The sequence below is a fragment of the Phoca vitulina genome, unplaced genomic scaffold, assembly GCF_004348235.1.
Source record: "Phoca vitulina isolate PV1807 unplaced genomic scaffold, GSC_HSeal_1.0 scaffold5, whole genome shotgun sequence".
Classification (NCBI taxonomy): Eukaryota; Metazoa; Chordata; class Mammalia; order Carnivora; family Phocidae; genus Phoca; species Phoca vitulina.
In genome coordinates this window covers 29,397,440-29,469,528 of record NW_022589708.1, presented here as the reverse complement: position 1 = coordinate 29,469,528, position 72,089 = coordinate 29,397,440, and the positions used below count along the sequence as shown (strand labels likewise).

Genomic DNA, 72,089 nt, shown 5'->3' with positions numbered 1-72,089 from the left:
TATGATTATCTAAAATGCCCACAGTATATTATCTAAAATGTCCATACACAGGGAAAAAGGCAGGCAACAGACATAGCCAGTGAGAGGCTCAGATATTGGACTTAAGAGACAAAAACTTCGAGGCAGCCATTATATAAATGGCCCAAGAACAAAAGGAAACCATGCTTAAAGATGTGAAGAAAGATATGATGACTGTGGCTCATATTCAAACAGAGAACACATAGAAAGAGATAGAAATTATTACTTAAAAGAAGGACCAAATGGAAATTTTGGAGTTGAAAAGTATAACTGAAACAAAAACTTCATTATAGTGGCTCAACAGTAGATTTGAAGTTGGTTTTTTGAAGAAAAACCAGTAGAGATTATGCAAGCTGAACAACACAGATTTTAAAAATGAAGAAAGATGATTGGGGTCTCAGAGAAATGTGAGACACTGTTAAGCATATGAACATGTAATGGAAGTACCAAAAGGAGAGGAGAGGGAAAAAGGAGCAGGGGGAATAAATATATACACATAAATATATATATATATATATATATATATATATATATGTATGTATAAACTAATGACTGAGCTATGAGGACTAGAATTTATTTTGAGGGAGTCATAGGTCTTCATTGACATTCTGGACCCCACACCAGGCTCTTTGTTGTCTTGAGAAGGCTAGCTGTAGGCCCTGTGTAGTTAATGCTGGCAAACCTTCTGACTTAGTTACCCATGGTATGGGGAAATGACTCACTTCTTTGAGTAAATGACATTGGAAGGGAGATCTGAATCATAACATGATAACATGAGAGTCAGAGAGGGTAGTGGATTTGTGCTCCCATTTGGGACAGAGGGAACATGTGCAATGTCTTCGAGACAGAATGGTGTCTTCAAAGACATTGTATGCATTGTGAAGGAAAACAGTAGCCCAGGTGAGGCTGGGGGTAAGCTGGTATTAGTCAGTGAGATTTGTAAGCCATATGAATGACTTTAAAAAATTTTCGGTTTGAGATAATTATGGATTCACATGCATTTGTGGGAAATAATATGAAGAGAATTTATGTATCCTTTACCCAGTTTCCCCCAATGATAACATCTTGCAAAACTGCAGTACAACATTGCAATCAGATGTTGACATTGATAAAATCAAGGTACAGAACATTTCCATCAACAAAGAAATCTCCTCCATTGCTCTTTAATAGACCTATCCACTTTTCTCTTGCTTCTACCACCTTCTTATTCCCAGGCAAACACTAATCTGTGCTCCATTTCTGTAAGATCCATGACAAATAACTGCATAGGGAGATGGTAGAGGTTGAAGAGCAATTAATTGTTCAAGACAGATGTTTTGCAGTGCTTAAAAATTTCAAAAAAATATTATGCAATTGGGTCAATACTAGTTTTGGAATGTCAAACAATATTGGTAATCTTAATATGAATTTGATATTCAGTTACAAATAAATTAGGAATTTTGAGTAAAGAAGTCAACAAATGAATTAAAAAGCAAAATTGATCAGCCAGTGAAAGCTCAGTTAGCTGGAAGACAGGTCCAAGAACCTCTCCCAAAAGGTTTCAGGAAGGGTTACAATGGGGAAAAAATAAAAGGAAATTGAAAAGAAAGGGAAGATGGAATACTTTGTTGTTTTTTATTTGTTAGAAAATGCAGGGTTTCTCTGTATGTGGACATCCTTGCACTGAGCTAGTTGGATATTGACAGACTCAAGGCACAGTTTCTGTTTGGAACACACTCAATGAGAAAGAAGGAGATTCAGGGTGAGGTAAGCAAGTGTCCATGAGGAGCAGGCTTCAAGTGCATCAGGAAACAAGATGCAGGTGCTAGATGACTAGGAAAGAGGAAGGCCAAAAAAGCTGAGGTTGGAAACAAAACATAAACCTGATTTGTTTAATAATTTTGTCCACAAATGAAGCATGTTTTAAAACACAGATAAGCGTGAAGAGAGAGTATGAATCTAGTATCTTCAAACTTTATGCACAGTGGAATCACCTGAGGAGTTTTAAAAATGATCAGTGACTCAGTACCATAGTCAGAGATTATGTTTTTATTGGTTTGGGGTATGGTCTGGGCACCAGGATTTTTAGCAGCTTCCTAAGTGATACCAGTGGACAGCTAAGGTTGAGAGACTGGTAGTTGTAGACCTGTTCAGTATGGTAAAATTGATGGTTTATGTATTTATGTATGATGATTCTTTTCTTCCAAAAGAACTTGAGTTAGGGTAAATAAGTGAGTTACAAGCAAGACAATTGGAATTAAAACAACAATAGCCCCAACAAATTTAGAGCATCTGTAGAAATGGTCCTGAACGCTCCCTTCAACATGTGAATCATCTCAGAGCACATTCTGGTACTTGACCCCCACCCTTAGATCTGGGCTGGACTCTGTCCTGAACATACAGTATTTTTGAAACAGAAGATCCTAATGTGCAGCAAGGCTTGAGAACGCTCAAGCAAACTGCAATATCAAATTAGATGCTACCAAGCACCTGAAATAAATGTTTTACCTCATTAAATCATTAAGTTGAGTTCAAAGTTCCTGGCAACTGATTCAAAGGGGAGACATGTTACAGAGCTTCCATTTTCTGGATGAATTATACAAAGCTCTTCTTTAAAGATGACATATTTTTGGAATAGAATTTAAAATAGATTTTTCCTGGATTGATCCTCATGTAAGGTCTTGAGTAGTGACTTAGGGCTCCAATCAAATCCCCACAAGAGACACTGGGATGTTGCTTAAACGAATACTTCTTGTAGAGAGCTGTTACGTACAGAAGATGTATCTTTAAAATGGGTCTGTGAAGAAAGTTTTGGTTAACTAAAGAAGCAAGGAAACCTGAGAGAAGGTCTTTTATTATTTACCTAATTTAGATATTATCCAGCTATCCCATTAGAATTAAGTTGCTTATCTAGCTTGGGGAATCATAGACTGCCCATGAATATCCCTGAGACCTGTTGTGTACAAGTACCTCAGTGTTCCATGAAGAGATAATATAAAGGTCTATCTCATGTTTGGCCAAGTTCCTTATCAAGTTCATCCATTGCCTTTGGGAGGTAGGGAGAGTGGGCTGATGAAAGTAGATCAGGTACTTAAGGGAAAAATGTTACCTCTAGGACACAAAAGAGGTGGGATCTGATGGGACCTGAGTCCTGCCTTAGGACATAAGTAAGAGGGAGCTGAGGCTGAGTGGCCATCCAGAAGTGTGACACTAAAGCTTACCATCACATGTGCCTCAGAGCGTCTGGCTCTTATTGTAGCCACCATAGATTATCTACTCCACAGCTACCAGAAAGAGAATTCATTCATGAAATAACTTCCAATCATCACTTGATAAGGGTTCAAAATATGTAAGAGTTGAAAAAGAATCTAACAGACAATTTTATTTTGGCATTATTTAGTTCCTCGAGTTCTGTCCCTAAGTAGTCCTCTTTGTAATGTTGGTTGCCTCGTTACTGTTGGGTTGTCTCTATTAAATGGTTTGAGTCCTCCTTGAATGTCTGGGTACCTGGCCCCACTGGGATTCATGGTAGTCAACTCTTAGTCCCTCTTCTTAGTGAAGAATAAGAAAAATAAATCAATAATTTTCACTACTGTGAGAGCTCATATTGTAAAACCTCAACTTTCTAGGTAAAAGTTTGTTAAGTGGCTAGTTAACTCCTTTGTGCCTTGTCTGACTTATTTACAAAATGAGGATAATAATTGTACTAACTGGTAAAGTTGTAAGAATTAAATGAGATAATTCTGGCCAAGGCACTCCACAATTCCTGACACACAGTGATCTCTCAGTAAAAACTAGCTATTTCTGTGGTCATCATAGATGTCTTCATCCTCATCATCATCATCAACATCCCTGGAGTGGAATGCAAAGTTTTCCCAAGGTAGGCAAGACGATAAAATAGGATGCTTATTTCTGGAGTATCAGTTTTCCTAGAAGAATGAGGAAAGGGTGAGAAACACTTTTCATTAAAAGAAACATAAATGTATTATGAAGTAAGTTTCAAAAATCCCATGGATTTTTAGGCTAGAATGAGACATCAAAGAAATTTATACTTGCAAAATTTCATAAATCTGTGCAACTTCATATTAAGCCTCAAAACCTCAGAGGTCACACATCCTCTCTCTTCTGCCGTCAGTGGAATTTTTCTGGAAATTTTGGGAAATGATGGCTAAAAGAACTCTAGGATTAGCACATCTGAAAGAGTTCCTTTCTCGAGAAGAGATGTGTGCCACTGAAATTCCCACTGGAATGGATGCTGCACTCTGAGTTCCCAGTAATTGTGGTATTGACATGGTACTTGAGGAATCAACTCAAGACAGCTGAACAAGCGAGGCACACACACAAAACCTGTGTGCTGGGGAGAACTGCTGCAGGGAGACAGCTGCTGAAACTCTGTCTTCCTATGAACAGCTGGGAGGAGGGAGAAATCACCAAGCCCTGGTGCTCACTTCGAGGGCAGCAGCTGTGGACCTGTTGACCAGAACGGCCACGGGAAGCAGTAGATGGAGTTAATCCTGAGAGATGGTCCTTCCAGGATTCCCCCAAACTCTCCATTACCTCAGTATGAATCACTTGAAGGGAAAAGTGTGTGTGTGTGTATGTGTGCGTGTGCATGCACACGTGCAAGGGAGAGGACTGGGGAAAAGTTAAAATTAGATTGAGATTTGTGGGAACTAATGTTTTTTCTTAATTATCATTGAGGAGAGGGACTAACAGTTTCTGTGGTGCATTCCAATGGGACTGGCTGCCTGGGAATTCAGAGGGGACCCTTGAACCAAATGAAAGCAAGCCAGTAGTGAGTAGGCAACCAGAGCGTTGGTGTCCAAGGCAACAGAGCTTAAGGAAGAACTTGAAGGAGCTAAGCGATGCCAGAATTAGCTGTCTCTTGGATTCTTGCTCAACTCTCAGATATATGGAACATTTTTCGGACACTTGATAAAATTGAATTCTCTTTTTGATTTTTAGAGCAGGTGTTGTGTGGACTTAAAAGAGTGCCACATTGGGTGGGTGCCAAATTTAATCCTGTAGTTGTAACCCATAGGAGAATCTCTCATTTCTGCTGTATTTGGGTGGAAGTAGAACCTACCAGTGGAGCAGAGGTTTGTACTTCTTGAGTACTTGAACTCATGCGTAACGTGGTCTACTAAGAATACTGACATAGCTGGAGACTGCCCTCAGGATTTGTGCACTTCTTTTGAGCCCTGTGATTCTAACCAATTTACCTGTTAGTTGCCTAAGGCCATCAGTATATGAATTACACAAACATCTGTTATAAGCACATAATGTACATATATAACACACATATATGTATAAGTACACATATTGAATATACATTGAATATACACACATATATTTATAAGTATTCAAGTTACATTTTCTACTTATATTTGCAATAAAGAGTCTAGTAACAAAGAGGTTAAAAACATGTTTTTCTTAAATGAAAATAAACTGGATTAAAGTTTTATAATTTTTCTAAAATTGAATAGAAAGGAAATTGAAGTCCACAAAATACCGTGGAAATGAATTCTGATTTTCATTGAGCTTTTCTGTTTTGGCTCAAAATAATCTGAATAATATCCTGTTATAAGAGGGGATTGAAATGAATGTCTAAAATGAAACAGGTAAATGATTTTGGCTCAAGTGCACTTATGGTGGCTAGACAAAATATGAACTTCTATAGCCTAAAGGTTTTATAAAGCGTGGTCCTCTCAATACTAAACATATAACTCTATTAATTTCATCCAAAATCAGAATATAGTAAAACTTGACAGGAAAAAGATAAAAATCATTTTATAGTGAAGGGGAAATCATAAGGAAACTTGCTTTTTACCTCATTTTCAGCAACATTGCTCACAGTCACTGCCGTGAGCAGATTGTTGATGAGTTTTTCTGACATCATTCTTCTTTTTAGATTTTATTTTGATAGAGATGAGTCAAAGAGATTGCAGTTTTATTTCTTTGAATGAGGCTGCTATGACAGCATAATAGCACTAAGTAATAGAGTATGAATCCTTAAACCAATGACATGATACTTCTCATTGCATATGACAAATTTCCATTCATTACTGGGTGAAGGATGGACTTAAAGTCATGATGCTGTAAAAGCAACTCATGTAAAATTTGTATGTAGTCAAAATACTTAAAACATTTTTTGAAAATAGGATTTGAAGACATTTCCATGTGAGTTTACATATTTCTTCTCTTTTTTTAGGGGGGCTATATGTGATAGTTACCCTGTTTGTCTTTTTATTCAGAATAGTATAGTTCTTTGTGGGAATTGTTCTTTTACAAATATTGGAGAGTCATAATCTTTTTTTTGTTATGTATGTATGTATGTATGTATGTATGTTATGTTAGTCACCATATAGTACATCATTAGTTTTTGATGTAGTGTTCCATGATTCATTGTTTGTGTATAACACCCAGTGCTCATGCAATACGTGCCCTCCTTAATACCCATCACCAGGCTAACCCATACCCCCACCCCTTCCCCTCTAGAACCCTCAGTTTGTTTCCCAGTGTCCATAGTCTCTCATGGTTCGTCTCCCCCTCCGATTCCCCCCCCTTCATTTTTCCCTTCTGTCTCCTAATGTCCTCCATGCTAGTCCTTATGTTCCACAAATAAGTGAAACCATATGATAATAGACTTTCTCTGCTTGACTTATTTCACTTAGCATAATCTCCTCCAGTCCCATCCATGTTGATGCAAAAGTTGGGTATTCATCCTTTCTGATGGCTGAGTAATATTCCATTGTATATATCTTAAAGATCCACACATGAAATTTATTTATGAGCCCCCATTATGCCCTTACTTTTAGATTATTTGTCCCTTATGTTAATCAATGTCTCCTGAATACCTGCCATATGAAAAATTGCCTGTAATTTAGGATCCATGAAGACTTTCTTCCCTGATAAAACCTTTTGCTCCCTGATATTGAAAAATGATAGATCAGCATTTTAACTAGTGTTTAACCAATTACACCCATTCACTGAAAAGATAAAAATCTAGATTTATTTTTTGTTCATACTTTATAGATTTTTTTTCTTTTATATATTCTTACTTCTAAATTATCACCTTTTTAAACTTACTTTCTTTGTTGTGGACTGACTTAAATCTCATGCAGAAATGAAGTTGGTGTAAGTAGAATATCCATGACTTTTTCAGGATCTATGCCAAGGCATAGCTGGGTCATCCCAAATTTTTGATTTAGCTGGCCAAGTCATAGTAAAGCTCTAAGGTTTGTACAAATAAATGAGTATAAGCACCAACAAGGCCTTTTAATGTTTGCTGTCCTCAAAGAAGTTTTTAGGATAACAAGGCTGGCTGGGGCCTTGGTCTTTCAAAACTTGGTCTCTGTCGCAAAGAAATTCAATTAATCCATGTATGCTAATTATTATATTATTTCCATCCGACTGCAGTGTCTTATTTCAAGGAATTTGTGGAGACAATATTATACCCAAAGTATGATGCCAGCATAAAAATCTCTAGCAATTTGCAGATTAATAAGGGGGGTATTTTAGGATTCAGGGACTTTGTTTTACTTCTCAAGTTATCTCCATAGGTAGTTTTCTCACAGATCCTTTATTTAATGACTTAATTAAATGGGTCTTCAGAAGTCCATAACAATGCATATGATTCTTGTTTGTGGCAACACAAGTGAATTTTGTGTGGTGGAGGAAATAAATCTAAGTCTAATTCTCATTGGAATGGGTTTTAATGTCTTTAACTTCTACTGCTTCCTCTTTGCTATTTGAAAGGCCTTCTATCCAATCTCAGCCCACAACTCCTGGAATCAATGTGAATGTTTGGATAGCTAGTCTGAAAGTGGGTAAGAACAGCTCCAACTCCACTGGGGGAGATTGGAAGGCACGATCAGTGGAGGAAGAGACAAACTTCTGAGACACATCTTATTGCCTATATGCTGCATCTGTTCAGTCTCCTGCGACAGTGAGCACTCTGAAGAGCTAGCTTCTGAAAAAGGAGAGTGATGTTATCTCCCAGGCAAACTTGAAAAGAGAATAAACAATGCATTCCTCTCTGTTGATGTACGTCACACTGCTGATTTCTTGCATGTAAGAGTTTACCAAAGAAAATCTGGAACCACTAAATGCTACTTGCTCAACCAGTATCCTGTAACCATAACATTCAGCTCCTTGAAAGAAAGAAAGAAGCAAGATGAGGAATATTTTAAATTATCCGAAGTCCCTCTAAATAGCAGATGCACCAGTCAGTCATGAAGGAAGTCAATGATGTTTGTCAGTCCTTGTCTATAACTCAGTTTTAAATTTTATAAGCATGATAATGCTGTTTTTCCAGTTGTAGGAGAGAGGAGTTAAACTGGACTGCCTTAATATCATGATATTTTATCAAAGTCTCCTAGGATATAACAAAAACTCTGGGAAAGTGGGGATTATATTAAAAAAAAAATCAATGCATTGTTAGGCTTTTCGTCAAAATCTGTTTAGTGATTACATTTCTGTTTTAGAATAAGAAAACAATTAAAAAAATAAAATAAAACAATCAAAAAATACTTTCGAGAGAACTGTTAGATACATAACCTTCAAGATTTCCAGGAAAATCAAAGGTAGATATTTCCAGGCTAGTTAGTTTGACCTTATGAAGTGTTTAGCAAATAAGAAGTTTTAGGGAAAGTGTACTCAAAAGTCCTGCTGATACATGGTTCCATGTGGATATCTTCTTCCCCAGGAAATCATCAAGCATTTGCTCTGTTGTTTCAGGATTTTAAAGATCCTTTTGATGGCAGGACACAACACACTGACACTTAAAAGAAAGGCAGAATTCCGTTGCTTACAGTTCCAAAGAACAGGCTGCTAGGCAGGACTGTACAAGGGGTTACACCTGGGGACGGAGTACCAGCTAGCTGGAACTGTAGAGGGGAGCTAATTGTGGCAATGGGGGGGGTTATCTAGGTTTCTGGGCTCCCTGTGGATTGGCTAATTGGAATGGTTTCAGGTCCAGGATTATAGGGATTGTTCCTAGTTGGTGAGTACCTACCTGGCCTTGGGGTAATTAGGGCTTATAGGAGCCCAGAGTCTGAGAGCTCAACAAGGGGAATAGTTAGGGTATGAACTTAATCAGCTGTTCAAGAAGGGAAACTGATTGGCCTCTAACTAGTTAGAACCTCAAAACTAGGTCAAGACAGCATTTAAAGGAGCCCAGAGTCTGAGAGCTCAACAAGGGGAATAGTTAGGGTATGAACTTAATCAGCTGTTCAAGAAGGGGAACTGATTGGCTTCTAATTAGTTAGAACCTCAAAACTAGGTCAAGACAGCATCTAAAAAATAAAGAAACTATATGACATCTGTGTCCAGCATTGTATACAGGATATAGCAGGTGTGTGAGAAGATGTGCTATTATTAAAGAAACTGATTTCTGGCAGGACCAAATGCCCATTTATACACAAGTGTTCCGCAAGGTGCACAATAAAGAGAAAATAAGGTATCGAAATTACTTCAGATTCTGGTTCAAAAAGTCTGCGTGCCTTCCTGCAGGCTGTACCTCTCTGTAGACTTTACTAATTCCCTGAGAATGTCTACTTCTTTCTTTAAAAACAACTGTATTGAGATATAATTATGTAGCACAATTTTTATCTGATTTAAGTGTATGATTTAATGATTTTTTAATAAATTTACAGAATTTTGTAACTGTTGCCACAATCCATTTTTAGAACATTCCCATGATCCCAGAGAGATTCCTGAGGCCACTTGTGATCAGTTTTCTTCTCCAACCCCCATCCTAGACCACCATTAATCTCTTTTTGTCTGTATAGATTTGCCTTTTCTGGACATTTAATATAAATGAAATAATACAATAAGTGGATTTTACATCTGGATTTTGTGTGTAGCTTTGATTTAGCATAATGTTTTTGAGGTTCATCCATGGTGTAGCATGTATCAGTACTTTGTTCCCTTTTCATTGATGAGTAGAATTCCATTGTATGGATATACCACATTTTGTTTATTCATTCATCAGTTGGTGGACTTTTGGGTTATTTCCAGTGAGAAGATATTGTGAACAAGACAGCTATGAACATTTGTATAGAAATCTTTATGTGAACATATGTGTTCATTTCTTTTGGATATGTACCTAGGGGTGGAATTACTTGGTCATATAACACTTTTTTTTATAACAAGCAAATTTTTTTAATTAAAATGTGATTAAAGTGCAAAATACAGAAATGTATAAAGAAAGTAAAAATGTTACATAATCCCTACACCTTGAGATAATTATAGCTTGCATTTTGGAGTATATATAATTTTAGTCATTTCTCTTGTGTTATATGTACAGCTATATTTATATATCAATTTGGAATCATAAAGTAAATGCAATTTTGTAACATCATTTTTTAAATTTAAATTCAATTAACCAACATTATATATATATTATATATGTGTATGTGTATATATATAATTAGTTTCAGATGTAGTGTTCAATGATTCATCAGTTGCATATAACACCCAGTGCTCATCACATCCTGTGCCCTCCTTAATGCCCATCACCCAGTTACCCCATTCCCCAACCCACCTCCCCTTCTGCAACCTTCAGTTTGTTTCCCAGAGTCAAGAGTCTCTCATGGTTTGTCTCTGATTTCTTCCCATTCAGTTTTCCCTCCCTTCCCCTATGATCCTCTGCATTATTTCTTATATTCCACATATGAGTGAAACCATATGATAATTGTCTTTTTCTGATTGACTTATTTCACTTAACATAATACCCTCCAGTTCCATCCACCTCAATGTAAATGATAGGTATTCATCCTTTCTGATGGCTGAGTGATATTCCATTGTATATGTAAACCACATCTTCTTTACCCATTCATCTGTTGAAGGACATCTCAGCTCCTTCCACAGTTAGGCTATTGTGGACGTTGCTGCTATGAACACTGGGGTGCAGGTGCCCCTTTGTTTCACTACATCTGTATCTTTGGGGTAAATACCCAGTAGTGCAATTTCTGGGTTGTAGGGTAACTCTATTTTTAACTTCTTGAGGAAACTCCATAGTGTTTTCCAGAGTATCTGTACTGCTTGCATTCCCACCAACAGTGTAAGAGTTCCCCTTTCTCCACATCTTTACCAACATTGGTTGTTTCCTGTCTTGTTAATTTTAGCCATTCTAACTGGTGTAAGGTGGTATCTCATTGTGGTTTTGATTCATATCTCCCTGATGACAAGTCACTTGTCATCAGGGAAATACAAATATAATACATTTATGTACAACTTTTTGAGAAATTGTTGAAGTATTTTCCAAAGTGGCTGCACCATTTTACACTCCCAGCAGCAGTGTATGAGAGTTCTAATTTTTCCACATCTTTGCCAACACTTGTTATTGTTTATCTTTTGGATTATATCCATTCTAGTGCTGTGTGTGAACATTTACTTCTTAGTATTGATTTGATAGTGTGTTTGTAATATATCTTTACTCTAGAAGTCAATTCTATTCCCTGAGATAAGAATATTACCTTCTGTCTTGGAGCTTGTTCACCAACCTCAAGGAAAGCCATTTTGTTCTGGGAAATGGGATTGCACTTGTACACTATCCTGGCAGGGCCCCAGAACATGTGAAGGACATTTCCCTATTGATTCCCTGCGTCTAACCAGAAGGTCATGAAAAGGTCATATGAAAGAGGGAAAAATAAGTGCTTATTTCAAGCTTCATCTTTGACAAATGATGCAATGGTGGTAAATACCTCAGAATTAATTACTTTTGCCTTCTTGTCCTTAGTTAATTGGCTGCATGTAGCAGAAGTACTTGGGAGTGATAGATGGTAGACTTAGACGAGATTATTTGTGTTTCAAAATGGATTTGTTAATGGGGAAAGAAGTTGGTGTAATGACATTGAAATTAGGAGTCAGAATGCAGATCTCTATTCATTTTGGATCACTATTTACTGGACCCTTGAGTATGTTCTGGGCTTTAATTGCCTTATTTGTACAATGCGAATGGTAAAATAATCAGAGGATTTCATACTTGTGTTGCTGAAGAACTTTCTTACCTAGGCGCCAAATATGTTAGAAATAAGAACACTCGCTCTGTTAGAAATGAGGTGAGAAGCCAAACTCCTACTAAAGTTTTGCTTTCTCTTGGTACAGTGACATTAGAGATCTGTAGAAATCTGCAGTAAGGAAATCATTGACCGTATCATCTGTAAAATCCCCACTCAGCAACTAGGAATCTATCAGTATACAGCTTTCCAATTTCAGGAAAAGTTTTCTTCTGTTACGTTGTGTGGACTTTACCACTTTAAGTAAACAGTTGGCATTAGGACAGTTCAAAACAACTCATTCAAATTAAACAAAATATTCATAAGCTCAAAATAACTTATTAATAATATTTTGCATAAAATTCAAATTATATAATGCTACTAATAATCCAGAGTATTTTGTAAGGCAGAAACTGTTCCATAAAAGGTTGAGAGATTTTTATCCAACTTAACTCAAAGGGTTAAAACAGAAGTGCTTACAGTTTTTGTAATAAAATCTCTTGGGAAGAACTACTCTTAACACATCATTCTCATAATGAGTGGACTTTCATAAAGTCACCAAACTAGTTTTGACAGCTAGTGCACACACATTACTGAGCCAGGTATTGGGGAGTCTATTTAATTGATATGTGATTTCTTTTATGTAGGGAAAATTGTCTTGGAAGAATACTGTAGTGGGATTTATTGGAAAAGGTCTAGCCTTTATTAACAATAAATTCAGATTTTTAGAATTGTGATGATTCTCCTTTATTTATGTGATGTTGACACTCAGCTATCCTGGGAACATTCTTTGGGAACCCAGAGCACCTGATAATATCACAGCTAAAGTAGGAATAAGAGGTGATTTATGCTCCCTTGTGGGCAAATGGGTATGATTAAATGAAAAGATGTTGAGATCAGGAAAAAAAAGTAAACAAACAGAAAACATGATTAAACAGAGGATTTTACATGTGCTGGAAATTATCTTAAGTAAATTTTTTAGTTTCAGGAGAGAATTTAACTGTCCTTTCCGTTAGTGCAGTTTGATTATCCATGGTGTACTAAAGTCCAAAAAATGTTAGAATGGCATTTTTACCCAAATTACATTTCTATTTTCTTTGTAAGAGAATGGGGGACTTAGCTAAATTCTAGAGAAGGGATCTGAATTCTCTTTACTGTCTTCTGTATTCTCACCCTCATCTCTTGTGCCTCAAACTTTGCCAGGTACCTAGGAGTAGGGAATTCAAATAGTATTTTGAGGGTTCAATAAAATGTATATTTTTATTTATCCAATAAAATATATATAAAATGTGTGTGTCCCTGTTTCTTATAAATCTGGAATAATAAACTCTTCTTATCTCACCTACCTCATAAAGATGTCATTAGTTTTTTTTTTAAATTACTCACAGAAAAGACTGATTTGGGTAGAGCTTATTATTATTATTACCTTTAAGTTATGTCGCACATTACTAAGGTAACTAACTTCTTGGATCTGAAGTTACCCCATGGCTTAGAGTAGCCATAAAAAGATATCTATGTTTTTTGCAGTAGGCAGTTTTGAAGTTGAAATTATGGAATGTTAAGGAGGTAAACATACACATGTTTCCTTGTTCAACTGAAAAACACTACCAGGAAAAAAAAAATACCGTTTCCTGTCTCTGAGTTGTTGCTATCTTATACCTTTCGAAGGGACCTGGTCAATTATCATAATCCAATGTCTAAAATGCAAACAGTGAAGTTCACTTTAATCATTTTGCACTTCTTTGATGCACTTTAAAATGTAGAATTGTTTTCACTATATAGTTTTTGGTTTCTTGGTTTTTAATTTAAAGTATCTAGAAGAATATGACATACAGTGCAGATGTTACCTCATGTCCTTTTAGGTACACAGGTTGTAGGAAATATGTTCATTCATCTAAGTAATTACCAGGAACAGCAGTCCCAAAGCAGGGGGACCTTATACCTACTGGAGAGAGCACAGGACAAGGACTCGAGAGTCCTGAGCTCTCATTCTGGCTCTATGGCCAACCAGTCGCAGTTGATCCTGGGCAACAACACTCAGCGATTGGCCTGGAACACAAAGGTACACCATAAATACTTGGAGAGGGGATGGGTTAACTCAGCCAATACTTATTACATGTCCACCATATTCCAGACACTGCTGTAGGTGTTAGGGTTACAGTGGTAAAGCTAAAATTCATAGTCCCTACTCTTATAGAGCAGAGATTCTAGTTGAAGAAAATAGACAACAACAAAAAAATAAGACTATAGTGTGGCAGATCTGATAAGCATTGCTATGGAGAAAAATAAAGCAGAGAAAGGAAGTGACACAGATTGAATGTTTGTGTTCCCAAATTCATAGGTTGAAACAATCTCTAAAGTGATGGGATTTGGAGGTGAGGTCTTTCGGAGGCCCAAACACAGTCTACAGCCCAAACTAAAACAGGGGAATCAGAAATACCAGGCAAGGAGCAGTTACTATATCATATAGGGTGGTCTGGAAAAGTTAACATTTGAGTAGATGCCTCAAGGATGTGAGAGAGAATACTGAGTCAGAGTGAACAGGTACACAGGCCCTGGGCAGGAGTATTAAGGGCATGTTCAAAGAAGAGTAAGGAAGGAAGAGCAAGGAAGAGTAAGGAAGTAAGGAAGTCAGTGTGGCTACTGTACAATGAGTGAGAGGAGGGAGGAAGGAAGTGAGAATGTTTCGGTAGCAAGACATAGTGCCTGTAGAACAGAAAATTGACCTTCAGATTTTACAAGATGGTGTCATGTGACCTTAATGAAAGTTGTCTTAGTGAGGTCCTGGAGAGTAAAAATTATAGTTTGGCTTTATTATGAACTAGATAGAAAGTTTTTGGGGTTGGGGGCAAAGATCTAAGCAGAGAAGAATGATCTGATTTATCCCAAGAAATAATTCTAGGGAAATAAGGAAAGAAGCAGACAGGCTATTGCAGTGATGCAGTAGGGCGGGCTGTGGCGGGGGGCGGGGGGATGATAATGGTTTAGACCATGACACTAGCATTGGATATGGAGAGAAATGGTCAGATTCTAGATGTATCTTGAAGGTAATTTCAATAGGGTTTGCTAATGGGTTAGAAGTTGATTATGCAAGATAGAGAGAGAGAGAGAGAGAGAACTCAACAATGGCTTCAAGATTTTTGTTGTGAGAAACTAAAAGAATGGAGTTGTCATCAACCGAAATGGGGAAGCTGTGGGAAGGGGAGATTTTGGAGGGGAGCTGGCAATATCGGGACTTTAGTTTTGTTCATACTGATATGAAGGAACCCACTAAACATCCAAGTGGATTTATCGAGTAAGCAGTTGGCTATTCAAATCGAAAATTCATACAGAAAGTTGAGACAAGCAATGTAACTTTGGAGTCATCAGCACATAGAGAAAATGTAAAGCCAGGAGACAAGGAGACGAGGTGGGATTACTTAAGAAGTGAGTATAGAGAGAGGAGAGAAGAAGTCCGAGCACTGAGCCCTGGAATACTCCAATGTTTAGAATTTAGAAGATGAAGAATATCCAACAAAGGGAACCGAAGAGGGAGGAAGGGAATAATAGCTCAAAAACCAAGGGAAGACGGTGTTTCAGGAAAGAGTGATCATCTGTGTCAAATACTGCTGATAGATTTAGAAAGGGCAGAACATTGACCATGAGATTTAGCAACATGGTAGCCACAGGTGACCTTGATAAGAGTGTATTTAGTGTAGTTCTGGGGTGAAAAATTCCAACTAACTGCGGCACACTGTACAAATGACATCCTCCACAGGGCAATGGTTCTTTACCTTCTTTCAGCAACACAGTAATGAGTGCAACATGGTATTTCCATGTCAGGAGCTCATTATTTAATCAGGAACCACAAACATAGGCAATTATGTGGTGATATAATAGAAATACATATAAAGTGCAATAGAACCATTGATGTTTTTGTTTTTATTGTATTATTTTGAACATATTGGTTTTTAATATATTTGATGTGCTGTGACCGACTGTAGTCATTATTTTCTTTATTGTTCAAATGGCACTTCTTTGGTTAGAGGGAACCCCTTCAAGCTGGCTCTTAAGTCTTTGACAATTTCCTTGCCCTCTGGTATTACAAGAAATACCAGACTCACCTTGTACATATCCTGCTTCAGAGCTGGGAGTCATCCATTTCTCCAGGAAGCCCTCATTCTTCCCAGTAGCTAATATTATTTAGAAATTATAATCTGGGCACTTGAGATACATCTTGCCACCATGTTTGGTCATTTTTTCTAGGCCTTTTTAGTAGAAAAAAATAGAAAATACATGTTTTAAGAGAAAATACATTGTGGGTTCATAAGTATATTTCCAATTCAATATAGGATTGCAGAGTTTCTACTTAATTTCTTTGCTTTAATATTTTTACCTGTTCTTTAACCAAAAAATCATGGTTTCCAGTGACTTTGACATTAGGGAACAAGGTATTCAAGTTGCAAAGTGAAGCTTTGGGCCTTCTTTCTACAGATCACCGTGGGGCTTAAGTGATTTGAGGACTCTGGGGCACACAGCACTGTGTGGCATGTCAGATGAGTTGCCTGTTGGAGGGGGGCCAATCGGAATTTTAAATGACACCAATCCAGGTTAGTGTGGGGTTGGTGGTAGGATTTGGAGCTAAATAAGTTCTTATGCAAGTTTAATTTTGAAATTCATGGATTATATCAGAAGGAAAGGCCTTACTTTGAATGAATGGAAAGAACAGAAAATTTGCCCCTTATCAAACACTGATGGCTTTATAGGATTTTCAAGGGTTTTTCTTCCCCAGAAAGATCAGATTTATGAACGTGTTGCAGCCTGCAGGATAAAGCATGAGGCAGCTACTGAGGGGAGCAGTGTTTCCTCATCCAGGGCTGGGTTTTAAAAATTCTTTGAGGAGTTGGAGGTGGGGAGTCTGATTGTATGTGAATGTGTGTGCATGTGCGTGTTTGTGTGTGTGTGTGTGTGTGTGTATGTAGGGAGGCAGAAGCAGGATGGGAGAGGTGGTTAAAAATGTTCCTCTCAGTGCTCAGTTTATAAGCACCACAGTTTAAAAGGCATGATTATGTGCATACCCTGGCTGGAGGTGGTAGTTAATAGCTTTATGAGTCCAACTTATTAATATTTGCACATAGGATGGAAGGGACATATTTCTTACACCGACTTTTTTTTTTTTTAAGATTTTATTTATATATTTGAGAGAGAGAGAGCAAGCAAGCACAAACTGGAGGGGGGCAGGGCAGAGGGAGAGGGATGAGCAGACTCCCCACTGAGCAGGGAGCCCGATCCTGGACTCAATCCCGGGATCCTGGGATCATGACCTGAGCCGAAGGCAGATGCTTAACCGACTGAGCCACCCAGGTGTCCCTCTTCACATTCACTTTTTATCGCCTCCCTTTTAACACCACATATTTATTACCAGTCTCTAAAGAGGAAGAAAAAACATGCAGTATCCTGATTTTGTTTTCCCCTTTTGGTTTGATATTACATGTGGTCTTACTGCTCACCCCTATTTCTGGCACAGTTGATTTCTTAGGAATCACAGTATTTGTAAAAAGATAAACTCAAAATCCTTTTGATTAATTCATAACTCTTCTAAGTAATAGAGTTGAAGGTTGTGGCTAGATAATTTCATGGAAGTGTTTTTGAAGAGATTCTGCAGTTTGGGGTGAACATTAAGGATAAGAAAAGCAGGCTATTTTACTTGTTGTCCTTAAGTGGGCAATGTGTTAGAGGGAAGTTATCATAACACACAGTGATGGGTTCTTTGGATTGACAATAGACTGATTTATTTGTTCCCAACTGCTGTTGTGAGCTGAATAGCCTATGATTTGTTTCGGATGTATTGGGGCTTATCTGAATCTATTATTCTATTTGCTATGCCTTGACCTATTGACACTGGTTTACATCAGATTGAAAATTTAAAGTTGACATTCAAACAATAATTTCTCAAGCAATAGTCTTGGAAACAAACAACCTAATGCTTTTCTCTAAAGTGATCTCTTGGCTCACACTCTTCTTGGTAAAGGCAAATTTAAAATGTTTTGTTAGAGCACATGCCTATTACACAAGGTATCTGTCTGGGTAGTAGGCAAACAATGTTTTACAGAAGAAAATAGAAATATCTTGTTTCATTATAAAATCAGTCACTTTCCTTTTTCATAAAAGAAAGGCCATTTATTCATGCAGGTGATCCGAGTTCAGGTCATGTTGCTCTATTTATGACAAGTAAGATGTGGCGTTTCCCTATACCACTGAGTTCAGAATAGACTCCAGGCTTGAGGAAAGATGAAAAGGTACACTACTGGAATGTATCTTTTCATTGCTCTCACTGACTATAGTCTATGGATAAAAGAAAAGAAATCAATTAAGGAAAGAATTATAAGACCAAGCAATTTGTTAGAGGAAAAAAAAAATTGAAAAGTTTCAGGAAATTGGATTAGTTGTCCAGAACAAGAGAAAATTTAAGGCTGAATAAACAATTGCCTTAAAATTATTTTAGAGAGTATTTCTTACAGATGTTTCACTCATTCAATATATATTACTTGGCCACACACGCCAAGTATACACTGGTGAATAAGGTAGGCCCTTAAATGTTTTGCTTGGGAGAGCCTGCCACCCCCAGATCAAGTAAGCAAACAATAAAGAAATTACAAATTGTGATAAAGGCTGTGAAGGAAGCATGCAAAGGGCTCAGAGAGAAAATAGGAAAACGAGTCTAATAGGAGAGTCCTTTCTTTCTAGTCTCAGTTTAAATGTCCCCTTTAGACCAGACATGTCCTTTAGAGGAGGTAACATTTAAACTGAGACCTGAAAGCAAAAGAAGGAGCTAGCCTTGCAAAAAGTGGCAGGCAGTGGTGAGGAGGAAATGTTCTAATCTCTTTGCATGTGCAAAGGCCCTGAGGCAGGAAAGTGACTGGCTTTGAGGACCCATAGGAAGACTACTGTGCCTAGATGATGCAAAGCAAAAGGAAAAGTGACTCAAGATGTGGTTGGAATGGGGTGCCTGGGTGGCTCAGTCGTTAAGCGTCTGCCTTTGGCTCAGGTCATGATCCCAGGGTCCTGGGATCGAGCCCCGCATCGGGCTCCCTGCTCAGCGGGAAGCCTGCCTCTCCCACTCCCTCTGCTTGTGTTTCCTCTCTCGCTGTGTCTCTCTCGGTCAAATAAATAAATAAAATCTTTTTTTTTTTTCAAGTTAAAATCTAAAAAAAAAAAAGATGTGGTTGGAAAGATAGGAGAAGTCTACATCATGTAGACATCATAGCTCATGTTAAAGACTTTGGATTTCATTTCAAGTATAATGAGAGTTTATTGACGGGTTAAATTAAGGTAGTGACATGATTCAATATACATATAAAGTACTACAATTTTACAAATATGGAACTGGGGAGACCAATAGACAGATCCAATATCCAGATGACAACAGTTCCCCCCGCCCCCCAAGGCAGAAGCTAGGGAAAGGGAAAAGTACATGGATTTGAGAGACATGTTGGGGTAGAACCCAGAGATAGAACTATTGCATTGGATGTGAGAAGTGAGGAAAAGGAAGGAATCAATGTTCTTTGAATGACTGGGTAGCTGGTAGTACCCTTTGCATAATGGAGCATACTGAGAGTGGTAGGGGGAAAGCAGGTGTGATGAGAAAATGAAGAGTTTTATTTTAGATATGTCAGGGTTCCTATGTTCATGGGACACCCACGCAGAGATGTCAAAGAGGCTGTGGTAAAGAGAAATGTGGCAGGGGGAGGGGAGGCTAGGTTAATGATATAAACGTGGAAGTCAGCAGCTGCTTCAGTGCTGTGGGAATGGATTTAATCAGCTACAAAGAGAAGGAGAGAGAGAAAAGAACATGCCAGGGACTGAGGCTCCACAAGCATGATAGAGCCTGGGTCAGGAGCCAGAGGAACCTAAGAATGGATGGTCAATGAAGCAGGATGAAAACGGGGACATGGGGCACAGGGGTCCCTGGCAGAGTGTTTAAAGGAGGGGAAGATGGTCAGTCATGTTGATGCTTGTTAGAAGTCTCAAGGACAGAGTAATGCCTATTGAATTTAACAACACTCAGCTTTGGGTGGTCTTGACACAAGTGTTTCAGAGGAATGGTAGGGCTGGAAGACCATTTGCATTAAGTTGAAGAATTAAATGGGAAGGAAGGTCATGGAAGATACCCTTCTGTCCTACTTTCTTAAGACCAACATGTTTGATACATGGAATAATTTTAGGACAGTCAAAATCAATTTCCTCTTTAAAAGAAATGTAGACTCTCCCTCTTCAAAAGCATTTTAAAGCTACTCAGTTCCTGATATATCTGGAATGCTTAATGGAAAACCCAGTTACTAATATTTATTATGGTATGGGACCTAGAATTTAAAATTTGTCATCAGTCACTACTTATTGAGTTTGCCTGCTTATCCAAGTCATCTAATAAAAAAATTTAAATCTACATTTAATGACTACAAGCTGGTGAGGTTACAAAAGAGGCAAAGGCCTAATCACAAACTTCCAAGGAATTTACAATTTAAACTCAAGCTGCTACCCAATATTTATAGAAAGCAATTAGGTAATTCTTTCTAATGATAATCTCAGCAAACTCCTTGTAGTCCCTAACATGGTTTATTATGTATGAGGAAATGATTCTGCATAACTAACAAATTAAATATAATGTATTTCAGCACTCCAAAGTATACTTTGTAAATATATTATTATATGTGTTTTAATAACAACTTTTTTTTTTAAGATTTTATTTATTTATTTGACAGAGAGAGACACAGCGAGAGAGGGAACACAAGCAGGGGGAGTGGGAGAGGGAGAAGCAGGCTTCCCGCTGAGCAGGGAGCCCGATGCGGGGCTCGATCCCAGGACCCTGGGATCATGACCTGAGCCAAAGGCAGACACTTAACGACTGAGCCACCCAGGCGCCCCTTAATAACAACTTTTTGAAAGCAACAAAATGAGAAAACAGAAACTCGAACCAAAATTCATCAAGAGTTGTCTCTTTCCTCCTCCTCCTCGTCTGTCTCTCTCCCCTCCTGCCTAAACCCAAACTCTCCTTCCATGATTCCATCTCTTCACACTTTCTCAGAAGTTTCTGCTCTCAAACTATCTCCCTTCTTCTGTATCTCTGACCTCTGCCTCTGCAGCCTCTCTAGTTTGCTTCCATCATTAATGTAAACTCTCTCAAGACTCTCGTGTATCAAAAAGAAAAAAGAAAAAAAGATGAATATTTTATAAGCCCCTCAAGTCTAAGAAGTGCCAAGTCAAATTCATGTAAATACTTCTTCTCTCTTCATTTCTGGCGCACATGCACACGCCCATGTGCACATCCTTTAAAGTAATTACAGGCTGCCCTCCAGTACCCCTCAATTTGTGCTCTATAGTTAAGAGTCTAGAGGGGAGGTAGGTGGGGGATGGGTTAAATGGGTGATGGCTATTAAGGAGGGCACTTTGGATGAACACTGGGAGTTGTATGTAAGTGATGAACTAGTAAATTCTACACCTGAACTAATATTACGCCATATGTCAACTAACTGGAATTTAAATAAAAATTTGGAGAAAGAAAAAAATAATTAAATAATTACAGGCTGGGTTTTCCTTGTGAATGGCATCACCCATGCTGAAAACCTAGGATGTATCACTGACTCTCTCCTCTCCCTTTGGTTCCTCACTAGGTCCAGTTTATTTACCTTCTATATATTTCTGTAGTCCAGCTACATCTTTCCAGGACAATTACCCCAGTCTAGGGTAGAATATCTCTTACTTAAATCACTTATGGCCTTTTAAGTGGTTTCTGGAACTTCACCTATGCTGTCCTCCATTGTCCACAACATATCCACGGTGATCTTTCTAAATGCACATCCCTGGATTTAAAGCCCTTAGTGTTTCCCCAGCGCTACCCAGGTTTTACTTCACTGTATAAATCCCTTTCTGAACCGGCTTTTTTTTTCTCACCTTACATTTTCTCCTTGCCTCTCTGATGCTGTACACACACACACACACACACACACACACACACACACACACACATCTTTGGAGGTCATGTCCTCTTTCATCTCTAGGCTATGTGCATGCTGTCTTCTCTCCTGGAAGAATTTCCCTGTTCTTGTCGTCTTCTGGCGAACTCCTACTCACCCTCAGACTTCAGCTTACTTACATATCACTCGCCCTAGGAAGCCGTCCCTAAGTACCATTGATTCTGGGTTCCTCTGTGCTTTCCTATCAGCGTTCCTAACCAAACTCCATGTTGTGTGATTGATTTTTGGTTTGTTGACAGAAATAAATGAACAGCAGTGCTTATTTCAGATTTATTACTTGGCTTTCTCCACAATCTTTTAAAGAAGTACTGAGACAATGAATTTCCATACTGGACTACAGTGTCAGTCTAAGCAATTGAATTAAAGCTTTCCTGGTCTGAAAGTGCACCAGGATTATGCTCATCCATAAATTGTTGGTTATACTATGTTTCAACCTCTTGAAAAAATAGTTTTTGTAGTACCACCTATAATGTATTGAAATGAAATTCACTTTCAACTACCCACCATGCTTTCCTTCTACCATGTTTTCTTTGGTTTGCTAAAAAGTTTAAACTTGCAAGAATTAATTTAGGAAGGCGTTTAAATTTGCCTGCTTATTATATTGAATGTATTATAGTTTTAAAATCTGCTTTGGGATTTATTTGTTTAATAGATCTTTAGTCAACATAAATGCTTCTATATTGCCTGTTTAGTAAAATAACCTGTTTATACTTCTGCCAACCCCAAAGAATCCAGATATTCAGCGTATAGTAACCACCATTGTGATTAATAAGAAGCATAAAAAATCTAGCCAGCATGGCTACCAAGCTTGTGATCCAGAAATGTGTCCACCTGTTTCACTGTACTGCTATTCAGTTTTTAAAATTAATTTTCATATTTATTAAACTAATACATGCACCTAGTTTACTGTAAAAATGCTTATAATGAATAATAGTAGCCTCCTGCCCCTACCTCAACTCCTTTGCTCTCGTGAATTCCACACCCCTAAAATAATAACTTCTTTCCCATTTTTTCTTAGCTTTTTCATTCTTTTCATATATTTTCATAGTTTTCCCTTTATATTTCTAAAGAACATAATTTTACTGATGTTTCTTGATTTTTTAAAGTTGAGTTTATTTTTATTTATTTATTTATTTTTTATTTTTATTTTTTATTAACATATAATATATTATTAGTTTCAGAGGTACAGGTCTGTGATTCATCAGTCTTAAATAATACCCAGTGCTCATTACATCACATGCTCTCCTTAATGTCCATCACTCAGCCACTCCATACCCCCCACTCACCCCAGCAATCCTGTTTGTTTCCTATGATTAAGAGTCTCTTATGGTTTGTCTCCCTCTCTGGTTTCATCTTGTTTTATTTTTCCTCTCTTCTCTTATCATCTTCTGTTTTGTTTCTTATATTCTACATATCAGTGAGATCATATAATAATTGTCTGTGATTGACTTATTTCACTTAGCATAATACCCTCTTGTTCCATCTACATTGCTGCAAATGGCAAGATTTCATTCTTTTTATGACTGAGTAATATTCCACTATATATACATATATATATATATATATATATATATATATATATCTCACATCTTCTTTATCCATTCATCTGTTGATGGACATCCGGGCTCTTTGGCTGTTGTGGACATTGCTGCTATAAACATTAGGGTGCACGTGCCCTTTTGGATCACTACATTTGTATCTTTGAGGTAAATACCCAGCTGTTTCTTGATTTTTCAATTGGATGTTATCTATAAGCTTCCTGTTTCTCTTTGCTTTTTAAATTGTGAAATATAACACATATACAGAAAAGGGCATAAACCATGTATACTTAAAGAAATAATTATAATAAAGACCTTTCTGGCCTGAAGTGTCAAAAGCACTGAAGGTGAGAAGCCCGTTGTAGAGCATGCCATTGTATGGATATATCCCCAAATTTGGCTCTTTAAATGATCACTGGTGGAGTTTGGGTTTTTCTATTTTTTGTGGAAACAAACAATACTTCTATGAATATTCTGGTATCTATTTACTGGTCATATAGCAGTTTCTCTACAGGCAGAAATTTTGGCCCTACCCTAGCATATCTTCAGCTTTCCTAGATGGTTCCCAGTTGTTTTCCAAAGTGGGGATTAGATTTTTATCATAGAAAACTGAGACTTAGCTTTCTTGTATCATAGACATAATGTATTATTTTCCTTTCCCCTTTTCTTCCAATTTATTTATATCACAATCTTGGTTAAAAGAAACTTGCATGTTTATTTTGGCAAAGAAAATTTGCTTACATCCAAGTCACATTTCTATGATTTTATATATTTTTTTCTCTGAAAGAAAAAATTGGGGGGGGGATTAATAATTGCCTAATTATTTTTTGTTAGCTTCCTTTCTATGGAACTATCATTCATTTATCCTTAGATGCTTTCATGAAACTACAAACTCCTATGCATGTGGTGAAATATAACAGTCAATCTCTTCTATTTTTTTCTTGGAGATATCCTTTCTTAGCTCTTCAGCTCCTAAATAGATTGAGTGCATTGTAGAAGGGTGGGTTGAACATAATCCACCCCTCCCCCTGCATCATTTTTGAGTTTTTCCTGTTCTGGATTCACCTGTTTCCTGGATTTCTTAATTTCCTCCCTTAGTTTGCATAAGCATACTTTGGTAGAGTAGCTTTACATTCTACTTTCCTCAACTTCACTTTGAAATTCTTTTATTGTATTTTATGTCTGCAAACATATTTTCAATTTCCAAGAGCACTTTCTGGATCTTTGAATGCTTCTTTTGTTCATATAGCATTCCATTTTTGCTTCATTTCTTATTGCTCTGGGAAAATTAATTTTTGTTTTCTTGAGTTTTATTTGGGCTCCCTGCACTTTTTCTGTTTCCTCAGTCCCCCCACCTTTTTGTTTGTTTGTTTGTTCCAGGTCTGTCTTTCACTTCAGAAGTTTTCCTAAAATGTCTACTGGCCTTAGCTTGCTCATTCATATTTAAAAGTGTGGCACTAAGAGGGAAATTGGAAATTCTATTTACTTGGGTGGAATGCAGCAGGTGTACAACCCATGTGGATGAGAACCTTCTTTACCCCAATATTGATATTTATAGGTATCTTCTTCTTGACCTGGTTATTTGCTTCAAACAGAATCTTCAACCTCTGGCTGGGACATCTAAGGATGCTTGTTGCTCTTCTGGGTGCCTGGTGTGGGATGAGGGCCAAGCTCTCAGTGTCTATGAGGCAGATCTTTGCTTAATCCTTTTGATTCCACTAAGGGGCCTCATTTCCACCTTCAGCCTGTCCTTGTTGTGACCAAGTCCATGGAAAATCCGGCACAACTCTCCAGAGAATAAGCTGTATGTCTTTTACCTGACTAGGGAATAATCACCCATTGTACAGGCTAGAGATGGATGCTGGAGTCTGATCTTTTAGACTTTTAATTAATTCTTTTGTTTTTGCCCTCACTTCAGTCTCTAGCTTTCAAGGGTAACTGCCACCTCCAATTCCTGAGTCGCTTCTGAGCTATGATCCAATCACTCCTGCTTCCCTGGCAGACATTTAGTAAAGAAAACTGAAATCTGAATAAGTTGCCCTTTATCATCTGGTGTTTATCTTACACAAATTTGTTAACATTTCTAGTCAGCAGATGTCTGCCCTTTCATCTCTGTCCTCATGGGTTTACACCTTTTTATTTTTGTTTTTTTGTAATTTTAATGGTGTTTGGAAGGAGGATGAGGAAAAAAGCTTATATGTTTAAAACACTGTCTTTCTTTTCTTTCTTTTTTTTTTTTTTAAAGATTTTGTTTATTTATTTGACAGAGAGAGACACAGTGAGAGAGAGAACACAAGCAGGGGGAGTGGGAGAGGGAGAAGCAGGCTTCCCACAGAGCGGGGAGCCCAATGCGGGGCTTGATCCCAGGACCCTGGGATCATGACCTGAGCCGAAAGCAGACGCTTAACGACTGAGCCACCCAGGCGCCACCGAGCTTTAGCCTTCTCTACTGCTATGGTGACATGATCTATGATCTATCTAGAAAATAGTACCAAGTGAATGGGGAGCTGAGGAGCTAGAGATACATCATCACCTTACATCACGCACATGTGCCCTGGCTGTTAGGGAGGTGGTCTCCCATGTGTCTGGAATTGCCAATTTCAAAAGTCGCTTTTCATTCTCCTATTGCTCTGATTCATAACCCATCCATGTTTCTGCTTGGCCTCCCCCTGACTTCCGTGGCCCTGATCACCCTTGCTCCCTGCAGCCTCTTCTGAATTTCTCGTCTCCGCCCACTCTTCCTGTCTTTGTGACCCCTGTTGTTTTATTCTCCATCCCTTCTTTTCTTTTTCCCTTACTTTTTCTGATTCTTCTTGAATATTTCATTCATCCTCTTCTTTAATATCTTTAGTGTCTTGAAACCACTCTCAGCACATTTTTCTCTTTAACCCAGAGAGACCCCCTACGTGTCTCCGTGGACGTTCCAGGAGAACTTTAAGCTCATTATATCCTAAACGGAATTCATTCCATCCTCAGAACTCTTTCCTTCTCTCCAGTTCAGTTGCTGCTTCTCTTTTCCCTTATTATTATTTATCTAAGTCAAGGGTCAACACATTTTTTCTGTAAAGTCCAGATAGTAAATATTTTAGCCTTTGTGGGCCACAGGGTTTCAGAACTCTTTCCTTCTCTCCAGTTCAATTGCTGCCTCTCTTTTCCCTTATTATTATTTATCTAAGTCAAGGGTTAGCACATTTTTTTCTGTAAAGTTCAGATAGTAAATATTTTAGCCTTTGTGGACCACAGGGTTTCTGCTACAACTACTCAGCTGTGCTGTTGTGAAAGGCACCTCTAGTCTATATGTAAACAAATGGGTGTGACTGTGTTCCAATAAAACTTTATTTACAAAAACAGGCCATGAGGCTGGATTTGGCCCTCGGGCCATAGTTTGCGGATCTCTGATCTAAGTTAATGGATTTCAGCCAGAAACTTCTAAACTGAGCTTTACTTCCACATCAGTCGGTTAGTGTGTCATGATGGCTATCTTTTCAGCTGACTGGCCCTGTTTCTACTATCCCTACATACTTTCCTCTCTCAGACCCTCCGCCCTGATCAGTCAGTGCAGGAGCTGTTTATCTTGTCTCACTGCTTTCTGCCTGTTTGCCCTCTGATCCAGGCTCTACATTGCTTCCAAAGTAGTCTTATGAAAACAGAACTCATCTTGTTACTCCTTGTTTAAAATACTCAGTGCTTTGCAAATATCTACGCTGCAGGGCTTCCCCAGTTTTAGATCCATAAGAGCTACTTGAAATCTATGTTCAAGTAAATACTTCTGGGTCCCATCCCAGAGGTTTTGATGATATGAATCAGAGTTGGAGGCCAGGAGTCTGTGTTGTAAACAGACATTCCAGATGGGCCTGAGGTGTGCAGTCCTCAGACATTTGAGAAACACTGGCCACGGGGAAGGGCGAACCCTACTGCATGGAACACAAGGCCCCCCTGGCTTGCCTATCTCTCCAGCCCCACTTCTCACAGCCCTCCCTCAGCATGCTGGGGTCAAGCCCTCTCCCTGAACTGGCCATGCTTGTCCACCCCTCTCAGTTCTCCCACACGATAGTCATTTAGCCACCTGTGCCATGGACCTTTTGCTTGGCAAATTTCCTTTAAGGCTCAACTCATGTACCAACTCCTCTGGTGAATTTCCTTAAACTCCCTAATTCTTACCATGTATGTATCTATATACCAGTTCCTATAACATATTAGCTGCTTGATTTATTTGTCTCTCTCTCCCATCAGACTGTAAATTTCTAGAAAGCGGGGATTGTCTTCTTCATTTGTATATGCCTATATTTTAGAGGGTACCCTGATAAGTATACTAGAAATTTGTTGATTTGATTTAAGAATTAGGCCGGGGATATTAATATCTATATTTTATAATATTATAATTATAATATTAACCTGACATAATTAAATTGAGGCTCTGAGATGTTCACTGACTTGAGGTCAATTATATTTTCTCCCTCCCTCCCTCTTTCTTTCTTTCTTTCTTTCTTTTCTTTCTTTCTTTCTCTCCTTCTTTCCTCTCTCTCTCTCTTTTTCTTTTTCTTTTGGTGCTTTTTCCATTACACATGCTGCCTTCCTAACATGATGGGGTTATTCCTTGTGCTCACATGAACCTTGAATCCTGGAAGTGTCCATTGGGATTTTTCAATTGGGGTATACTCATTCAATCTTTTGATTATTTCATGTTGTCACTTCTGAGGCCAATGACTGAAAGTAAGTCATCCAGAATTCTCTTCACAAGCTTGGCCTCTATGGTATTTGGATTTCTGGACATTTCCTTCTTAGGACTGCCACATCTTTTGGTGTTCTTCCAAGAATCTAAACTATATTTATTCTGTCTACTTTTACTATAACGAAATGCACATGCATTATTATTATTAATATAACTTGACAACTAACTGTTCAAGAGAAGGGAGGCTCTTGTCAGTGACCGCATAGGGTACTGCCTATGCTTGCCCTTCCTTTACTTCTCACAGAGCACAGGAATTCCAAACTCCTCTATCTCTAATGCTCAGCTGAGATTAGGCAGCTGAAATCCAGCAAAGGTCAGGCGGCACTCATAGAAACCTCTGGAACACTAGGCTGGGTTTTGTCAGACAAAGAAAAGGATTATGTGCTAAGAGACACAACACATGAACCTCAAGAGCAGTCAGTAGATGGTTATTTAATGCTCGTTTCCTTTTGCATTGTATTAAAATTTTTTTATTACTTTGTCTCTTATCAAATAGGAAACTTGCATTTTATTAATCTCATCCTACCTCACACATAGCAAACACTCAAAAGAAACTTGTGAAATGAAGTGAGTAATCCCAAAAGCTCATTTCAACCTTTCACCTTTGACCTTTGGTACAATAATGATTAAGCAGTGAAATGCTCCAAAGGCAGGCAACCAGAGATTGGTAGATAGGAGGGGCCATTGGAAACTATCATCCAGATAATCAACCTCGGAAAACTGAATGTCTGTGTGTATGTCTGGTTACTCACAACAATAAAACACAACAACGAGGACGACAACTGGCCCGGAGACCAGAAACCTGGCATTTTAATTTAACAACTTTTATACTTCCTTGATTATTGTATGCTTAACATAAATAATGTCTATTTGTAACATTTGTATTACCTTTAAACACTTAATCAATTAGTATTTAAGAAATCATTCCTGTGCAGTAAAAAATAAGCTGGTCTTTTTTTTAAACAATTTAAATTTTTATTGATTTTGTTTACATAATAAGGAATCAGCAACCACAGCAGTTGCCACTTTAAGTGACCACAGGAAAACAAAATATATAATTCTTTTACATGCTTATATTACAATTTTATAAAGTTCACTACAGCATACCCATGTTTTGCTATAAGCTGTATTCCTTTGGCCATATGGGTTTTATGTCAAGAGATCATGTTTGTTTCTTACCAGCTTTTATCAGTCTGCTAAAATTTTGAAATCAAAAATTTTTAGAAAAGTTACTGAATGCAATTTCATTATAAATAGTACATGTATATACTCTTTGTGTGCAGTTTCAAAATTTGGCAAGATGATTACAGACCATAGTCCGATATGGAGAAGGAAAGGGCGCTGGGATATAAATGAGGAAGAAGAACCAAAACTCAGCACAAGGTAATAAAAAGGAGCTAAAACTTAAGGAGGACAAAAAATATATTAATGAACTGTGAAGATATTAGTCACCCAAAGTGAATTTAAAATCCAAAGCTTGAAATGTCTTTTGTGTTGACAAGCATCTGAGAAAATGATTGGGGAGGAAATAATCAACAAGACCGTGAGTGATCTGTAAATAGAATCCATGTGGCATGTGAATTAATTATTGTCCTTTCTTTTTGGCCACATTGTTGGGTTTTGGTTTACTGTATTATCACATTAGATGCTGACAGAGAACCACACTGCTAGCTCATTTCCGACATGTGGCCCAGGGTTACTAAAAGAAAAAAAAAAGTAGAAACTCTGTTATATTTTAAGACGGAGCTAAAGCTCTTGGGCCCAATTTATTCCTGAAGTCACCCTGAGAACATTGCGCTGTGTTTTGCTGGAACAGAATCAGGACCTTTTGCATTGATGTGACGGGGCAATGACGAACGTCAGGCTAAGAATGGGAATCTATCCCCATGGGTTTCCTCCCACCCCACCTCATTTCCTCTCCCTTCCGTTCTCTCTTGGACATATTTTCACACACATATCATCCCAAGTTAACCTAAGGCACTTTGCTGGGGAGATGAAAGAATGAGGCAATAATACACAAAGAGCTCTTATAGTCCCAAAAAGCAGTTTTGCCTGTATGTGACTAAAAAGCACCACGTCGAGAACTGTTTTCTAGTAGTTATTTACAAAAATAAGACAAAAATTAGTAATAAGCTTTACAGGTAGCTGTTAAATGGATTAATCTCTGTGATTTTAAAAAATAGTATTGTCATTATCATATTAGACCTATGCCAGAGACCATTTTAACCCCTGCCTGTGGGAGAGGATGCTGCTTTCTCTGGGGCCGTGTGGACCCGGCTCCAGGCGCCGCGCATCCTGTCCATGATGACGTTGCAGGCATTTCTCCCCCGTAAAGGTATGAACGCTGGGGCCAGCCCTTTGTTTAATCATCTGCATGTCGTATATCGTAGCTAAGTATTTACAGATGACAAAACTAAACAAATAGTGTTTGAACTACAATAGTGAAAGAACAAGAATGTTTTAATAATCCCCCCCAAATTGTAGGTAACATTTTCTCTGCAGAGTACATGAATGGGAGATTTCAAACAGTCTTTCGGGATAGCATTCCAAAGCTCCTCTCTCTTTCCCTTTGTGACATCTGATCTTCTCTGAATGTCGAAAGGTTAATGATTTTCAAAAACCTCAATCTCTCTTTCTGATACTACCTCCTGATCCTCCAAATAGGTGTCTAATGTCACCAAAATACACCAGCTAAACTGCTTTTACATTGTCCAACCAATGGTGTGACACCATGAATAAAAAAGGTCTTTCGAAGGATTTTATTTTTAAATTTTAAATTGAGTCATTTAAACTTTATTTAAAAATTCCATTTTACAGTGACACCATTTTCCTTTATATCAGATTCACATTAATTTAAAAAATAAACTTCTTTAATAAGAATTCAGAGTGAGCTCAGCTTAAACGTAAGTGGGGCACGAGAATACTGGAAGCTATCAGGAGCTACGCTGAAGTGCTGATTGTAAAAAATTAAGTGCTTTCACGATGAGGCTTTCTTAATTCTCACTGCTTTTCTTCTCCGGCTGTAAACAGCTCACAGAATGCCATGTGTCACTGTGAGTGTTAAGAGAAGAATTACTCTTACATTCTTACATTGTTTTGTGCAAGCACACAGTTGTTTTGTTTGGCAAATGCCTCATTGTTTTAATGACTTCTGTCCAGAATAGAGAACATGGCATTAAGTGAATATGCCTTCTTTTAAGATGAGCTGTATTTATTACTGGAACGGAAGTTGTCATATCCGTGATCATTAGCTTTGAACTTCAAGCACGACTGCTTTTCCTCCAAGGACTGTTTTTCTTCAAATGACTGGCACCAGCAGCATAAGCACGACTGTCAAAGCAAAGGAACTCGTTACCATTCACGCCAGCGACACAGGGGTGGCTCTTCCTACTTTCTAGGGTTCTGGCTTTCTTGGCATGATCAGGAGTTCTCGGCCTCTTTCTTTCCAGGCTCTCTTATTTTTCCCTTTAACAACATATAATCACGTAAGTCGTGTCTGGTAACTTTTTAAACTAGAAAATACAGAGAAAAAATGTCTATCGTGAAAACTCATCTTTTCATTAAGTTTAAAGGGGAAAGCCACTCAAGGCTTGATATTTACTCTTGATTACTTGAGAAATTCTCGTAATACTTGATAAATACATACGTCAAGACGTTTTCCGGTGCAAATAGAAATATTACACACATCAATAAGCACGACTGTATATGTGCATGTTTGTAGAAGTGTGTGTATGATTTATTTTAATAAAACTGTGCTGTGTGTACTATTCCATAGCCTGCTTTTTCTCACCTGATGGTGTCATAAACATCTTCCCACGTCAATGAACTTAGCATCACATTGCCGGTTTTTGTCAGCCGCACGTTACGCTCACGTGCCTTTTCAATATTGTCACACAATAAACTTATAGGGTATATAAATGTCTCAGTTTCGTTCATCCAAATTTCTTTTCTTGGATTTTTTTTAATCCAAAACTTTGTTCCTACTGTTTGCTTTCTGAGAATCTCTCTGTCTAAGAAAGTGGGAGGTCCATTGTTTTCTGTTCTATTAAATGAGAGTTGAACTTGATGAATGTTCTATTCTAGCTCTGCGATCCATGAGTGTATGAGTGGGCAAAGAATTTAAGACTGACTTAGTTCTACAAGGAAACTAAGTTCTTTCCAGGAATGAACTACCAGGGATAAATGGATCATGTCCATATCAGGGAAGGGGACCATTTCATTCATGTTAGATTGTTGAAGGAGTGAAGGAATGGATGGATGGATGGTACAATGCAAGCAGCCAAATCAAGAATAATGACACATATTCCACATCAAGTAGCGCATCTCTGTTATATGAGCAAGGTGGAAAAGAGGAGGTAAAACCTGAATTAAATGTCTTCATTTGACTTGCTATTCTCACGTCCAGATGAATATTATAACTAACTGAGTTATAATCCAAACCATGCTGCACAGTCCAAAACCTACCAAAAAAATGGTAACAGTGCATTTAATTCATGTTTAGCTCTTATTTTATCATATGATATCTGTCAGACATTAATGCATGTACTTTTTGCTAATTTTCTGAGCATTTCTATGAGTACCACTGATCGGTTGAGGCAGTAGGGAGTAGATGACGAGGATTTACAGGCAAAAATCAAGTACAGTGATTTAAATAGAACTCATATTTTTAAAAAAAATCATCTGTGATGTAATGCAAGGGAAAACTGTGAAACAATTCACTAAATCTCTTTAGATAGAGGTATGAATAGTTTGGAAAAGTTATATTTGATGCTAGGTCAAAAAGAGCTTTTTATTTGGAAATACTCCTACCTTAAAGCAGTTTTTGAATCTTTTGCTCACCAAATACAGAGCTATAGGATTAATGCAGGAATTCAGGGAAGCCATGTTGATGCCGATGTAGTCCAAAACCAACAAAAAGCTGCAAAGAACGACCGAAAACATGTCTGTGAATAATACACTGCTTTATGCATGTATTCCTGACAAACTTGGGAAGAAAACTTCACTAACTTTTGTGAAGAAAAGAAATTATCCATATCCATAATTTTTGGCTTTATCACTGGTCTTTGCTAAGGATGACTCCTCTCTCTGTCTCTCTCTGCCATCCTGCCCCTCCGCCCATGCCCAGTTCTCTCTTTTACAATAAAATCTCATTTGGAAGTGCTGAGCTGGCTGCGAAGAAGGCTTTGCAAAGTGCAAAGGAGAATCGGAGCTGGTATTTCCAATTGTGGCGCCAGCTCATCATTTTAACAGCTCTGCCTCTCCATTCCCAGTGTTCTCACAAGTCCCCTTGATTCTTTCCTCTACAATAGGTGTGAAGATAAAAAATGTGAATCTTAATTGCTCCCTGAGGGCTAGCAAAATGGTACTCTCTCTGCCTACGGAAGGGATCGATGAAAAAAACCTTCTGAATGGCATTTACTTACAAAACTCTGTCTATTTTACCTTTCTTACCTCAAAAGTTCACATCTATTAGGATCATTCTGATCATAAAGCGTGAGCTTCAAAATCCTGCTGAGGTGAAGGGGGAGCCAGCATAGAGCGAAGACAAGGACCAGGCAAAAGACTGTTTTGGCCACTTCCCGTCTCTGGAATAAAGCCATAGCAAGAGACTAAATAGATGGTTCAGATAATCACAGCGGTCTCTCTTCCCAAACAGAACCTTTAATATTGTTTACAAAAAGTCACTGGTATTTGTAAAAATCCTGAACACTGAGCTTTAAGTTGAATAGTTAATATGAATTAGAACCAAAATGACTATAGATTCATGTATAAAAAGTAATGGCTCTTTCTAGATTCTTTTAGATTATGTAGAATAGAGTATCTCTAGATAGATATTCAAAAAATACCAGAAGCAAGAAAAAGGAAATATGCTCTAGTGTATAATAATTTTGGTTTTTCTTATTCATAATCATCATTGTAATCGTGAGTCAGCACATATTTCTGTTCTCTTACCTGCTTTAAGTGGTCATTTAGAGCAATCTGCATGCCACTTTTCTTTCTCAACATTTCACAGGTCATCAGGGTATAAAAAAAGGCAGTGATGGCCAATGGCAAGCAGAAATAGAAACTAAATAGCCACCAATCTTTATGTGTCTTGTAAAACTATGGAGAAAAGAGAATTGTATGATTAACATTCCTCTGTAAAAAAAAAATCTTATATGCCAAATGCTAAATTAAAAAAAAAAAACAGCCAACATACTCATCAAGGAATAATTATTCTAGAGTAGATCCATTTCATAAAGGCTATATAGAATCTTTCAGGCCACATCTACTGAACAAATAATTAAATACTTATACTAAATGAAACAAACTTTCCCTAAAGAGCATTTTAACTCTCTAAGGCAGTGTGCTGTAATTATGCATAAAAATTTAAGCAATTGAGGAGATTAAAATATACGGTATTCCAAATACGTTTGCCTTTACATAAGCAAATTATCCTTAATGCATTTGTGCAAAATACCACATCTGAATATGTGAAGACATCCTTGTGTTTAAGGGAAGCTTTCACTCTTTAACAAGTCTGTTTTCTGGAAAAAAATCGATGTGGAAAGGTCTATACAAACCATTTTGCTAAGAAGTGTATAAATCTAACTTACCAATTGGAAAATCAAAGCTGCTTATGACTTATGCCTTTTCTCTTATTCTATTTCTGCTCTTTTTTCTTTGTTTTTAAACTGTTGCTCCAGATATATCTTGTTGGAGCAGAATTTATGTAATCCATGCAGTACTTTTCCCTTTTAACTGATAAGAAACAAGAAGTCCGCAATCTCATTCTCAATTTCACATTAATGTCCCTCTTAATTCTTTTCATTACCATGATATATGCAATCCCTAAAGTTGTGTATGGTCTTCTTATATGTAAAATAGAAAATAATCCTGGGTGACACCTGGACCAAGTACATGAACTCCTCTTGACCCATTCTGGTGGGAAGAGTCTTTTACACTTAAATTAAGATCTGCCTACAAATACCAGCATTGCCATTTTCCCCCTATTTCCTGATTCAACGTTCTTGAATAAGTGGCCAAGATGAAAAATTCTTTGCAATGGCGGCTCTCCCTTTAGAGAGAGGACAGGCTTGCCTTTCAGAATCCATCCACATCAGGGCATCTTCTACTTGATAATTCACTGAAACATCCAGTCCCTCTGATGACTGCTATGTTGTCTTATGCAGAACATGCAGTACTTGTCAGTCCTTCTGGGGGAGTTGAGTAGAGAAGCTATAAATCCAGATCGATTCTCTCACGTGAACTTGGTTTATCTGCATCCCTGGGCATTGGGGAATTCTTGCACAAGTAGTGACCTAGCTTCCTGCAGCATGGGTCATTAGTCACCCTTCGCCCCACAGTCCTGGGGCTTACACTCTTAATTCATGCCAAGGACAGTCATCAATCAATAGCTTCCCAAGAAGGGAGGATCAGGGGGGAACGTAGCTAAATATTTATAAGGCAAGAACAGAAAGGAAAGAAAAGGTAAAATTCACCTGCATGAAGGCTGTTTTCTGAGTAGGAGGAAGCAAGCAGATTCGCAGGTAACGTCCTTTGTAGTCAAAGGTTATCATATCAAAACCCACAGCTTCAGGGACAGCCAGAACCACGGAGACCACCCAAATTAAAACAATTTCTACTGCTGTCCATTTCGGAACCCCGATTCCTTTAATTCGACTCCAAGAGGCAACGGCTCGATATCTGAAGAACAAAACAGAATTATCTGTCAAGCTGGCAGAGCCTGTTTTATTGAATTACATAGTTTATTTTCTAAGTAACACAGCAATCACTCGTATAGTGTTCAGGATATAACTGGCTTAAATATACGCTTTTACCTGTCAATACTTAGGGCACATAGACTCAACACAGTGATGCCAACGGAGGCCTTCTGTATGAAAGGCACCAGCTTACACATCTCAACTCCAAAGGGCCAGTCCTCGGCAAGCAGCTGCATTGAGAAGACATGAAGGTCTGTTAGGGAGATAGCCACATAGTGCCCTCTGAACCGCATTACTTAGTGGACTATAATTAACATACGGAGTAAGATAAGCAATTCCAGTTCTTCTTCTTTTCCTCATGGACTACCCCTTTGAAAAGCACCAGTGTTCGATATATGGATCAGGAGCGTGGTTGGGAATAATGAAAACGCAGCCAGTTCATGAGAATTTGTTATGCATACACAGTAGCTCAGGCTCAGGATCGCTACCATGGGGCCAACTGGGGTCAGTCTTGTAAGTTCCCCTTAGAAAACGGAGCCTGCTGCCCTGCAAACCGCTCTTATACAGTCACGGGGTCTCTCACATGCTCAGGTCATGGCCAAACCAAAATACAGACGATAAACGGTAATAACAGATAATAAACGTTCCTCAGCTGGGGAGACTAGTCTGCTCCTACGGAGAACAGTGTGTGCATTTGTATACTTATTCTTTACTGTAGTCAACTTGACGGCCCAGTAACTCAGCGGGAATAGTTACTCACTGCTCCTTGAACACCCCAGACACACTCCTGCCTTCGGGCTTTACTCTAGGTGTCTCCTTATTCTGGAAGGCTCTTTCCCCACAGATCCACTCGGCGAACTCCCCTGCCTCCTTCAGGTTTTGCTCAAAGCTAATCTTTTCAACATGAGCTACTTTAACCACATTATTAGTACAGTACCCGGCCAGGCTCCCATCTCTCTTACCCTACTCCACTTTCCTTTTTATGTATAGCACTTATCAACAATTATTGCATGTATTATAACGTTTACTTGTTTGTTTTATTTCATTTTTGCTCTCTGGAATCCCTGGAGTTTAAGACAGAATAAGGCCTATGCAACTGCCTAATGTAGTTCCTGTCACGTAGCGGATGCTTAATATTCAAACCCCTAAAATATATAGGCACCGGCTCTACAGTGAGCAAAAAGACAGAGTTCTTGCTATTATACATATATTTCTCTTCGTCTGACTTCAGACTCTGCAACCATCTATTGTTAAGCTCAGTTATTTTCTTCCCTGGGACAACTGGGTGTGCCCCACACTGGTTAATGAATCACTTTAGGTAAACATCTGGATTGAGTGTTCATGAGGTTTTGAAAATAAAGAAAAGTTTTTCAAATTGATGTTTTTAAAAAATGTTTTAAAGAATAATCTTCCCAAAGTGAAAACTATTTTGAAACACAATTGAGTCTTTCCGTCCTTTCACTAGTGAGGGTCCCTTGTGGAGTTTGTCAAGCTGGGGGATTGTTTTATAATGGCACCAAAGGCTGAACTGTGTCTAGTATGAATATGACTTGGAGCCCCAGCATGAGATCAATTTCATTTCTAAGTTACCCTGACATGTAGGCCAGATGGTGGCAAACTTACCACAGATACGCTTAATCTAGGGTCCTGGAAATCAACAGGGCCAGGCAGAGGGTGGAGGGGGCCAGGTGTAGGAAAGTCATTGGTATCAGTCAGTAATAGAGAGTGGCGGGGTATGGGGCAAATCCCATCTAAAAGGAGAAGCTGCTAAAAACCATGACATGATTTTTGCCAAGAAATAAAAAAACAAAACAAAACAAAACAAAAAACTTCTTGATTTTAGTCAAAAAAGTTGGAATTTTTATATAAAACCTCATAATTATAAAAGGTGTCAATTAACTCATATTTTTAAAAAAACACTGTCATATAACATTGTCTTTTTTTTATTTTTTTATTATTATTTTTTTAAAGATTTTATTTATTTATCTGACAGAGAGAGACACAGTGAGAGCAGGAACACAAGCAGGGGGAGTGGGAGAGGGGGAAGCAGACTCCCGCAGAGCAGGGAGCCCGATGCGGGGCTCCATTCCAGGACCCTGAGATCATGACCTGAGCCGAAGGCAGGCACCCAACAACTGAGCCACCCAGGCGCCCCACATATAACATTGTCTTAACAAAAATATATCTGTGGGTCCGACTAGTCTCTACTTGTGACTTCTGGATTAATCAATTGATTCAGAATTCTGCTCATTCATTCATTCATTCATTCAATAAGCACTTATTGAGCATTCAATATATGCCAGACACCATTCTGAGTACAGGATGCATATCAATAAACCAGGCAAACTTCCTGCTCTCATAAAGCTTATAATCTAATGAGGGAGGTAGATTAAAAAAAAACAAACAAATATTCAACATGGTGTCACACAGGTATTGTCATCATATGAAGAAAGTATGGTGGGATTTTAAGTAATTTCTTGATAGGCTTCTCAGCAAGGTCTTTCTGAAGAGGCACCATGTAAGGGACCGGACTAAAATAAGAAAGTAAGCCATGCAAAGAGCATTCTGGACAAAGGAAAGAGCAAGTGCAAAGGTCCTGGGGTAAAAATAAGTAAATAAGCCTAGTGGGCTGAAAGGACAGGAAGAAGGCTATCAAGGCTATAGTGGCTAGGAGATGAAGTTGTAGAAGGAGGAGTTGGAATAATTTTTTAAGGTAATACATTGCAAGCTTTTCAACAGGGAAATGGCACGGTCTTATTTATGCTTTTAAAAAGATCACTGTGGCTGCTCAATGTGGAATAGAATGTGGGGTCAAGCCGGAGCTTGTGGTGACCGGGGGCTGAATAGAATGGGTTATAGACGAAATATATTTTGAAGGTAGAGCCAGCAGGACTTGTTATGGGTTGGATATAAGATATGCGGAGTCAGGAAATTTTAAGAGGTTTGTCATATGAATGGTGGGACCATTTACTGAAATGGGGGAAGACTCAGGATACCTCAGGTCTGAACCAGCTATGAACTGCCAATTGCCCTTGGAAACATAAGAATAAAAAGTTTCCAACCAGTTCCAAGGACTCCACCAGACCAGCTTGCTATAAATTAACCAGACAATATTCTTTCTAATAATTCTGATTATCCTTAGATGAATTGGGGGAAAAAAAAGGAAGAAAAAAAAACTGACACTTATATGGCACTTGTGATGGGTTTTCTAAGCACTTTACACATACAGTATCACTGAAATCTCCAAAGGAATCCTGTAAGATAGTACTATTGGTGCACATTTTATAGATAAGAAAACTGAGGCACTTAGGGGTTTATTAACATGTTGTGTTGATTTTCAATATGTCCACAAATTCTCGGCTACTCCTCCCTTCAAAGGGTGAAGCCTCATTTCCCTTCCCTCAGAGATGTGGGTTGGCTTTAATAATTTTCTTTTAGTGAACAAAATGTGGCCAAAAGGATGAGGTGTGATGTCTGAGACTAGTTCACAAAAGGCCTGTGGCTTCTTCCTTGCAGTCTGGTGGATCCCTCATTCTCGGGGAGACCAGCTGCCATATCAGGAGGGCACTCAAGCCCCTTTATGGACAGGCCACCACGGTGAGGAACTGGGGCTTCCTGAAAATGACTGGCACCAATGTGTCAGGTGTATGAATGAGAGAATCCTCCAGCTTTAGGCAAATCTTCAGAAAACTGCAGCACTTGGGAAATATCTTAACTGCACCCTCATGAGAGAGAGACTCTGAGCCAGAACCACCCACTCTGGTTCCTGAATTCTAGACCCACAGACAAAGTGTGAGATAATAAATGTGTATTGTTTCAAGCCACTAAGTTTCGAGGTTATTTGCTTTATCTCATTAGACAAGTAATATACTTGGTTTACTTGGTTTATTACTCACATGGTTACTTGTCCTTGTAACTTGGTTTATTACTCACTTAAGTAACAGATGCACATGTGAACCCATACGGTCTGGTTCTAGAGTCTATATAGTGTTTTGCAGAAACTGACCATAGGAAAAAAAGATGGTTTAGACTTAAATCAAGATTAGTATTTGTAAACCCATAGTTATGTGTCAATGGTAAAATATCTAGACGCAGAATAAAATTTCTCCTAATCCTCTAGCTATTTTATTTCTTTAGAATATTTTTATTTTTTTAAAATTAAAAAAATGTTTTAAAGATTTTACTTATTTATTTGACACAGAAAGAGAGAGAAAGAGAGTGAAAGAGCACAAGCAGGGAGAGTAGCAGAGGGAGAGGGAGAAGCAGGCTCCCCACTGAGCAGGGAGCCCAACGTGGGGCTCGGGCTCGATCCCAGGACCCTGGGATCATGACCGAAGCCAAAGGCAGACGCTTAACCGACTGAGCCATCCAGGCGCCCTCACCTAGCTATTTTATTCATATAATATCCAAAACTTAGGAAATTATCAAATATCTTATTGTTTCAAATCATATCCAAATATGCAAATATTAGTATCACATAGGATTCAGATGAATCAAGGTGAATGAGTGTTCAGGCCGCTGAAGGGAAAGAAGTCTGGCCAATGGAAATGAGCTCTGCACTGAATCCCGGCCCTGTTTTGAGGTTACTATTGTTTTTGGCTCAACCTAGAAATTAGATGATTGCTCTTCATACCACTGGGAGGCCTGCAGCCCAACCTCTGACCCAAGTTATCACAGGGCACAGGGAAACACAAACTGAAAATTGTAACTATTCTCTTCAAGTTCAACACAGAGATAGTCAGAAACCTAATCATAACTGAGGGATTACAATTTTCTAATCTACCCTTCCAAAGGGAAAGGAACTGCAAACTAGGGAGTATTAATTAACTTTCATCAGCTTTCAGCTTTTCAGACTTTCAATTCAGGCCTGAATGCTGCTGGTCCTGAGAGGCCACAAAAGATGAGAGACAAAGTGCAGGCTGTCACTTCTATTGTTTCATAATGAGAAGGGTGACTGTGGCAACCCCTGCCTCTCTCCAATCAGAAGGCGTTGTCGAGATGCTGAGGAGGCAGACACCCAGTCACAGAAACCAGGCCCACTACTGATGCTCATCTTGGTCTTAATGTCTTCCAGTAAGTCTTGGGCAATCTAGTGCTGGGAGCTTATTTAAAATGCAAAGACATCAACCTCTTGTTTAGAGGTAAACAAAACCCTGAGTGAAGGTGAGAGAAAAGCTACTTAAGTTTAAAAACAAAAATCACTCTCAACCAAAATGCCATCTTTACATTTTGGTGAAAGAATGTTCTTAGAGATTTTTATGATAACTGGAAATTAATTATTTCACTATTTGTTGACAAAAATCATGACATCCAACACCTAATTTGAAGTCCAACAACATAGCTTTCATTTTTGTAGGGGAAATTGATGCTCTTTATTGCAAGAGGAAGCAATTCTAACTCTAAACCCAGCAATAATACACTCTTATTCCTTATGCTTAGGTTTTTTTTTTTTGAGACTTTACCCCATTCAATTAGAAAACCTAAGGGCAAGATCTGAATACCAGACACAAATCAAGCACATAATCAAACAGGTCTCCCTAACTGCAAAGTCAATGTTAGAGTTCTGTATTGTTTCGAGGTCCCTGTCACATGAATTAAATTTTTAGCTCCTGCTTAAAATTAAGTTTGAATACATATTACCTACCATTTATTAAATGTGAGCCAGTTAGAAAATACTCCCATTAACTGTTACTGGTTTTCACATCATGATGGCTCATCGAAAGAAGAGCTTTTGTTACTGTTAGGTCCTATAGCAATGTGGTGTCCATTTGACAAATGAGAGGCCACGCTTGTGCTGATCCCTTTCCCCTACAGCTTATACTGCTTCTCTAGAACATTTCTTTTGTATGAATAAAAACAAATAATCAACACTAGATTTAAAAAAAGACGTGATCATACTGATTATAAGGTTTCTACTCAAAGATGACCATGAGTTCATTACTTTATGTTGGAAGAGCTGTTTGAGAAAGATAAAAGGCCATAGCATCCAAATACATTATTTTTATATTACATTTAAAAGTTATTTTTATATTATGGAGTTTTTTTCTTAATTTCTAAAAGGATAGATTGCTTGAACAGGAAATAAATATCCTTTCTTTATAAGTATTGTTGAGTCCTACAAAGTCTCTCCAACTGGGGGATTTACATTTTTCATTTCTCTTTTTAATTAAAAATTACATTCTTGAGAAGTTAAATGGAAAAAAACCCTGTTAATACATACCAATGTTAATGCCCAAAGGAATCAAGCCCCATAAAGTCAGGAAATTCGGAAGTTAACCGTCTCGCACTAATAAATGTTCAATCGCCTCATTAACCATATATATACACTATTTTCTTTTTCTATTTTTTTTTACTTAAGACTATATACTGAGCTTTAACTGTTTATTTGTTTCAGAATATTCTGTAACATTTATAATGTCCAGCATAGTGCCTGGCACCCACAGTGGTCACTCATTAAAAGCTTGTTAATTAGCAGTGAATGAGCACGTGGAGGGATGAAAAGAATGAATGCGATCGTAAGGCAGAAATCTTGTGATTAAAATTTTTGTCATGAACTTTCAGTTCTCACATTTGAAGCAAATTCTTTAGAGAACGGAGATGGCTATGCATTTATTTTTTTGTATCGTCTAGTTCAGGCCCTTCCTTCCTCCTTCCAGATCAGGTCTTCCTGACACATGAAGCCAGGGTCCTGAGGGATAGAGGGTGACGGCTGGCTCTTCTCTTTTTGGAGTTCTGCCTTCCAAGCAGGCTAGAAAAGGTGAAAAGCAAAAATTCCTCTCTGTCCTCTCCTACTCAAAGCTGCCAGGGAAATGACTGACATAAAACAAACCTACTGTTTCTCACCATCTCATGGGACCCTATGAGGAGCGTGAGTTGTAAATTTGGTGGAGATGGATGCCCTAAGCATGGAGATGCTGTAGGAGATGATCGTTTCAGAGGCTGGGTGAGCCACGTATTAACACCAACCAGGGTTACTTGGCCAGATTGCTGTGATGAGCTGTGAACATTTCCTTCAAATTGCTGGTATTATAGAAATGTTTTTACAATAAGAGTCAAGAGAGGTAAAGAATGGAGCAGTTGTGTTTCACAACTTTGGGAAAGGGTGTATTTTTCTGTTTTATCTCTGTTTCCTGGAGCAGATAAGAGTTTTTCCTGCATTCGAACTGGCTTTTTAAAGATAGAGCACCCTCATTCAAGGATTTCCATTTCTTTTTAAAAATCACATATAGGGACAGAATTTAAAGTAAGCTGATGGTCAAGTACATAGAAAATATTATTTTGACATACGGTGTACCCATGCCCTTGGGGACAAATATCAATTACAAGTTCCATCCTGCATCCATTAAAACACACTTAATCACTTAAGGATTAGGTCGTGTGAATTAGAAATATGTGGTCAGCAATAATGCCAGCTTATCCCCCAGGGGTGACACTGAAACAGACCACAATGTGAACAGTGCCCCCTGGAGTTGTGTGAGACAGAGACTCTGTCTCCGGGAATCTGTTGCAGGCACACCCCAAAACAGGGGGTGTTTCCTGCTCTGGAAACACTCCTATGACTTGCTGAAATGGAATGATGACTCCATGAAGATGAATTAAGTTTCTTGAAACAAAATCTCCAGGAGAAGCAAAGAGATAGAGAAAAAGATCAAAAATAAATGTCTTAGGAGAAATTTAAGTTCACTTTAAATATATTTTCCTACTAGTGTTACAATGAAATCTATTTCGAAGTCTATAACAGGCCAATGAAATCTATTTCCAAGTCTATAACAGTCTATAACAACTCTCCTATTATCTGAACTTAAAAGCATATCCATAGTTTGTGCTTAAAAACTCCCTGACACATTACACATTCTGAAGAATTCAACAAAGAGCATTAAGAAATGCTCTTTCCAAACCGAGCATATTAGTAGATTCACTTATCTGAACTGTATCCTCTAAGATCACTATGACACTTGAAGAAGCACGAATTACAACTTGATGGTCTCATGGCTCAGAAAGAGACTTGCAAACTTTGTGAAGTCCACAAACCTTATTAAATCATTTCACATCTTAAACCGAATTCTGTCCAGACACTATCTTAGGGGACACTGGTAAGCTACGATGAGAAGACATTTGATTACTATGGAATCTAAAAGCCCTTTAAAATAATTTGAAAACACTGAGCGAGGGGGGAAGAAGATATGTACAATGTAAACATCCAGAGAATAGTTTTCTTCCTTTCTGGAAACTACAATGGAGCTAAAGAGGAAAGAAGTAGAGAGAGGACACAAGTCAGGGGGCACAGGTATGGCTGAGAGTCTTGGGGACAGAGAACGGCGGAGAATTGTGTCAGTCCACTTTGCTAATACATTTCTGACTCAAGCATGAGCCTCTTTCTCTCTCTTGTACCACCACACTTTGGCTGTTTTCTTATTCGTTTACATTTTCACCAGAGAGTCTACAGGAAAAGAGCAATAATCAATCTCTAAGATAAAAGCACTGGGAAGAACAGAAGTCTAAAATGAGAGAACTTGTTGGCTAAGGTATACCCAACACACCACACTCAGCTATTTCCAAAACATAATCAACCTCGTCTTAACTCTGTAAAGTCTTGAAAGAGAATGTTTCACATCATAAATTATATCTTGAATCTTATTTCAACTCAGGCTCTATCTGTCAACACCCTTTAAAGCACTTAATCATTTATTAGCATTTGGCATGTTTCTCTAAAACTAATCAACTATAAAACATATTAGCCACACAGAGATAACCTTATATGGTTTTTCTTTGAGAAATGAAGAACATGGCTCCCCAGCCTTGAAACAACAGGGTTTTGGCTCTGTCATCCTCTTGTATAGCTATGGAAATATCTTCAATCTTGACCAACTCATTTAAAGTGAGTAAAGAAAAGATGTAAAGCCTTTGATAGATAAGCCTTCGTGTATTAAAAGAAACATTGCCTTGATATTTTAAGAGGCTTGGATTTATGGAGTGACCAAGTGGCAGATCAAAGGTAAATACAAGAAGTACCATAAAGTTAACCTAGGGAACTTTCATTGCCCAAGGCCACGAGTTTGCCAATCATTTTGTCACAGGAATCCACGTGTGGAGCAATGGATTGGGAATATGAAATCTTGAGGTCCTGGGTTATTTGAATTATGCTATTGACCTATTATTTAATTATGACTAATGTCCTCATATAAGAACAGGAGCAAACTTCCTCCTTTTTTCATCTGAGCAGTTATAAAAAATATGATTAGAAAAGTCCACTGTCCTTACATTTTATGTATAACATCTTTTGTCAACAAGCATCTGCCTGGTATTGAGAGTTGCAGGCACTATGCTAGGTGGGTGTTGGGCTATTAGTTTTATTTGTCAGTTGATTCTAGGTCATTCAGAGCTAATAGTCTAACTCTTGATTAGTACTTTTAAAAAGCTTATACTTTAAATGTGTTTAATTGGTGCTCCTTAAATTTTCTTTGCGTTAGGTAAATGAATCTCAAGGTATCTAGGTTCTGCTTTGGGTTCAAAGAACTTCTGCTACTAGAGCATCTCTAAATATTACTAAGGGCGCCTGGGTGGCTCAGTCGTTAAGCGTCTGCCTTCGGCTCAGGTCGTGATCCCAGATTCCTGGGATCGAGCCCCGCATCGGGCTCCCTGCTCGGCGGGAAGCCTGCTTCTCCCTCTCCCACTCCCCCTGCTTGTGTTCCCCTCTCTCACTGTGTCTCTCTCTGTCAAATAAATAAATAAAATCTTTAAAAAAAAAATATTACTAAAATTTCAGTAAAATATCTCAGTTACTTAGCTGGGGATGGGAAGAGTGTTATTATCTTGGAAGAAATCAGACTCCCTATCCAATGATACTTTTACTTCATGTATTGTTCTATGTGCATAAACCCCCACTTATTGACCAGAAAATTATAATTTCAAAAGTTAAATTTGATGGTGTTCAATTGACTTTGACTTCTAACTGTGAAACTAGTCAATTACACACAAACTTGTTAAGTACTAGAAGTAGTCTAAGACTGGAAGTGAGAAAGGTAAGTTTGTTCAGAAAGATAGTGTCACAAGCAGGAAATGTCTGATTACCTGTCAAGGTCACTTCACTCAAAACTCATTTGTGGATTCAGTGAAGCAATTCCACATTTTTACATGCCAGCATTTAAATGTTAGGTGTACCCTACTTTAACTAGTTAAACATTAAAGATCAGCAATTTTGCCTCTCAGAGTTACGAAGGCAGGCCCTTTGCTTCTAATAGTAGCCTACAAAATCTTAACAGCAAAGCCATCCAATGGCACTCCACCACCACTGGACAGCTGATTAAATGTGGATCTTTATCAAACTAATGTTCTTATCGGTTACTGTCTTACAGTTCACAAGCAGATTTGTTTGCAAATGCAGTTTGCTTACACATAAAGGAAGTTATATTTGAGAATTAACTGTATTAACTCAGTTACCCACGCAAATATAGCACAGACTGAAATTGTTAAGTAAAATCCAGAGATAACTTAAAAACTTATTATTTGCCCAAGAATTTTTAATTGCTTGAGAAGTTCAAAGAAGTTAAATAAATTTTAGCTTCAACTTGCAACCAAGCTTTGTTAAATATCACCGCTAAACCAAACCAAGCCAAACCAACCAACCAACCACCAACTAACCAACCAACCAACCAACATAAAACCTTCACAGCATCCAGAAGTACGCCTAGCTCTTTTGCTTTTTACACAGCTTTGACAACTTTGACATCAGTGCTACTACCACTTAGTAGTTAGACAGATTCTCACAGGCAACAGACATTTAGGTTACCGCATTCATTGCAGTCTATGCAGGAAGGACACGATTAGCTTGTGAATAAGGAGAGATTCATCCTCCCATCAGATACTTATAAGTCCTGGCTTTTAGTTCAAGTATAGATATAGACCATGCACATGTTGGCATGGTGATCCATGTATATATTAGAGATAGACATTAATACATGTATATCTGTATGGAGAAGTTACATAAAATAGTGATTCAAACTAAGAGGACCATAATAACTTTGGGGCACAATATAGAAATATCTATCAAAATCACAAATGCATATATCCTTTGATTCAGGAATTCTAGTTTAGAAATTTATCCTGCAGATATAGTCACACATGCGTGCAAAGCCATTTATATGAATATATTATTTGCAGTCACGTTTATAATGGCAAAAGCTGAAAAAAAAACTTCAAAATGTTCATTCTTATTCATACATACACACATTCTAGTAACATTTATTCTTTGCTTACTATGTGCCAGGCACTGTGCCAAATGATATTCACCTGTCCGTTTGTATATGTATATATGTGTTAAATATACATATATACTTTTAAATGTCCTCTTTGAACGACTGCATTTTTCATTTTCATCTGGACGGCCTGACGTATCATAGCGTGTTAGAGCCCTACCATGTGCTGCCGAGAAGGGTAAGCCAGGCTCTTCTTTTCAGCATATTTAGGTGAATATGTGAAGCACTTCAACAGCTTCTCTCTGCTGGGTGTCTTAAGACACCTCTCTGGACTTTGTCAGAGGATTTCCTCTCTGACACAAGAGACCTGGTGAGAGGACTGACTCTACCAGGGAGTTTCCATAGACCCAGTGCCTTGAGGGAGTCAAGGCAGAACAGATCTATAGCCTGAGGTTTGTCAGCATCTCACAGCAGCCCCTCCCTGTGAAGTTCTGTCTCAATTTCCAGCAGTAGCAAAGACTATAACATTTTGGGGTTTGCCAACTTTTTTGAACTCTGGATTTACTGAATTCCAGATTAATGTAATAGATTCACACGGACGTTTCTGGTCCCTTGGGTGTGCCAACAGATGGGATGGGTGGGTTCTATGAACCCCTCAGAGTTTTGTGAATGTTGTGTGTGTGTGTTTATGATAAGAATGAAAATTTGTTTATGTTTTATATATAGATATATAAAATTAATATGCCATATTAATTATAATATATATATATAAATTTTATATAGTATATACAACAAACTGGATTCTGAAAGAGAATTGTAAAACCCCACAGAAACAAAATGAGAAATCACTGGTTTAGAGATTCAAGTCTCCCACTTTAGGATAAATTGAAATGGCCCTCATAATTCACTTAAGTTACTTTGTGTTAAGTATCATGCCTGACTATGCTGAAATTCTAAATGCATTTTTAAAAACTTACTTATATGTTATCACAGTTATTTAGGGGAATAAATGGCTTTTAACTAGTCTGAATTGGGTGTTTGGTAAATAAATCTTCTGGAATAACAAACAGCGATATTATCCATATTATATATTGCAGAACATCTGAAAAGGATTTCAGGAGCTAGAAATCTTCAAATGGGGTCGCCTGCGTGGCTCAGACGGTTAAGAGTCTGCCTTCGGCTTAGGTCATGATCCCAGGGTTCTGGGATGGAGCCCCGCATTGGGCTCCCTGCCCAGTGGGGAGTCTGCTTCTCTCTGCCTCTCTGCCCCTCTCCCACTGCCCTTCTCCCCACTCATGCTCTCTCTCAAATAAATAAATAAATCTTGAAAAAAAAGAAATCTTCAAATGACTCAGATTAGAATTGAAAACATTTGCCACGTATCTTATTGTGTGTTAGTGTATCATATAATTCCACCAGTGCACTCAAATGAGGTTCTAACAATACTCCATGCAGGAGAAGGGCATGCTGGGTCTGAGTTCACTCCGTGCAGAGGGACAGGGAGGACCACAGTTTCTAGGACCAGATGGATGCATTGGAGCTCTAGTTTCATCACTATCCAGTGGTGTGACATTGGGCAAGTTACTTCTTCACCTCTCTAACACGTAGTTTTCCCATAAAACGGGGATGACATAGGATTTCTTGCAGTGATTTAGTGAAATAAACCAAGAACCTGTGCATAATAGATGGCATCCATTATTATTATATTATGCTTCAAGTGACACAGGTTTATGCCACTATAAAAATAAACCAACGGCTCCCATGTAAGATTCCATGTTGGCAAACCTGGCAATGGGACTTTATCCCTTGTGATGGATTTGTTTATGACCAACATAGATGACTAGATGGCCAGATTTGTAATGACTCATTAGTCTGTTTACTTCAGAAGTAAAAACACAGCTTTAGCAGACTGAATGGCTTCAGGCAAAATGATGTAATTTCCTAGGCAAATCATAAAGAAAATTGAAATGGAAGTAAAAGCTATGTGCCCCCCTGGGAGTCAGATATCCTCAGGTTGATCGAGTGTAATCATTTGACCAGATAGACAAAGTAAGATGGTCCTGGAAGAGCTGATTTCAACCGGCCTAGAAGCAACCCATCTACAAGAAAATGTCCTCAACCCCATCTTCCATACAGCACTTCAGCTGCTGGCTGACTTAAGGTCTCAGACTGAGTTGGACATGTGGGGTTTTCTGAGACCTCCCCAGAGAGAACTTTCACAAAATTCTCTGCAAGCCTAGCAAACCTAGATGGCAATCTCCCTTTTCAGAGGGCTCTTCTTGTGCTTATTTAAAAATTTCTCAATACCTTGTACTCTATAGTTTCTCAAGTTAGTTTTGATGAATTGAATTGGAATCCTTTGCCAAATTGGAATGGTAAGACTTGGTCTGTGGGACTCCCTAAAGAAGTAAGTGCATCACTTCTGGCTCTAATAGAACTGTCACTGCATTTAAGGGACCCATTTCAGACTGTGCCTCTCCCAGGAAACACTCAGACTTCAGAAGAACCAGTTACCATGCAGATTTTAGGATTTCTTCTATTTATCTACCATTTGTGGGAGTGTTTCCTTCTAGAGCCTGGCTCTTAATTTGAATTCTATTTCTAAACTTCAGAAATTGCTAAAATTCCCTTAAAGAATGGTTATTTGGATTAGGACTTAAAGGCATGCCTTATGGTGACTCCTTCTCAACAAAGATCTTGAGTTCTCCTCCCGCCCCCGCTGCCACCAATGATGCTTTTCTAGCCCTCCATGCCATATTTTCCCCTTGTACTGAGCCCTGGACTACCTTCAGGCAAATTCCCAAAGCACATTCCCATTCCTTTACACTTTGGTTCTGTTCTTCTGTGTGATATTCCTATTACTGAGCATGATGGGTAAGCAGTTTTACATACTTGCATGGGCCTTTAAAATCTTCTGTTGGGCCTTTAAAATATTCTGGTTCTTTCACTTAGGCTATTTTTCTTAGCACCACAAAACCCCAGTAAGTGGGCACTAACAGCCTCATTGTAGGATTGAGGAACCTGAGACCCAGCGACGTTGGGATGTGTCTAGAGTTCTAAAGCAACCTGGAGTCAAATAGTGTGGGGGTTTAGGTCCTGCCCTAGCTCTCCCTGCTGTTTCCTCCGATGCCCGTGGTAATCGCAGTAATGTTAGCTACTGAAATCCTTAGAGATTTTGCGTTGAGCCCCCTTTGGTTTGTTCACAAGGTAATCGATGAGGGTACAACTTGCACTCTGGACTTGATAGATTTGGGCTTGATTCCCACCTCCATCTCTTACTAACTGTGAGACCTTGAACATCTTATCAGTCATCTGTAAAATGGTGAAATACCTACTTCTGGGTTGTCAAAAGTAGTAAAGGGAAGTAACCTATCCATTTCAGTGGGCCCACTGTAGACCTGCAATCAAGAGACGGTACACTACAGTCATTCACAGCAGGGGGACTGTGTTGGTGTACTCACTTGTCTGGCTCTCTTGCTTCTAGCCCATTTGTTTCCTAAAAACCCATTCCATCCCCTCTACTTTCAGGGCCCTCCCCAAAAATGCTTCCCAAGGTTAATGTGCATATGAATCACCTAGATATCTTAAGATGCAGATTCTGCTTTTCTAAGTCTGGACTGCACTTGCAGTTGTAACAGGCTCTCTGGTGATATCAATCCTGCCAATCCACGGACCACACCTTTGCAGAGAGAATGGACCCGGTGAGCTGGGCTTAGGGACTAGATACTTCAGGACCAGTGGTTCTCAAGCTTTACAGTTCATCATCATCACATGAAGAGCTTGTTAAAATATAGACTACTGCACTCCATCCCAGAGTTTCTGAATCAGCAGGTCGGAGGTGGGGCCATAAAATATCATTTCTAACAAGTTCCCCAGTGATGCTGATCCTGCTGCTCTGAGGACTACACTTGATCGAGGCTTAGCCTAAGGTTACTAAAGACCAGTAGGGAATTTATTTCCCGTGATAACTGACTTTAGGAGGCGATGGATCTTCTTGAGTAAGCGTTGCATCTCCCTGCTCCTAACTAGGCACCCTCCCGTCGATATTAACCCTTTACCTTGTAGACAGTGATGGGGATGTCAATGATGATGTGCAGCAGGTCTCCCAGAGCCAGGCTGGCTATCAAGATATTAGGGCCGTTTCGCATGCACTTGTTCTTGTAAATGATTCTCAGCAGTGTGGAGTTTCCGATGATGCCCAGCACGAACACCAGACAGGACACCACCGTGTTGATATACTTGAAAGTCTCCTTGATCTCGGTGGATTTTTCGCAGGGGGGAGGGGAGAAGGTGCGTGGCGGGGCTCCAGGTGTTCTCCCTGCTTTAGGCATCTGCGGCGGTGCAGAAGACCATTGCACGCTGGCGTTGGAACCCCTGGGCCAGGAAACCTCAGTGGGGGGCGTCGTTATGTCTCCGGGCCCCAGAAGTGGCAGAGTGGCCCCGGCCGGCGGGAATCCCCTCTCTTCTCCCTGGACCCCCGCCACGCCGCAGGCGAGGATCAACGCCACCAGGGCGCGTCCGCGCCAACTTAGCAGAGGCTGCATGCTGCTGCCTGCTCCAGTGGGCGTCGGGTGGCTGCTCTGCAGCTTGGAGTCTGGAGACCAGCAAGAGAAGAAAGGCAGGACGCTTGGGTCAGCTACCCCAGCCACGCCCCTGCAAACCCGCTCCGGCAGAGCGCAGCCGCGCGGCTACTACCCGCGAGCAAATGTAACTCAAGTTTGCGCGCCAGTGCTGCACTGGTGCGCGTGACCCTCCTGCGCCCGTCCACTGCCCTTCCCGATCCAGCTTCCCCCGTGTTTTTTTTCTCCCTGGCGTTCCCCGGGGGGATAAGTGACTCGCAGTGGGGCGGGGCATTCTGGAAGGGGTGTGCCAGGGCGAGAAGGATGGGTGCCCAAGGCAGAGCTCTGAGTTCCTTGGTGTGCCCCGAGGAAACACGTACGTTCTGACTAGACACGCGTGGGAACTGGGAAATCAAGGCAGCTAGAGGCCAAGGGCATATGCCAATCTCTGCATTTTGCTCCGCAGGGAACGCGGATACCCGGTGTCTGAACGCCAAGACTCCTCCGGGCGGATGAAAGCCGCTACTTCCCAGCTGCCTGCGCTCGGAATGCCCCGGAGCCCCCCGGAGAGCACCGGCTGACTGGCACTTCGCAACTCGTCCGACTTGGGGGGAGTCTCAGCATTAAGTCGGAAGCCTCTGTCCCCTTTAAGTGGCTTCTGACTCTCATGCGCTCTCCTTTACTCCAACAACACAATTCATTGTATTTTATACATCTTTTCTTTTTTATTAGATTAAAAAAATATATATATATCCGCAACTACTAACCCGACCTGAGGCCCCAGGACAAGGTTCAATCACTGATTTTAATTCCACACCAAGCCGGAGTGTTTACCTCGCGAACCGGGAGCACCAGGCGCAGAGCGACGAGCGGGGACCTCCTTCCCGGGAAGCTCTGCTCGCAGCTCGCCTCCAGCCGGCTCCGGGGGCCAGCACGCCTCCCTTCAGCCGCGGGCGGGTCTGACTCTGACGAAACGCTGAGGGAATGCCAGAGCAAGTAGCCTCCGCAGCTTGCTCGGTCGGGGTCTTTGCTGTCCCTAGACAAGTACTTTTATTCATTCGTCCCTTCGCCATCAATCACCGCCAGACTCCTCCCGCGCCTTCCGACCGCTCTGCAACCTTTCCCCCTGGGCGATGCCTGGACAGCATCCGCAGGAGCTGCCCGCTGGAGAGGGCAGTCCCCGGCCAGGGACGCGTCCCGAGGGCCTGTTGGTTGTCGGAGTTCTGAGTTCTTCAAACGACCTGCCTAAACCAAGGGCAAGTTTTCACGCAGCCGGAGAGACGCGCGGGGCCTCCAGACCCGAACAGGGTTCTGTATTTAAGTTAACCTGGACTCTTCATGAGGAGTGTGACTTTGCTTTCCATTAAGTACCCCGCGGGGATATATCGGCCTGGTTGATTTGGGGGGCCCTGCTCTTTGCTGTTTTTGATTTGCCCGCAAATTTCAAGTCCACGTCGCTCCCAGCACAGAAGAGCACGATTCTTTCTTCTCCAGCTCTGTCACTGCCCTAGGAGAGGACTAAAATCCCTCCTTCATTTCTGCTAGCTGCTGCAATTCTCCTTTCTTCCTGCTAGTCCTCAAGTGTTTTGTCAGGCCATCTCTGGGTTTTTTTATACTGTCCAGGGATTTGATACCCATAGGGGACATATAAATAATCAGAAAGCTGCCGTTCACATTCAAGGTGGTATTTCAGCAATAAAATAAATTCTTCCTATCCATTCTTGAACTCAGTTTTTATGGGGTAGAGAGAAACAATGGTGACTGGCAGTTTTACCCAAAGATTGTCTAAAACGGGTCAGATTCAGGCTGTGCAGTGCACACTGGATATTACTCTGCTGTCCTCCACTCCACTAAATCCCTATTCTGTCTGTAAAATTTCATGCCCAGGAGGAACCATCCCATGTGGTAATTCACCTAGAGACTAGGGGGCTCATTCTTGGCTTCATGGCCAATTAATAGCATAGATGGGACAAGAGTCTGAGAGTTTTGTCTCCTATGCAATGTTTCCTGGGAAAGTGGAAGTAGAATGTTAATTTCTATTTAAAAAGGTGAACTTTAAGTGTGAAATATGGTCTAAAGAACATAATGAAAGTGTAAGGCTAAAGGAATGAGAAATGTGGTCTAGGGCTGTGAGTGCTAATTCCAAATCAGGCTATTTTGGGTGTAGTACTTATCCTCCCTGTCTGGGAATAAACAAGGTCAGCATTCAATTGCTTCATAGCTAAGTAAAAATATAAAGTGTTATGTGAATAAGGAATCATATAGATACATTTGGAGTATGACTATTTTGCTGCTTGGGATTTGCCCTTCTTACACAGGACTCTCCTCATACATCATGCATGGAGCCCCTGCTGATGAGGCCCCTTTCATTCTCCCATCTTCACCACCACCTTCATTCACATTTGGTGCACCCAGTCCTGGATGTCTAGGCACACCTCAGAGATCTTGCAGGTTCGGTTCCATGCCGCTGCAATAAAGCAAATACCCCAATAATGTGAGCCAAATGAATTTTTTAGTTTTCCAGTGCATATAAAAGTTATGTTTATACTATAGTTTATGAAGTGTGTAATAGTGTTATGTAAAAAAACAAAACAAAACAGTGTATATACCCTAACTTAAAAATACCTTATTGCTAAAAATGCTAATCATCCCTGGAGCTTTTAGCAAATAGTAATCTTTTTACTGGTGGAGATGTTGATGGCTAATAGACTTATCAGGGTGGCAGCTGATGAAGGCTGGGGCAGCCGAGGCAATTTTTTAAAATAAGATAACAGTGAATTTTGTCACATCACTTGGCTCTTCCTTTCACGAGTGATTTTTCAACAGCATGTGATGCTGTTTGATAACATTTTACCCACAGTAGAACTTCTTTCAAAATTGGAGTCAGTCCTCTCAAATCCTGCTGCTGCTTTGTCAACTAAGTTCATGTAATATTCTAAATCCTTTGTTGTCATTTCAACAATCTTCACAGCATCTTCACCAGGAGTCGTCTCCTTCTCAAGAAACCACTTTCTTGGCTCATCTCTGAGAAGCAACTCTTCACCTGATAAAATTTTATCATGTGATTGCAGCAATGCAAATGTAATAATAATGAAAAAGTTTGAAATACTGTGAGAATGGCCAAAATGTGACAGAGAGACAGGAAGTCAGCAAACACGGTTCGAAAAATGGCGTCAATAGACTGGCTTGGTGCAGGGTTGTCACGAACCTTCAATCTGTAAAAAACCGTAGCACCTGGGAAGGGCGATAAAGGGAAATGCAGTAAAACGAGGTATGCTGGTGTTCTGAGCCGCACTGGGATCTCTCTCTTTTCTTTTAAGACTGTTAAACACAACTGAGCACTTGATTACATTGAGACTTTTATGGGTCACTACTGGTTTCATGTGAACTGATTCCTTTTTCAGGACAGGAACAGAATGACAGGTTCTTTCTGTACCATCACAATACCTGCCACCGTTGAGCTCAAGAAATAATTTTTACAGGTCTGATAATTACATTTTAAGTTATTCAATTACGTTTTGGTACTTTAGTCATAAGGTCAGGAGCAGAGCCAAAAATTTTAAAGTAAACATACACATTCCTTATCTGGAATTTAAAACACAATATTGGCTACCTATTATGTATGGGTCCTACTACCTGTACTAGGCACCTCATTTTCATAGGATCTCACTTACCACCCTCCCCGCCAGCAGTCTTTGAGATGGATGTTTTTCTTGATTTTATGGGAAATGAAACAGAGTCTCAGAAATTCACTCAAGTCACATGGCTGGTTAGTTGTGGAACTAGGATTCGAACCCACGACTATCTGGTTACACAGACCATGCTTTTGATTAATTTAATTGCATTGAGTCTAAAGAGGTTTTTTTCTTATTTGGATAAAGCAGTGTTTTTTAGACATCAGTAATACTCAACTGAAGTTTAATCTTGAGTTGAGTGAAAATATAAAGATGCCCCTTGTAAAAGTTTTATTATTTGATCCTCATGAAGGACCTTAATCAAATCACAGAAATTGAGTCTCAGTTTCTCCTTTTGTAAAATGGAGGGAAAGGATTAGGTGATGTCTCAAGTTACTTCTTCCTCTCATATGCCAGTCTGATGTCTGACGGACAAAGTGACCTTGGAAGAGCAGCCTGACGAGCAGCAAAGTGAGGTCCCGTGCTTTTTGTATTTCCTTCTTCTTTTTACTTTCTCTACTCATGCCTTGGGCCATACTACTACAGATAGGAATTTTTTTTCACCTTGTGACTTAAAATCTCTTATTGATAAACTATTTGTTAGTTTACCAGTAAAGCACAGTATAGATTTAATTTGTAAATATGAGCAAAAAATTGTATCGATTTTAAGAATCCTTTCCTGAAAATTTTTCAGTTTGAATTGATTTTGAATTTAGCATTTATGAAGGATTTCTGTCTTTGTTGTTTAATTAGTAAACGTGGAATCTTTTACAAAGTTGCTTTTACGAAGATACTTTTTCAAGTGTCCTAGGAAGTATATCAAAATCCCAGATTGGCTAAAATCACCCATCAAACACAGAAAGTGGGGAAGGACAATGTCCCACTATCCCCTTTAAATGCTTGAACTACAAGGTCATGAAGACATGGTTGAATGCACTTCAGAATTCACTCCTCAAAGAGGTTTGCCATGGGGAGCTTGCCCAAAGCAAACCTTTTCCCCTGGTAAGAGAACAAAGAAAAGCCCTTTTAGCCACAAAAAAAGTGAATACTTTCATGTAATCCCCTTGATATGAATGTACCCTTCGAAATCTACCTTGCATTCTGTAAATCATGAATGCTGAGGGACAAGGTGTGTGCTTCTCCACACGTTCCCCTAGGAACAGATCCAATGATCAAATAATGGTTGAAGTAAGGGCATAAAGGAGATTTAAAGTGACTGCACCAATCAATGGCAAAGAGCCTGAACATTTCTATCTCTTGGATTTTTCTCTAATTTTACGTGACCATAGCTCTTGGGGCTTTAGGGTTAAGGATACTTTTTAAATTAAGGTATACTTTAGGTGTAGTTAAATGCACAGGGCTTAAGTGCACAGTTTGAAGAGTTTTGACAAATGTGTACACCTCTGGGACCCATACTTAATGGGGCTTTTTGAAAATGCATTTACTCTTTGAAAGCAGCAAAATTTGAATAGTTTGGATTTGGTCACTGTTCCTATTAAAATTTTTATTAAGACTTTCTTTCTGCTTTATCAACCTGTTTTATATATATTATCAGCTTCTGTAACTGAAACATAATTCATAAATTAGAAGTGTGCTTATAAAAGAAAGAATCTAAGACTTGAAACTTTATCGATGGTTCCTCTACAGTGCCTAGTTCTAGTCCATGCCCCCATAGTCATGAAAATTTGATAGACTTAGAGTAATTAGAAATAAGACCTAATTAGTTCTTTTCTGCTTATTGAAAACATGAGAAACAGGAAGGTCACACTTCCTTTTTTTCTGTCTGAGGAAAGCAGCATAATTCAGCTACTTCATGCCATGATCTACTTTAATTAAAGATTTAATTAAAGAATTTGCTTTCCTGCTTACAGCTTAAGTAAGTCTTGTATTTCCTCCTTTGATATATTTTTTAATACCGGCATCGACAAAAGAAAAAAAAATGAGTGTAACTTGGTCTGCAAACTCCTTCAACCTGTCACAAGCGCTCTTTGGCACAACTCTGAAAATGTGTTAGGAATTCCAATCTAAGCAGGCAGTCCGACCTGTGCTTTCTTGCTCTGTCAGCACACCCTTGACATTTATGTAAATTACTCTCAGGCCATTCAATCATGGACCAAACACTAGCAGTACTTTTTATTAGAACAATTCTATCATGTGTAAGGCACTCCTTTCGGGGGCTGTTATTTCATATGGGAAATGATTTATGATGAATTTATGGGTCATCTTTACCTCTAACTATTTCCTTTAATTTTCATCTTTCTTACTGCCACTCTTTTAATACCCTAATGGAATGTCTGAAAGGATGTGAAATAGTCATAGGAAGTTAGAAATAGAGGAGAAAGAGAAACTTGGAGATGTAACAATCTGCTGTTGAATCAAGGGGAGTTGCTACTTCTTTAAAGAAAGGGAAAATTCGTTGCAGTACAACGTAGAATGTGCTAGAAGGCACAGAAAGGGAGAATTGAAAAATAAATAAAAAGAAATGGAGAATTGTCACAGCAAGTTTCTTTTTTTTTTCTCCAAACGATTGTGTTTTATCAGTGATTTATTTTTTTAAAAGATTTTGTTTATTTATTTGAGAGAGAGAGAGCGAACATGGGGGAGAGGGGCAGGGGGAAAGGGAGAAGAAGGCTCCCCACTGAGCAGGGAGCCTGACATGGAGCTTGATCCCAGGATCCTGGGATCATTACTTGAGCCGAAAGCAGACGCTTAACTGACTGAGCCACCCAGGTGCCCCATCAGTGAGTTATTTTTATGTCATTTCTGCCAATAGTTAAGCTTTGGATTTTAATGGAGTCTTTTTAGTCAAAATCTCCTGACATCTTTTAAAAGTTTCCTATTTTTAAGACCCAGTTTTAGGAAGATAGATCTACTTGAACCAAAATGTCAAGGGAAACAGTGATATTCCTGAAAGTTTCTCTACTTTACATTATACAAGTACTTTGATTTCCAGCTTCATCTAAAACAAATAGCTCAGAGTTATGGTGTCCTTTTATCAAGGTGAGGGATCATCAGGGGCTTTCAAAGCTGTGCCCAGTTTTTGTCGGATTGTTTCTAGGGATGCCTCTTAGAGATGAAAATACAGGAAAGTGCCTCTTCTCTTTCAGGCCTTCTAGGAAGAACATTTGTTGCTACCTGTGGAGACAGGGATTCTGAAATGGCTTCATCAACTATGGATTATCCAAATGAAATTGGTCACATAATCTTACAGGAGATGCACAGGAGACACGCTTCCTCCACGGGCAGCCGGGGCTTGTGAGGCTGACATTTGAGGGACCACTGCAGAGGTACTGGGTACCAAGTAGCAGACAGGGATAGTAATGGGGAACCCAGATGAGTGGTTCATCTTTTGAATATCTACATTGTTTTTGTTTACTTGTTTTATTGTGTTCAGTAGTGTTAAGTATATCCATATTGTTGTGTAAGAGACCTCCATGACTTTCTCATCTTGCAAAGCTGAAACTCTGTACTCTTGAAATAACAATTCCCCTTTTGCCTCTCCCTGTGGGCCCTGGTAATCATCGTTCTACTTTGTTTCTATGAATTCGACTACTTGAGATAGCTTCTGTAAGTGGAGCCATCAGTGTTTGTCTTTTTTGTGACTGGCTTATTTCACTCAGCATCCTGTCCTCAGGGTTCATTCATATTTTAGAACGTGACAGGACTTCCTCCTTTTTATGGCTGAATAATATTTCGTATATTCTGTCTGTGTGTATACTACGTTTTGTGTATCCATTCATCTGTCTATGGCTATTTGGGATGCTTCCACCTCTTGGCTATTGTGAATAGTGTTAGAATGAATATATGTTATAGACTGGATATTTGTGTGCCTCTAAAATTTACATGTTGAAACCGAATCCCCAACGTGATGGTATTTGTAGGTGGGGCCTTTGGGAGGTAGAACCCTCATGGATGGGATTAGTGTCCTTATAAAAGATTCCAGAGAGCTCCCTTGCCCCTTCTACCAAGTGAGGACACAATAGGACGGTGGTCTATGAATCAGGAAGTGGGTTCTTACCAGACACTGAATCTGTAAACTTTGATCTTAAACTTCACAGCCTCCAAGAACTGTGAGAAATAAATATCTATTGTTTAAAAGCTACCTAGTCTATGGTATTTTTGTTATAGCAGCTCCAACACGAGTGTGCAAACATCTCTTTGAGTACCTGCTTTTAATTCTTTTGGACATACACCCAGAGGTGGGATTACTTGATACTACGGTAGTTTTAGTGTTTTATGGAACCACTATACTCTTTTCCATAGCAGTGTACCATTTTACAATTACAATATTTCTATTTTAAAGTAAACTTCCTTTCAGAAAATAGTTTATAATATCATTGGATAGAAGAATGTGAATGGTTAAAATATAAAATGACATAAATCTATCTCTAAACGTATCAGGATTGAAACTGCTGTTTTCTTTTCCCCCTCTCATTTCCCACTCTGATACAGTGGGGAGAATTGATGCCAAATAAATGAACAAATCAATAAGTTAATTTCCAGTGTAAATTGCAACATCAGTTTTTGATGATCTTCCATAGCTTACGTGAGAAAAGAAAAATCTTTTGGTTGTTGCAATGGGAAAGGATTTACCCTTGGGCAGTGTGGCCTGTGATGGACTTGATAATATGGTATGATAATTTCAGGACTTCTGAGAAGATTTACCACTTCTCCTCACTGCTGCCCAGAAGCATACCTTTTCCTCTGGCTTTCTGATGTCTAGAATTCTACATTCAGGAACTAAGATACTTATGATCCTTTCTTGAGAGCAGGTTTTTCCTATTGAGAAAGTAAAGAGAATTGCCGGGTGGGGAGCAGGGTGGAAAATTAATTCCACTGGACAGCCAGACAGTGGCCGGCTGATGTGAAAATGGAGTTTGGGAAGAAAGCTCAAGATGCTAGGTGCCATATACCAGGCAGGCTGGAAGGATACAGTAGAGGCGAACTGGGGGATGGTCCATTACTGGCTCCAAGTCTGCCACCAGGCCACAATGAGGGGTTGCCTGAGACAATAGTCATCTCAAGGTTTGACCGGAGGAAGATGCACTTCCAGCTCACTCAGGCAGCACCCCCCCACCCACTTCCAAGTCCATTCATGTGGCTGTTGGCAGGCCACAGGTCCTCAATGGTCAGACACATCAGTTTCTTGCCATGTGGGCTCCTCCATAGCATAGCTCACAGCCTGGCACCTGACTTTCCTCGGAGCAAGCGAGCCAGAGAATGAGAGTGTCCAATATGAAATTCACTATCTTTTTGTAAGCTAATCTTGCAAGTGACATCTCATCACTTATTCCATATTCTATTTATTAAAGCAAGACACTAGGTCCAGCTCACACTCCAGGGGAAGAGATTGCACAAGGGTATGGACAGGAGGTGGGGGTGATTTAGAGCCATTTTCAAGGCTACCTTCAACAACTACTAAGAGAACTCTAAAGAATTAGGGCTGAGAGATAGCACCAAACATAGGTCAACATTTAGAAAGGAGGGCTCCTCCCCAAGGTGCAGGGTGTGACTGTGGCCCACCGGGTAGCAGAGAAGTTCACTGGGTCATCCTGGGCCATAGATGGTCCACAACCGCCGGCCAAGTTTGGTGAGCAGGAAGCATCCTGCTGGGGAGAGGATGGGTTGAGGCTGGCAAGCAGGAAAACACAGGTAGGGACTGGGGAGCAAAAAACCTTTGACCAAGAGTGATGAGCAGGAATTATTTGCTAGGGTTTCAGCAAAACTTTCCCTGGGGTGGGTGTGGGGGGAAAGCCACTGATGTTCTGTGCACATGCTGCTGGCACATGATTTGAAGTTGAGTTTCAGCCCATGTGGGAGCTCATTTACTTCTGACCCACTCTTACTCTTAAGAAAGAACACCTCTGAGTCACAACCCAAAATGATGCCATTTACTAGGGCTCCCACCCATAGAGTGTCTTGGGCTCCAACTTTTTGTCCCCCTGGTTCTGTAAGGCTGGAAAAAAACCCGCCTCTTTTTAGGATTGAGTGCTTGGGACAACAAAAGCGATCTCAAAATGACAGGCTCATTTCTCTGGATTTCCCACCTCTCTGAGAACTTGGGAATTCATTGCTTTATTAACACTTTGATGGCTTCATTCTAATTAAAATATATTCACGCACATGTAAGATAAATATCAATCTATTATCTATCTGTCTCTCATCTTCAAAAGAAAGGTTGTTCTCCATTAACTAGTTCTCCATTCCTGGCGGTAGAAATCTGAGAGTCAAGGATCACAGTGGGAGTGGTGAGGCCTCAGGTCCTTGATCTGGAAGCTGGAGTGACTTCAGAGATTTCTAAGTTGAGACAGGTTGAGGATTAGACTCTTGAACTATATCTTGCCTTGTTCTGGATTGGTGTGGTAACTGGACAGACCTGAAATTGCACAAGAAGGGTGTTAGTCGACCCATCTCGGGGGAGGGGTGCGGATTGAGGAAGTCTGTGTCTAGGAACTAGGTCAAGGGCGGGGTGGGTGGAGGGGGCAGAGGGTGCTCAAGGCAAATTTAAGACAAATTCTCCCTTTCGGATTATTTGATAAGAGACTGGTCCTGGAATTTAGTAAATTTGACCATCAGGAATTTCACAGAAATGTTTTCATGATATTTTTCCAATTTCAAGGGAGTTGAAAAACTAGGTGAAGACAATCATCACTGGGATGCTTTGGATAAAATTTATCCTGAGTAAAAGCTATAATATCTTAAGACTGTCACGATTTCTTTTCTTCTAGTACCTTTATCCATCCATCCATCTAAATATTCACGATGAATAATCCATGTGTTGTGAGGAAGTCAAGTATTTATAAAAAAAAAACAAACCAATATTGTACTTAGATATATTTAATCTTTTATATGCAAGCAAGTAAATAAACAAATTAATCTTTCATAAAAATTTGGAGGATAAATATCATTTTTATTATATATACCCATATGTGTGGATTTAATATTGTTTATTGCTGTAATGCATCATATTTTCAAAGATGTAATGTTAACCACCATCTTATGTCAAGAACCAAGTGACCTGATCTTTCGTGGTCCTCATTTACCAACAAGAAATATCCTGAGGAAACGTTTCATCTCTTTTGTTCACCACAGGGTGGCTTCAGTATTGTTACCAAATATTTCATATGTATTTTTTCGTGACAGTGTTTTTGTTTTGTTTTGTTTTGTTTTGTTTTCTGGTGTAAAATTAGCTAGAGCACATGATATTTTAAGGAACTTTGTTGTCAAGGGGACTGTCTTTTCCTGAAAATGTTTACCACTGGAGGCATCAACAGTGTGTTTGGCTTAAAATTAGCTCTAAAAACACATATTTAAGTTATTTAATCTGAAGTATACAAATGCAAATGGATTTGCCTGAAAAACAAAAAGGCCCTCTTTCCTTTGGAATTCCAGACATAGCACAGCTTCTGGGAGGTCAAGAGAAAATCAAGTCTGAGAACAATGCTGTCCGTACCTTTACTCCAGGGAAAAGCTGAATTTGCTGTAGGGATAAGAAGCAAAGGCAAAAATGTCATTGTCTTAGTAACATTTTCACCAAATTATGTAAATATAATTTCCTAAAGATTTCTTAAAATATTTCTAATGCCTAATTGAACAATAACAACCATTTTCCATCCCCCAACTTTTAAATTAATTTCTGTAAGTATCAATTTACTTAGAGCCTAGTCCATTAACAACGATGAAGTAGGATCCAAGGTAATAATGGTTGATTCAGCAACAAGCATTTTCAGTTGAAAAACTCAGTTGTACTTCAACATGTAACAGCTTTAAATTTTAGGTGCAGACACTGATGAAGGTCAAAAAGTTAGTGATTCATTTCCTGCCCTTGACATTATGCTGCTTCTTACAACAGATTTCTGGAAGTGACTGACAGGGAAAATAATAGCGCAAAGGTCTCGTTTGTGCCATGAGCAAATATAATGTGGGCCCAATACCATGAAATGTTTTGATTATTTGAAATTCTCATAGCATATGAGTGAGAGGACCAAAATATATAGGGCTTCATCTTCCCAGTCACAAATATGATGTCGGGGGATGGGGGTAAGATAAACATATAAAATCTGGAAGGGGATAAGATAAACATATAAAGTCTGGTCATGTACCTTTCCATCCATACATGTGTGTGAATATTCTTTGATATTTAGCATTATATTGGCTTCAGCTTGGTCTTATAATATAGCTTCTGTTCTCTTAAGTGACCCTTATTTTTTTAAAAGCACATTACAATAGACTTTCCCTTCTGTGGCTAGTATTTGCTATTAAGTTGTTGGATAAAGATCTATCTATCTTGGAGCAATGAGATATCAATGCTCCAAGATGTGGGCTATATATTTATCAAGGCCCTGAAAACTGATTTGTACACAGCAGGTCAATTTTCCAATACCTTTCTGATAATAACCTCTGGACTAGAAACAGGAGAGAAGTATGTCCCTTTTCAAGGTATGTGGCCTGGAAAGGAGAAAAGAGTACAAACTTCGGCAACTCTGAATCCTGGTCATTTACCTAGCTGAGAAGCTTCATGTGAACCGTTTTACCTCCATACATCTCTTGGGTAAAAGGGAAAATAAGACCAGTGCCTCCTTTGGGGCACCTGGGTGGCTCAGTTGATTTAAGTGTCTAACTCTTGACTTTGGCTCAGGTCATGATCTCAGGCTCACGAGATCAATCCTCACCTCAGGCTCCACGCATAGTGGGTGGCATGGCGGGTCGCAAGGTGGGACACATAGCAGGCAGCCTACTTAAGATTCTCTCTCTCTCCCTCTGCTCCTCCCCCCACACCACGTGCGTGCACACATGCGGCTCTCTCTCTCTCTCTTAAAAAAAGAAGAAAAAGACCAGTGCCTCCATTGAAAAGTTTAAATTCTATGGTGCCTGGAATAAAACGACTGTCCAGGAAATACCAGAGATCATTCTTATTAATACATTTTCTAACACTTGTTAGCCTGCATGATGGAGTCTCTTTAGGAAGAGTTTGCTTGTAATTGACTTGATGTATTTGTGAATTTATTGATAGCTAAATAGGTGCAATCATTGGTATTGGCTGCTGTGCTGGCTTGTCTTCTTTAGGGGAACAACTATATGATAATCATGAAATGAGCAAGACTGACCACCTTGGTGATTTTCCACTGGCCTTCAAAGATGTGGTCAAGGTCTTTATGACCAACTCAACAATAACCAATTGAAAACCTATCAAGAAAAGAGAAAGCGGTGAAAAGTAGTTATATAGATAGCATATTTAGCATCAGTTACGAAGCTACATAGATTCAGATGCCTTGTTAATTTCAGCAAGTCCTTAAAATGTACCATCATACATGAAGTGTTCTCCCAATAAGCTACTTTTGTTTTGTTTTGTTTTGTTTTTAAAGATTTATTTATTTATTTGACAGAGAGAGACAAAGCGAGAGAAGGAACACAAGCAGGGGGAGTGGGAGAGGGAGAAGCAGGCTTCCCGCTGAGCAGGGAGCCCGATGTGGGGCTCGATCCCAGGACCCCAGGATCATGACCTGAGCTGAAAGCAGACGCTTAACGACTGAGCCACCCAGGTGCCCCAATAAGCTACATTTGGAGAGGAATATATAAATAACTGGAGCACAATGGTATTAGTTCCAATTTTTACTTCAGAATACTTCTTTTTAATTTTATATTTAATATTATTAAACATCTGTAACATGGCACCACAAATTAGTATAAATGATTTCTTCATTCTTTGGATGTTTGTTCTCAGGAAGACAATAGTGTTGTGATGGAGAAATGGTTTCAGATAGATACTTCCACAATGGTGAGCACAGACCATCCACATTAGGGCATATCTGGGACCTAAATCATGTCAGAAATTTTAATAGTTTGTAACTTACTTACTTTTGAAAAGTACATACAAAAAGCTATTTTTAAAAATCCAGCATTTATTGATTCATCCGGAATGTGCCAAAACAGAGCTTTTAGCAATTCTGAGCTGTTCTCAGAAATAATGAGACCTTGCTAAATACATGCAGTGCCTAAAGTTTGAGGAGTTTAACATGCACAGCTGGGTCTTATTATTGGTGCCAGTCGAATTTGTAGCACTATCTATTTTATGACACTTCCACACCTCCTTTTACCTTATAAGGTAAAGACCCAAACTAAATGTGTATTATACATGGGCCTATATTTAGCAGCAAAATAATGATTTTTGTAAGCCAAAGAGAAACAGAAATTCTGTCTCCAGATGCTGTTTTTGACAAGCAGCATCTAAATAGTTGCTGCCCAATGTCATGATAGTTGTTGACTAATTCCAGTCTGTTTTCTTAAAGCCATTATATAAAGCCAGATTTCTATTTTTTAATGCGACATCTAAAATACTTACATGCACAATTGAGCCTAAAATAAAACGAAACTTTAAGTACTATAAGGACATTGATGGAGTGGCTAATTTTATTAGACTTTATAGTTAAAGTCTTGACCCCAAATCTGACTCTCCTCAGTGTTGAGGAATTTCTCAAAGTTTATATAGCGAGGCGTATTTTTAAAAACCCCGAAACTTTTAATCTACCTGATTATAATTGATATTCTTGGAGAAGCTTTCTGACCCATACATGTTTCTTCCTCTCTGGGAACTGTCTTGAACATACGGGGTTAGATCCTCCAAATGTCCATTTTGTACCATATGACCCTGCCTTGGTAGCCATCGCTGATTGATGGGGAGGTACCAGACCTAAGCTGTCCTACCAATGCCTTCTCAAGGTTTTGTTGTTGTTTTTGTTGTGGTGATTGTTGTTTTAAGTAGATCAGGGAAATAATTTTTCATAGGAGATCTTGGTGGCCTCCATTAAATGACAGGAGTGAGTGTACAATTAGGATAATGTAGCCAACTAGCCGAGGGGGGTAGGGAAGAGCTTTTTTAACTTTGAGTTTCTCCATCTGGCTTTTTTGAAGCCTAGCTATAGCCCTCCCTTTCCTTAGGGTTGGCATAGTGGAGTATTTTTACAAAATCAGTTTTGTACAAAGTTACAAAACTACAAAATTAGTTTCAGCATGGCATCTTTCAGCAAATATAGTAGTCAAAATAGTTATGACTGATACAAAAGCCATGAGTAAGAACTGTACTAGTGATCTATCTAAAATAAACTCTATTCTAATACTTGTCTCCTCTAACTCTGACCAATTATACTTTTCTATTTGACTGTCTATCTCACTCCACTAGAATATAAGCCTACAGAGATAAGAACTTTTTCTTTCTTGTTCATCATCATATTCATTGTGCCTTAGGCATATGGTAGGCTTTCAGGAATATTGGTTAAGTGAATAAATTGCCTAAATTTAAAGGTAGTAGCCATTAGTAGATCTCTTTTCTGGGGGTTAGGGGGAGGTGTTTATCTGTGAGAAATATTAGTGAATTACAAAATGAATGTGTGTGTTTGTTCTGATGCTGAGTTATCCTAATTGGGGGTTGGAGGAACATCAGCATGGATGGTGTTTGAATGATAGCTTGGTTACCAGTTTTTAAATTACATCTCATATCTGAGGGAGGAATGGTTTGCTACACTTTTTCTTTGTAATTTGTCCTCTATATAATAATTCTTTTCCTTAGATGCTTAAATTCCTAATAAAATTCTTGTTGAATTGACTCCAGCTCATATACTCATTTTGCTCATTCATTTATTTATTCTTTAGAGTGTCTTCTGAGACAATTTTGACTGTCAGGCCTATAATTATTTATGTTGCTATTCCTAATTGGATACTACTTCTTTACCTGTTTCCTTTTGCATCTTTTTCTCTGTATCTACTCTAGGTTAGAGTCCATGCCCTGCCATTTGGGGTGATCATTTCTTATCTGGGAAAACCCAGCTTGCAAGTAGGTTCTACCTGGTCCTAAGTACTTGAGAGCTTCAGTCTAGCGCTCTCCCAACCGAGCTATCTCGGCTCCGCCTGGTCCTAAGTACTTTAGACAATCAAAAAAACCAAAAAAGCCAACATAACTAGTTATGAAGATCTCCAATTATTATAGCTACCAAAACCACACACAGATAGGAGTTTTTGTTTTCATTTATTTTTAAGATCATTCTGTTTTCTGAACTTGGACAATGGTGACTAGCTAATCAATGGATGCAGTCCTCTCAGACCCTTTTCCCCCATCTCCTTCTTTTAACCATGCATCCAGTACACAAGTGTTAACTATCCAAATGCATGGTAGGAATAAGAGGAAGAGGCAGGCATGGTCCAGGCTGCTCAGGAGTTCACACTACAGTCTTATTAATGTGTCCTTGGTTGTGTCTTCATGTCTTTGCTAACATTTTATGTTGGACCACTTCCCTCTTGGTTAGAAGTTTGCAGACTCCTACAGCCATTAAATCTTATTTATTTCTTAGGTTTGACAAGGATTTTTCTGTCTCTTATTGTTGACTATGGGATTTTGGCACATGTTAAGTTAGATGATGCTTAATTTCCTCATCTGTATTGCTTTATTAAAATCTTATTTCAAAAACACTGTGAGGTAGGTATTTCCCCAGCATTAAAGATGCAGATACTGATGCTCAGAGAAGGTAAGGGATGAAACCAGGATTTGGGGGACCAAAGATGCTCAAAAATGCAGATGACTCTGCAGAATTCTATGTTACCTCTGATCACTCACTAAAATGTGCTAATGAAAAAGTCAATCTATCTGCAAGATAATCAATTTACATAATGCTAATTATGTTCATATTTGGGAGCATCTTTGTTATATCTTATATTTTAAAATTTTCTTTGGGTTTTTTAGATTTCGAAGATTCTCTTTCTTTTTTACCTGTGGTGAAAAACCGTATCCAATCACACCTGTGATGCCTTTGATCAAGGTTCACCTTTAAGAGTGAGTGGCTATGTTTAGGGTATTATGAGGGGACAGAGACTTGACCTGCCACAACACTGTAGGACATAAATGGTATTTGGAAGATTCTGGCCTTTAAGATGTTAAGAATTCCATTGTGAAGGAACTCTTGTGAAAATTCTCACAAAGACTTGTATTAAGGAATTTTCAAATAGGAATTTCCCTTATCATTTTAGAATTTTATTTTGAATTCTCAGCTCACACACCAATAGGTTCTGTGACCCACAATACAAGTAGTTTTTTTTTTCCTGATACAACAGTATATTGTCCTCAGCTTATAAAAATTGAAAATAAAATTATTCAAACATCTGAGTGGAGAAAACACAAAATGGCATAGAATATCCTCTTATAAAACAAATATTTAAAGAAATAAGCATGTAGGAAATATTTAGAATCTGTTCACTAATTTCTGTCTTATTAATAACACTTAACCATGATCTTATTGCTGTCCATCAGCATGTTTGTTTATTAACTCACCCTGAAACATGTCTTTGTGCCAAAACTTTGACATGATTAGGATTTACCTTCCAAGTCTTTAGAGCAATTTAGCATCAAACTCCCTCTGATTGCTTCTCGGACTGTCTGAGTTATTTAAATGGATGACATTTGTTTGCACTTCTGCATATCTGATTTTTTGTACTTTCTCAGTATCGTCTCTGTCCCTACTTCTAAGAGCTGCTTTCTCAGTATTTAAGAGCTGAATGAAAAAAAAAATAAGAGAAAGAAACCATGTGTGGTTTCTTTATCCTGAAAATAGAGGATTATTAGTTGTGTCTCCATAAAATGAAGTAATTTCCACATTATTATTAAATAGGAGTTAAATATCCTATCATCATCTAAAATTAATCATCTCTAGTTAAATATAATGGTTAGGGTAGCTCGGATCACACAATAATAGCTCTCTCTAATAAGAGGTATTAGTTCACAAGCTAATTTTTATACAACTGTGTCCTGAAAGATTCAATTGTTTCTTTTATAAAATATAAGACAAAACAGTATCAGTGTCCAATTTTAAAATACAGACATAACTATCTCGGTGAATTAGATTATCAGAAAAATGTGAAGAGAGAGCCAGTTGAGAACAGGGTAGGAATAGAGCCAAAGTTAGGGACAGAAATGCTGAAGTTTAGATGTTGTCTGCCTCAGAAAAGGAAGGCTGAAGAGGGTACAAACATAAGGGATGAAACCAGGATTTGGGGGACCAAAGATGCTCAAAAATGCAGATGACTCTGTAGTAAAGTGGATATCAGAGACGGTTTGACCTCTTTTCCAATCTTTTCAGTGTCTCTCCCTCTACCCAATTTATCAGGACATACTTATGTACTAACGTATGAAAAAGATATGAGAAACCCCAATCTCTCTTGCTTATTTAATAAGGTTTATTATTTAAAATAATAATGATAGAAATAGTTTCCATTTATTGAGTGGCATCTCAATTATGTATCAGTCACTTAATTTCCTCATCTGTATTGCTTTATTAAAATCTTATTTCAAAAACACTGTGAGGTAGGTATTTCCCCAGCATTAAAGATGCAGATACTGATGCTCAGAGAAGGTAAGTCCGTGCCCGTGGCCATACGGCAAGTAAGTGACAGGTTGAGAATCTGAGACCAAATCCATCTGACTCCAATCCCATGCTCTTAACCAAATGTTTTGATCATACTCACATTGACACTACATGTCAACACCTATTCACAGCTTCCTTGTCTGTCTTCCACTGACATACTTATTGGGAAAGACAACGAATACAATCAAAACCGAAATTATTAAGTGAGGCTTTCTAATGATTGATTGTTTGCCAAAGTGGTTTTTCTTTCAATCCTTTGTTTAGACAGATCTCAACTTCAATGTTTTAATTACACAAATTTAGAGTTCAATTCAAATCTCCCTAAGATTAAAACAAATGAATAAATCAGGAAGCATAATGACTTTTGGAAAACATCCAGTTGTAATAAATCTGTCATGACCAACTAAAGGATACATCACATTAAAGAAGCAAACTTTGATGTTTTGCCAAGTATTAAAACATGCAAATTTCTCTTGTGCTGCATTATGTATATTTAAGAAATGTTGATGACAGGGCTATTTTAAAGGCTTTGCAATATCCTTTTTTGGAAATATTTGTTTCTGCAGTAATTTCAAAATGCTAGCAACTCATATGCCGATCTTAAAACACTTGTGATATCATGAAAAGGTTGAACTTCAGAATTTAACTTGTGGAACATTTATTCTTGTGGACAGAGAACTAGGTTGGAATTCTGACTTGGCACAGTTAACTTGGGTGACCTGCAGCAAGTTTTCTAATCTCTCTGAGCTTTAGTATTATCACTTGTATATTTGTCAACATAATACCTTCTTCACAAATTTGTTGGAAGGATCAATGAGGTCATGAATAAAAAGTGTCTTGTACATTGTAGATGCTCCATGATGCTTATCATAAAGAATTGCTGTGCAAATTATTTTTTTTTAAAGATTTTATTTATTTATTCATGAGAGAGAGAGAGAGAGAGGCAGAGGGAGAAGCAGGCTCCCAAGGAGCAGAGAGCCCGATGTGGGACTCGATCCCAGGACCGTGGGATCATGACCTGAGCCAAAGGCAGACGCTTAACCATCTGAGCCACCCAGGCGCCCGCTGTGCAAATTAAATGAGATAATGATGCTAAAGGATTTGCACGCTGTGATCACTTGACACATGTATGTGATTCTCTTCCTTAGACATTTGTTTTAAATTCTGGTAGCGCATTGGACTTAAATTCTCACATACAGTCCTAAGTTCTTATGAAATGCACACTATGTTGACATTGGCTATTACTACAGCTATTTATTCATTTATTTATTCATGCATTTATGAAATGCTTATTGATTAATCACTACGTTCCAGGTATCATCTAACATCCAGATAAAAACTGAAATATCGTACGTTTTTTTCTATTAATTGAAGATATCTAGGTAGTTGGGCAGATGCCATCTCAAATCAACTGAAAAGGGAAATTGAGAATGGAGGCATTTTTAGAAATGTTATGATTAAACCAACATTAGTTCTTTTCTAAAATTTTTATTATCATGTTCGATTAGCCAGCATTTAGTACATCATTAGTTCTTTTCTAAATCATACAAATTTTTCTTAACAGATTCAATTACCCTTAAATTATTTTACAGTACTCATCTTAATGGATAATATTAGTTCAGGGAGTATTATGCCATTGCAAAGATCTGCCTGATATAAGTTGTCATCTCTTGTATAAAAGTTCTTTCGTTGATGGAAATGGTTAGCCTGCCATTTAAGGCAACTTCAGCCTAAAATAGAAATTGATTCCTGACTTAAGCAATTGCTACATATTGTAGTTATTACATTCTAGTTAAATACCCCTGCTTCTCCCACAAAAGCTATTCTTTGACTAAACTTGCCTAAAAATGTATAACACTTTGTCCTGTAGAGCAGTATTTTACTGTGTGGATATGACAGTTGAGAACAGTGATTTACCTAAATTATCTCTAGTATATAGACTTGAACCTATTAGATTATCCATCTCTCATCAAATTAAATTTCTATGTAGGGCCTTGACTTTTGTTAAAATCCAGGGCATTAAAGAAATCTAACCGTTTGGAGTAATCTCCATAATGGACACTTCTTACATACGCATGGATTTCATCTCTTTCTTTATAATCCTTGGAATTCATGTATTGCTTTACTGAAACTCTTGCTTAGCCTATTTAATTTCCCTGTGGGTCTTTGGAGGTAATTTTACCAGTTTAACTGTTTCCTAAATAGTACTACTTTTGATTTCAGTGAAACTTCAAAATATATTCTTTATTGTTCTAAAATTTAGACACT

The 72,089-nt window shown here is 38.8% G+C and overlaps 1 protein-coding gene across 1 annotated transcript; it reads right to left on the bottom strand.

Annotated features, from left to right (window-relative positions):
* Nucleotides 1-29,234: 29,234 nt before the first annotated feature.
* On the bottom strand, nt 29,235-52,675 carry EDNRB (endothelin receptor type B). Its single transcript, XM_032402804.1, has 8 exons — nt 52,574-52,675; nt 51,239-51,774; nt 36,103-36,215; nt 35,764-35,968; nt 34,235-34,384; nt 33,734-33,867; nt 33,092-33,200; nt 29,235-31,612 (listed from the first exon to the last, which is right to left on the bottom strand). Exons 2-8 carry the CDS (start codon nt 51,722-51,724, stop codon nt 31,478-31,480), a joined length of 1,332 nt encoding a protein of 443 aa, XP_032258695.1. The 5' UTR covers nt 51,725-51,774; nt 52,574-52,675; the 3' UTR covers nt 29,235-31,477.
* Nucleotides 52,676-72,089: the final 19,414 nt, after the last annotated feature.

Bases quoted from the DNA above. Each gene is read 5' to 3' on its own strand.
- EDNRB (XM_032402804.1), bottom strand. From the start codon at position 51,724: ATGCAGCCTCTGCTAAGTTGGCGCGGACGCGCCCTGGTGGCGTTGATC. The intron at 34,385-35,763 runs GTGAATTTTACC...TTTTCTCCATAG, and splicing joins AGAAAACAGCCTTCATGCAG to TTTTACAAGACACATAAAGA. The intron at 33,868-34,234 runs GTAAGAGAACAG...GCTTTATTCCAG, and splicing joins TAAATGACCACTTAAAGCAG to AGACGGGAAGTGGCCAAAAC.